The sequence below is a fragment of the Muntiacus reevesi genome, chromosome 4 (assembly GCF_963930625.1).
Source record: "Muntiacus reevesi chromosome 4, mMunRee1.1, whole genome shotgun sequence".
Classification (NCBI taxonomy): domain Eukaryota; kingdom Metazoa; phylum Chordata; class Mammalia; order Artiodactyla; family Cervidae; genus Muntiacus; species Muntiacus reevesi.
In genome coordinates this window covers 111,060,216-111,132,304 of record NC_089252.1, presented here as the reverse complement: position 1 = coordinate 111,132,304, position 72,089 = coordinate 111,060,216, and the positions used below count along the sequence as shown (strand labels likewise).

The 72,089-nt window shown below is 43.8% G+C and overlaps 2 protein-coding genes across 3 annotated transcripts; both read right to left on the bottom strand.

Moving 5' to 3' along the window:
* Positions 1-4,518: 4,518 nt before the first annotated feature.
* Positions 4,519-12,551, bottom strand: LOC136166898 (C-C chemokine receptor type 1). The gene is made up of 2 exons (XM_065933871.1): positions 12,264-12,551; positions 4,519-8,906 (listed from the first exon to the last, which is right to left on the bottom strand). The coding sequence occupies exon 2, from the start codon at positions 8,839-8,841 to the stop codon at positions 7,774-7,776; it is 1,068 nt and encodes a 355-aa protein (XP_065789943.1). The 5' UTR covers positions 8,842-8,906; positions 12,264-12,551; the 3' UTR covers positions 4,519-7,773.
* A 20,968-nt stretch (positions 12,552-33,519) lies between these two features.
* On the bottom strand, positions 33,520-40,762 carry LOC136167851 (C-C chemokine receptor type 1-like). 2 transcript variants are annotated; one of them, XM_065935403.1, is made up of 2 exons: positions 40,456-40,762; positions 33,520-35,846 (listed from the first exon to the last, which is right to left on the bottom strand). In XM_065935403.1, the coding sequence occupies exon 2, from the start codon at positions 35,779-35,781 to the stop codon at positions 34,708-34,710; it is 1,074 nt and encodes a 357-aa protein (XP_065791475.1). In that variant the 5' UTR covers positions 35,782-35,846; positions 40,456-40,762; the 3' UTR covers positions 33,520-34,707. The 2 variants fall into 2 exon arrangements, with proteins under 2 accessions (XP_065791475.1, XP_065791476.1); XM_065935404.1 differs by lacking the exon at positions 40,456-40,762 and adding an exon at positions 40,101-40,201.
* Positions 40,763-72,089: the final 31,327 nt, after the last annotated feature.

Sequence of the window (72,089 nt, the reverse complement as noted above, 5' to 3'; positions counted from 1 at the left end):
CTCTTATAGTGATTATTTTATAATAGTTTACAGATTCATGTTCCACGTAGCATTTCCTGTTTGCCAATTTTGAGGGTGAGAATACAAATTGGGAAATCAATGTAAAGATAACGAGTAAAATGGATCTTGACATATTGGGTCACTGAACTCGAACCAACAAGATGAGATTTAAGAGGAAAGAAAGTAAATTCATGCTCTGATACTTAAAACACTTGTCAGGCACAAGAACCAGGTGGTAAGATCAGAGATAGACGGCACTTCAGGGAAAGCAGATATCTTGTGATCAGGCCATGAGTGACAAGGTCTTACCTTACAACTAGGTCAATAAGAAGCAACTGGACGACCTTTGCTAGAAAACTCACCGCAAAGACCTGATCATTTCTGGGCTTAGGTAACAAATGGACTCTGCTCCTCATCTCCCACCCCCGTCAACACCTGGGGGAAAACAAAGGGCTACTCTGGATAAATCACCTCTGGGTTAAATTAAGAACCAGAGTGGGAAAGCATCTAACGACTAACAGGAGAATCCAGCAGCCGCTTCACACTAGGTAGCTCCTCTAGATGTGAGTGGTTAGAGATGAGGCCTCAGTGTTGATCCTGGTCTTTTTCCAGATGCTCTTCGGTTCTCAACATCTGTTGTCCGGCTCTTGGCCTCAGGCTGGTCAAATATTGGCTGACTCTGACCAAGGGCACCCTCTCTTTATGAATGCATGGAAGAAAACTAGTTCTCAGTCAGTGGAAAAACGCAAAAGGGGTGGATGACCTTCTGCTGGCTTACTGCAGAGCAGATTCCCACATTGGAAATGACCTTCCAAGGAATCTTTCAACCTCCAAAAGGGTCAAACATGGAACTGAAAGTCATGAGTGTGAATTCTCACCCTAGTTTTGAAACATCTATATCAATAGTTGTCAATAAATTTTTAAATGTTGAAAAAATAATATATGCCATGAGGACATCTAGGGATCAAGTGTCTGGGTGGGGAAAGAAGAGTACAGAATCAACTCCTAATTGACAGTATGACCAGTTCTAAGAAGATGGGAGCTGTGACCTTGGTTGGGTATGGGTGTGAAATGCTATCTCATTGTGGTTTTAATTTGCAATTTGCATTTACTTAATGACTAAAGATGTTGAGCATCTTTTCATACTTTATTAGTCATTCATAAATATCCTTGGTGGAATATCTGTTCACATCTTTTGCCTATTGTTTGCTTGGGTCCATTGTTTTCTTACTATTGAGTTGTATGAGTTCTTTGTAAATTCTGGATACACGTTGTATCAGATATGTGTTTTGCAAATATTTCCTCCCAGTCTATCTGTCTATTTCCTGTCTTACAGGCTTTTTTTTTTTTCTTTTGGCTGTGCCATGCAGTACACAGAATCCTAGTTCTCAAACCAGGGATCAAATCCATGCTTCCCGCAGTGGAAGCTTGGAGTCCCAACCACTGGAATGCAAGGGAAATCCCTGTCTTTACATGTTGTTAATGTTGTCTTTTGAAGTGCGAAAGTTCTGAATTTTAAAGAGGTCCATTTTATCCACTTTTTTCCCCCCATTTATGAACTATGCTTCTGGTATTGTATGTAGGAAATCTTTTGCCTAGTTCGAAGTCTAAAGATTTTTTGTGTTTTCTTCTAAAAGTTTACTTGTTTTCTCTCTTACATTTGAGTGTGAGTTTTTGTGTACAGTGTGAGGTGAGGGTCTAAATTCATTTTTCTGCTAACACAACTGTCTTATTATGAAATAGTTTTCTGTAACATTAATGTTGACAGAAACTTATTCCATTTCATGAACATATTTTAAATAGCAAGATCCTGATAAATGCTTAACAACTGTCTCTCAAAAGAAACAAAAACAAACAAACAAAAACCCCTACAGCCCTAATAAGTAGCATTTATGAATTCCCCCGGTGTATATAATCCAAACATTTCCAATTTCAGGTTATCAATGTTACATAATATCATGGAGCTGGGACAAGATCTCACAACTGGCTCTTATGAATTGCGACAAGTTGGCTGCAGCACATTACTGAACCTATTTAATCAATACCAGGGCCACTGGGGGAGTTTTGTTTGCTTCCTGTTTTTTTCAATATATAAAGGTGTCCCACAGGAAGAAGCAGTCTATTTTATTCCCTGCTATAAACGAATGCTGGCCCTCCAGGGAGTTTTACTTCTCTCTCATAATGAGCAGAACTATGGGCAACAGCCTTCCTGTGGTCATATTTAATAATGCCCATCATATTTACCTTCATGACAACTCCCCACCTTGCTTCCTGAGAAAGGTAAAAAAACTCAGTTTTGACCAAACAGAAGTACAAAACTGCTTGAACTTCTGCAATTTTGCAAAGACACACATTCAACATTTAAATTATGGGGTTGACTTCTCTTTTTCTCCCTCTTAGGAACCAAGTATCCAATTAAGCAAATGCAGTAGAGTCAAATATTGGTCTTCACAGGCACTGAGGTGATGTCAATTGTGAATGGCCACAATGTGTCAACTTCCTGAAGGCATCTGGGCTTCTGAGTAATGTGAAGAAATTACTGGGGTGTGACACTATTTCAAAGAAAATGCACTCAACCTTCCTTTTGAGGAAAACCTTGTAAGAAGTGAAAATAAAACGAGGGGGCACTCTGGGGTAGATGCTCTTCATATAGTAGTTATTAAATCCCTGTTTGGAGCTCTGTGCAATTAGGCAGCTCCATGCACATTGTTAACAAGGCAGGAAGGGGCAGAGACCTGGGAGGCTGGGGATGGTGAGAGATGAGAGGGCAGGGGACACTGGGCACCGAATGGTGTGGTACCAAGAAGGCTCTGAGCAATGACCACGGCCCCACAAAGCTTCATCCCAAGTCGTTATAACGACCACTACTATAAGCTACTCTGTTTTGGTTAATATGAAAAGCAAGGCTCAGGGAGATGGTAAAGCACTTCCCTGGCATCCTCTGGTATTTAGATACCTGTGTTTTAAAACTGTGCTCACTGTGTGCAAGGGGCCCCCTCCTGAATAGGAAACTCAAACTCAGTATTCTCTCATGGCTCCTGCTCCACCCCCCATCCCCAGCCCAACACTACCTTCTGCCTCAGGAATGCTGATGCTGGATGTTCTTGGAAGAAGCATCACTCCTTTTATTTCCTCTGTCTCTTGCCCTACTCTTCTCTCTTCTCTTCCCTCTCTCTTTTCCTTCATCAATTCTTTTCACGAAGAATAGTTATTCTTATGATGTGCTCATTTGAAATACTCGAGGATGCTGAAAGAAGGTACAGAAGGAAACAAACCACCAAGGTGGTGCTTTGCACGGCAGCCGCAGAGTCACGCTGAAAGGGCATTTCCCAGAATCCCCTGCAGGGTCCAGGTGAGCGCCTGCAGAAGATGACAACTGTGTGATCTTCGAGAGTGAAGCACCAGGTACAATGCTGTGCTCTGAAGGTGACAGCAGTGGCCAGTGAGGTGGCTTACAGGCTGCCCTGATGTGTGTAGGGGGGTGTCTGCACCCAGAGTCCACTCTCCTGCATCCTGGGGCACCTGGGCATCACCAGGCTGAGAGAGCAGGCTGCCCTGCAGGTGAGTGCGTTCTCATGGGGTCGAGTGGTGCTGCAGTTATCCCCAGGCTGCCCTACGGAGCCCTCCTATGCAGTGATGACAACACTGGGTGCGGAGGCAGCAGCCTGCACAGACTCACCTACTAGCTACAGTGGTAGACACTCCAAGTCCCAAACAAACCCCTACCTCCAAAGGCTCCCAAGCTTTCTCAGTTCACGGTGCCCTTATTATCTTCATACTTCTTGCTCTCAGTGCCCTGGGCCAACATACCCAACAATTCCACTTCTTACGTGATTAGATCCAAACAACTGAGGTATGCTTGAAAAGACAATCCATATAAATTGAAAAAAATAATATTTGATTTTGGGGGGGGGGCCCACCCTGCACAGCTTGTAGGATCTTAGTTCCCTGATGGGGATTTGAACCCAGACCCTCAGCAGTGACAGCACAAAGTTCTAACCACTGGACTGCCAGGGAATTCGCTGATTTTATTTTTAAACAGCCAGTACCAGTGGGATATGTACAGCTGCTGAGCGTGGCCCCGCTTCTCAAACCTTGGAATCCCACTGGGCACTGCCATCCTCATTTCCTGTTGGTCACTGCTTATCTCTAACCAATAGAAACCCAGCTCTGCAGAAGACACGGCAACTCTAAAAGGCGCGGGCTACAATCTCATATTGAAATTATCAGCTACCTCAAACTAGTAGCTCCTGTGGTGTCCAAGAAATGTCAGGTATCAATTTACAGCCCTTGAAAACTGAAATAGTTCCATAACACTCTCGTGAGTGCGCTGAGACCCCTGGGGGCGGGGGCGGGGTAGAAAAAGACAGAAGATCCAACTTAAAGGGCATCTCACTAGATAGATCCGGGACAATCTGTGCATCAAAATAAACACAGTATGAGATGGTATTCCACTGGATAAAAAAGGGAATCCAGGAGGTTGCAGTAATGTAAAAAAATACACACGTAAGTGGGATAGAAAAGATTTACTTTATAGTAGAATGTCAGCTAATAACAGTCACTTATGAATTAACATGTACAAAATACAGTGGGGAAATCTGGTAAACACCTTATAAAACAGCTGATGAAGTTTAACATCTTTAGTCGTGAGGCGAGTTGGCACCAGGTGCCTTCTGATGTTGAGAAGAACACAGTATCACTGCTGTGAGTTTCCTGATTTTTTGAATAATGTGAATCTAATCATCAGGAAACCATCAGTAAATTCCAAACAAGGAACCACCTATCAGATTAAAAAAAAAATGTGAAAGTGTAGTCTTTTGTGTTACAAAGGGATGAAGTCACAAAAGGCCCATATTCTTGAATAAAGGAAACTAGAAAGACCAGGTGACTACACGGAACAAGTGGTTCCAGATCCTGGGACGCTAAAGGACATTGCTTGCGAAGTGGACGGAATCAGAAACAGGCCTGTGAATTGCATGGTGATATTGCACCTATGTTAGTTTCTAGATTTTACTGTGCGGGAGTGCATCCTTGTCTAAATAAAATCATCTTGAAGTATTATACTAACAGGTGATGAGGATCCTACTTGCAACTTGCTCTCAAAGAGTTCTGGAGAAAAACAGTATCTGTGTCTAGGATGAAATGGAGAAAAGAGTTAAGAACAATATAATGAGGCGGTGCTCTGATCACACAGGAGCGGGGAGGGGAGGGAATGGGAGACAGACAGTTGAGAAAGGCTGAACGTGTCCTGAGTGACGAAGGAGGGGTCTGGCAGGAGCAGTCAGATCTCTCATCTGATGGAGCTGGAGAAAGATCCCCCGCTTTCCTTCCTCTATTTCATTTAATCCTCAGAATGCCTCATAGTATATATACTACTCTAATCCTTATTTTGTAATGAAACAGTCATTCATTCAACGAGCAGTTACTGAGTTTGCTGTGTGTTAAGCTTTACTGAGTTTACACAAATGTTAAGTGTGATTGGTTATGTGTGTGTGTGTGTGTGTGTGTGTGTGTGTGTGTGCACGCACATATGCACACATGCATTTAGAAAACAATACTGGAAGGTGATGCACTAAATTACTAATATGCTAAGAGGCTGCATTTGAGTAGTGGAATAACAGGCGCTTCCATTTTCTTCTTTGGGCTTTTTGCCTGTTTCCAGTTTTCTACAAAGAACATAGATTGCCGTTGTAATAAGTTTAAAAATAAGTATTATTTTAAAACTTGAATTGGAGGATGTTGTGAAATAGTTCTCATTATGATACTGTAGTGGATTAAATATTATACTTTGATTCAGTGTTATTTTACCAAAGTAGTAGACAAATGTTTCTTAATTCCATTGAACCTCCTCTTCAGACTGTGGAAAAGGCTGACAGGGTTACATGTGGAGAGCAGACCCCAACCTTACCCCTGAGGCCTGTATTCGCCCACATTTCCTGTGTGGAAGCATAAGCCCAGTGCAGACTGACCCCTTCCTCCTCACACACAAGTTCGCTACACCTTCCTGACACCACCTTCTTTGCATAAAGACGGCAGGAAAACACAGTAGGTCCCTGAGTGAGAGAGCGATTTGGTAAAAGCCCCGAACTCCAGCGTCCACCAGAAAGAGGCCGCTCAGTGGTGTCACTGTGTGTTAGGTAGGACCCCCGTTCACTTAGGGTGCTTTCTGACTGAGGGGGTCCCCCCCACCTTTGCTGTCCTGGCACCATGGGCTCGGAGGCAGGTCCCCCGCCCGCCGGGGCCGGGCTGATGTCCACGCACCTGTCCACTGCAGTGCTGACAGCTCGGGGGGGGCAGATGGCCCTTCTGCACCCGTGTCTCCTGGGGCTCAGAGCGCTGGGTTTAAACGAAGCAGGTCCTTGGTCACTGTCGCCGGACTGAATTGATTTGCACAAACAATCGTGAGGACACTGGCAAATGAATTAGGGTTCGTTCCAGTGGCAGAATTCAGCGCAGGTCCCAAAGCCAAAGCTTAGAAATGATTTATTGCCTGGGAAAGTGATCCCAACATGCTGCTGCTTAAAGACAACAACAGTAGAAGAGTAACCACAATCAAAGTTCATCTCGCTTATAAACATAAATATGCACAGCAAAGATAAAACTAAAAGATGTATCAAATAATGTACAGTGCTGTTTCTGGCTAGGGGATTATGAAAGATTTTGACATTTGTTTTTTTTTCTCTGTTTGTGTTTTTAAGCTTTTCTAGTAAACAATTTATATTATTGGAAAAATTATTTTTTAGAGAAATGTACAACTGAGGGAAAAGGGAATAAAGACATGTCTCATTTCAGGCGAGAGCTGAGGTGTTAAGGACCTTTAGGGTAAATGAATTTCTTTGAGTTAAGGGCTTCTTGACTTCCTACACTGACAGAGTCCCTACCCATCCTGGTAGACATTGCCCTCCCTGCCAGCTTCAAACCCTGTCCACTTGCACACCAGGTCACTGTCCTGCTGATCGGTCCAAGGTGGCAGCCAGAACTCTGATCCATACAACTATAAGGTCTGGACGGAGGTCCAGAGGAAGAAAATCAACCCTGTCTCCTGTTGCCTGGTAATAATTTCTGCAGTAAAGCTGTCAGAAATTACTGCTACATCCCTCAACTAACAGGGAAGGGAGATTTTGAAAAATATTCAGAAAGACAGAAGTACAGCATCTTATATATTTTGTCTGTGTCTAGCCCGCTGCCTGAATTCTCCCAGTTCAGTAGTTATAAAAATTCTACCCAAGGGCTTTCTCAGCCCCACTGCCAACAGCAGTTCCCCAATTCCATTTCCCACTAGGTGTCAAGTTCTTCCATCAGGAGCTCGAGGTTCCTCATGGTTTCCAAGAACCTAATCCTGCCAGGGGGTTGGGTGGAGTGGGTGGAGGAGGCCGCAGGCTAATGCTTGGCTCTCAGTTCAGAGCAGAGGCAGCTATGGAAATCAGTTTCCAAGTTCACCAGTGTTGAAGGCGGTGGATGCTCAGTGGCTGGTTTACAAATGTTAATGTTCACAAATCTGAACTCCTGTTTGGGACTAAGCCCTTCTCTGCTATCCTTTGTCCCAGTCTTCCGTGGTGTCCCATTTCATTCATTCATCTCCTTTCCACAAAAGAGAAGTTCATGGAGAAAATTCAAATGCCAGCAGTGATTTTGTCCTGAGCACCTTGGAATTCTCTCAACCCCATGTGGTCAGGTGAGAGAGTTGCTGGGAGACCAAGCTGCCTGCTCCCCAGCCAGCATGCCCGGCAGGTCAGTCTTGCTGGGTCCTGCGTCGGCCTCCAGGGGCCTGAGTCAGAACCCAGCAGAGAGCTCATGCTCGCCTGTGGACGGGGACATGGAGCTGACCCTCTCCAGCCTGTCTGTGGAGAGGAAGGGGAGCCACTTGGCCAGGTGCACAGCCACCAGCCGATGGAACAACTGCCGCAGGTACTTGCGGAACCTCTCGCCGACAAAGACATAGATTACAGGGTTGACGCAGCAGTGAGTGTAGGCGATCACCTCCGTCACTTGAATGGCCAGGTCCAGCTGTCTGCTCTGCTCACACTTACGGGTGAACAGGGAATCTTGGAAAGCGGAAATAAAGACACTCAGATTGTAGGGCGTCCAAAAGAGAAAGAAGATGATCATGATGACAAAAATCAGACGCACAGCCTTGGCCTTCTTCTCATTGGGTCTTATGAGCAGAATATTAATAATCCCTGTGTAGCAGACTATCATGACCAGCAGAGGCAATACCAGGCCCAGGATGTTCAGTTTCAGAGCCTGGAACTGCTTCCACCTTGTGAAGCTTTCAGGAGGAAAATGAAGACTGCAGGTGTAGTGGCTGAACTCCCACTGGGTCCTGGAAAAGTACAAGCCGGGGACAGAAGCCAAGATGGCCAAGACCCAGATGACAATGCTGGTGATGATACCGAAGGTGACAGTCCGAGCCCGCAGAGCAAACACGGCATGGACGATGGCCAGGTACCTGTCGATGGTCAGCAGGATGATGAAGAAGATCTCGCTGTATAAGCCCATGAAATAGAACCCAGACAGCAACTTGCACATGGCCTCACCGAAAACCCAGTCATCCTTCACCTTGTAGTCGATCCAGAAGGGCAGCGTGAAGAGGAAGATGAGGTCAGAAATGGCCAGGTTCAGGAGGTAGATGCTGGTCATGCTTCTGAGCCTCTTGTACTGCATGAGGACCAGGACCACTAGGATGTTGCCGATCAGGCCAATGATAAACACCGCCGAGTACAAGGGGGGCAGCAGCTGGGCCCCAAAGGCCCGCTCCTGCACCTTCTGGCACGGGGTTGTGTCCCCGTAGTCGTATTCGGTGGTCATCTCATAGTCCTTTGCGGTGGTTGAAGTTTCCATCCTGGCTTCTGCCACGGGTCAAGGGAAAGGTTTCTGTGTGTATCTGCTGTTAAAGGCAGTGGGCTCTGGACAACAAAAACAAGGCAGTGAGTACACATCCTTCACCCCTGGACAACTGTTTACCGAGTGCCGACTGTATACCCCGCCCTGTGGGGCAAGGGAGACCCAGGTCCTCTGGACTTGATGCAACCCGGAGTCTACCACACTAACAAACATGGCGTGCACACATCGCTAACTCAAGTGCTCTGGCAGTGAGTGCTCTGAAGGGGATGTCCAGAGGAGTGAGAGTGAAGACGGGGGGGACAAGGGGAGGCCTCACGCATGTTCCCGACCAAGGCTTCCTGAGAGCTTCCCATGGACTTGGCATTGAACTCAGTGTTAAGCAGCCCTTGAATGGGTACCACGGCTATTCCCCGTTTTGGAGCTGAAGGCGCACACGTCGGGGGCAGTCAGGACACAAAGCTGCTGACAGCAAGAGCCGGAGCTCAGCCCCAGGTGTTCAGGCCTGTTCCTGAAACCCCCTGCCTCTCCTCCCAAGTCTCGGAGCAGTGACTCTGCACTGTGGGGTCCCCAGAGGAGGCCGGGAAGGAAAACAGTTCTGGCTGAGAGTCAGAAACTTGCCGACAGATCTTTCTGGCAGATTCTCAGCCAGGGGTGATGCAGTACCGTGGGGGCAGGTCAACGTGAATGTTTATTCGTGCGTCACAGACACTGGGGATGTCACTGTCATTAGGTAGCCAGGGCCGAGGATGTACTGCGATGAGAAAATCACCAACAGTGCTGCCGTAGTGAGAGCCTAGGAGGCCAACTGATCCCCCGGGCTGACCCGAGTACTCTGAAGGCCTCCTGAGACAGCCATGGAGGACTCAGGAACAGGCTGGGAGAAGTGAGGTGATTTGGTAAGGAGAGGGGCCCTGGGGAAAGAAAGGCTCAAAATAGCCTCAAGGCAGGAAGTGTCACGCAGTGACCAGACACAGGGCGGAATTCTCCTTAAAAAAAAAACTTTAGATATTTTTCAATCAGGGTTGCCTCAAAATAAAAACAAACAAAAAGCCTGACTTTGTAGAAAATCCCCAGCCCCTGCTTTTTAGCACTCCCTTCCATCTTTTTCAATCACTTATTGGAAACTCCTCCCCAAAGGGAGCACAGGTTTTTGTGTAACCTACCAGCTCTGTGACTTCATATAAGTTAAACTACCTCCCTGAGCTTCAGTTCCTCATCTGTAACGTGGGAAAGTACCCTTACCTTGCAGGGTTAATGTAAGGCAATGTCTGAGCCTTGCCCTGGAAATTATCAGGTTCTCAGTAAATATTAGGGGACCTCCTTCCCTGCAGGTCCCCTGCTCTGAGGCCTGGTGCCACCAGGATGAACGCCACTCCCTGTAAGTCTCCCTGTAGTTAACCTGGAAAATGAATGCTGCTTGAGAGTGATGGAGGCACAGTCCCTTCCATCTGCACTGGACTGTGAAACTTCCAAAATGCTGCCATCAGTGTAACTGATTTAATCTAAACTTTGATCAGTAAAGTGAGTGGTACTTACAGCATAATTTCCACCTAACATCTTGAGAGTCCAGTGCTCCTCCTTCCACAGAACTTAAAGAATGTTTCCTGCTCACAAAATTCACATTTCTGTAGTGGCTTTCAGAGATTAAGGCACAGGACGGCGGGGGTGTTGGGCCCCCAGGCTGTGGGGAGGTCATTTCCCATCAGATTCACCTCTACGGCTCTCTCCTCCATCTCTGAGCTTGCATACAGCCAGTCAAGCCTCTTTCTGGAGAAACCTAAGGTGGCAAGTCACCAAACAAGCTGCATTGGCAATTTCTAATTTCTGCTGCCGCTGCCAGTGCAGACAGCTCCGTGGGGCAGTCAGCACTTCTGGGTGTGTTCTCAGGCTTACTGTGTGAGCAGCGGGCAGCACAGACAGCAAGGGGTGCAAGGCTGAGTCCGTGAGCCCAGTTTCTGGGGAATTCTGGCAAAGGTGGAGGCAAACCGCGTCAGCGCTGTCAGGGGCCATCTGAGCAGAGTTACCTTCACACCCACTCCCACTTTCAAGCCAGGTCACTATTTCCCCACTTGTCGGGCACCAGAAACAGCTCCTGGGCACACTGTCCCTAAAGGGAGATGGACCAGAGTGAGGCCCTGGAGGCGACACCCAAGGAGCATGCCATGCCATGTGCCAGTCTGTCTGCAGCCTGCTACTAACGTCTGCCCCAGGCCGTTGCCCCAGTGGTCCAGCGCCAGCATCCTTTATCTTGGGAGTTGGTGAAGCCTCTGGACAGACAAAGGACTGTCTGTGGTGGTGGAAGACACCCAGGCCTGGTGGGGTGCAGGAGCTGGCTTCTACTGGTTCATAAGAGCCAGCTGTGTGCGGCTGTTCTGCATCCAGCATGCTGGTGACTCAAAGTCAACCAGAATGGGAATATTGACACATGGGAATCGGCCAACACTAGGAATCAGGGCACTTTTCTCGGGAGAATTAGCTGATAAACACTTACCAGTGCATCCACGCCCTTCAGTCTGAATAGCCTAGAGCTGTCCTGGAGTCAGAGTGGGGACTTAAGGGTCAGTGAGGGGCAGAGAGCCTGGTGGTGGGCTGTGCAAACTTCTGGGGATTTCTAATCCTGAAAGCCTGGGACCTTCCAGATCTACTGGAGGAGAGGCTGAAGTAGATACGTCCAAGTAGCCCCCACGTCACTTATCTTCAGAACAAAATTGTGACCTTTCTCTTCTTTAGAACAGAATGGATGCCCCTTGCCCTCCCCTGCCTCCCACAAGGAGGTCACCTGGCCAGCTGCCTACCTTCTGGTGGGTGAGATCCTACCTCCAGACAGCACACAGTCCTGATTTTGGGGCTCCTGGAGTCTAGCCTTCTTAAGAAACTGTCTCAGTATCAAATCATCTTTGCATCTGCAAAGCTTTTACTAATTAGTATTATCCTTCTGCTGCAATTTCCTCTTATACCATGTTTGGTCTTTGAGTACATGGGGAAATTTGGCAACTGTCAAGTGTCTTGAATAGCTTTCTTCAGAAAGTATGTTAATAGTGGGCTGACTTTTTAATCAGTCATCAACAAGCAATCACACAAGAAAGTATCCTGTCATTTTAGAAAGAACAAGAATCAGCTGTTTTTAGAAAGAACAAGAATCAGCTCAAAACAAAAAGAACACCCTATTTTACATCTGAGCACTCATATAAATCCATCCATCCATCCTCAGTATTGCTATACAAAGCACTGTCTTTCAGATGCACTGCTGGGTTACTAGGGCATTTGACTGGCCCTCAAAGAACTCCCCATCTCTGAGGAGACGGACTGGTAAACAAATCATGTCCTGCAACAGGAGAACTACAGTCCAATCCGTCCATGTGCAAACAACGGTGCCTTCAAAAGTAACTGACAAGACCGAAGAGACAAGTTCCACTTACTCTGGCTTCAGGGACTGTGTCCACGAAGTGTTTGTTTCTGAAGCTTTTAGATGCTTTATGATTTCAAGAGCAAGGTCCTGAGTGAGTCGGAAGTTCTCAGTTTCCTGTGTGATGATGGAGATAGAACTCCGGGTCTCAGGTTTTCAGAACAACAAGAAGGGGACAGAGATCCTCTTTCTTGCACTGCTGGGTGTCCAGTGCCTGAATGCCAAGTTCACTCTAAGGTTTTTTCCTGCTCACTCAGCTGTACTTCTCCTCGGGCAGCTCTGCTTTAAGGGGATTGGGCGGTGGGGCTGGGTGGAGTTGAGCAGGGTGAGGTGGTGGCAATGAATGTTTCTGGAGCTTCTGAAACAATCTAGTTCTTGCCCTCAGTAAGTAGTCTTCCTCTTCTTTTTTTTAAAGATTGCAAATGAAAGGATTTAAACAGGAAATCTGGGTTCTGGGTCCTCAAAACAGTCTGGCCCTACCAGCCCTAGAAGGGCAGGAGGTCACTTCTCTTTGGCACCCCCTATGCTAGCAACTGCTCACCGCCCCTTGCTGCTCCCCAGTCTGCCCCACAAGCCCCAGGGAGCAGCTCTATGACGAAGAGCCTCCCGCCTGGAGAGAGTCCAGGTTTGTTGGATGGCTGTCGGCCCCTCCTCTTTGATCTCACAGATTTCCTTTTTGCGTCTCATCCATGACAATTGATTCTGACCCAGTCCTGTCTCTGCTTCTCCTTCCTGTCGCAATATCAACATCCTAGAAAGCTTATGCTCTGTGTGACCTTGGCTGCAGGCAGCCTGTCTGTCAATGAGGCGCGCCTTTCAGATTCAAATGCTGCACCAGTAGGTTAACTTCCAAGAGGGCGTCCTGACCTTGGAGCGCTCTCTGTTGTCTAATCCTGGGACGCACTCTCTCTCTCCAGAGCCAAGGAGGTTGCTTCTGGTCCCAGGTCACATTCAGACACCAAAGCCCAGTGGTTGAGTGTCTCACAGATGGACAGAAGGGCCTTTGCGGCACACAAGTGACTCCTAGGCAGTAGCCCTCTGCCACCTCCCCATCACCCCATCTCTTCCCCCACCCTCCCACTCCATTCCTCTTTAATTTCCTTCCCCAGGCTCTCTTTCCACCACCCTTTCTCACACCATAGACTCCCTTGGCCCTCCACCCAGAATTCTACACCCCCTAACCTGACAAGCCACAGGGAAAGGTCCAGCAGTCCCTCTGCTCTGCTCAGCTGCCCCCTTGCGCTGGGTCAGGTTCCAAAGTCAAAGAGGCTGTCGGACACGTCCATGCAGATCTCTCTCATCCTGCCTGGATCACCCCAGCGACGCTCCCTCCATGAAGCCTTCCTACTCTCTACGGCAGGAAGTCATTCGTGACAGGCAAGTGCTGGATCTGAGAGTTTTAAGATTTTGGAGGGGGGGTGGTGGTGGTTGAGTTTCCCTTAGTCACACTTTATTGTATAGGTTGGACATCTGGACAATGAACAGCAAGGCACTACTCAAAATAGTTCAAAAATGAAAAAGAATAGAAGTCATCATTTTCTGGGCTTCCCTGGGGGCTCAGTGGATAGCAGTCTGCCTGCCAACGCAGGGGACATGGGTTCAGTTCATGGCCCAGGAGGACCCCACATGCCATGCAGTAACTAAGCCTGTGTGCTGCAACTACTGATCCTGTGCTCCATACCCTGGGAACCCCAGCTCCTGAGCCCACACGCCCTAGAGCCTGTGCTCTGGAATGAGCAAGGTCATCGCAGTGAGAAGCCCGGGCGCTGCAACAAGAGAGCAGCCCCCACTTGCCACAAGGGAAAGCCCGACCAGCAATGAAGACCCAGCACCGCCAATAAATAAATAAACAGAAACTATAACTTTCTAAAAAGAAACCTTGGATGTTTATCTCAGGTTGGGTACTACTCTCTAATGCTCTCTTGTAATAATCCTTGATTTTACTTTTCACATGCATCTCTTTTTTCACAGCCTAATAATCTCAAAACTTTGGGGCTTAAACTCACAAGGAGATTGTTCTGTCATTCTGTGAGTTAGGCGGGTGTTCCCACATAGCCTCACTCCCACAACTGATGGTGGGCGCTGCTTGCTGACTGGACTGCCTCAGTTTTCCACGTGGCTCTTCCAGTCTTCCAGTCTGCCAGGCTGGCTTTATGCATAATAGTCTCAGGTATGAGAAGAACCTGTAAAGCATCTTAAGCAAATGTCTCTGAGGCCACAGAGGATCACCCGTGCTGCACTCTATCACTCATAGCAAGTCACAGAGACAAGCCACAGACAAGGCAGTCAGGAAACAGAATCTGCCTTTTCAGGGGAAGAAATAAAGTCACATTGTAAAAGCCAGTGAGTACCGAGAGGAAGGGCTCTAAAGTCATATTTATCTTCTACCAAAACCACAGGCTTCCTCTAGCTCCCTCACCCGGGGGTTCCTTGAATTCCTCTCCTCTGATGGTCCTGTCTTCCCCCATCCTTAGCCACTCATTCCTGTGACCCTCCCTAATCCTGGGATTTTACCATCATCAACATCTGTGTCCTTTTTGTCTCAGGTCCCAGCATCTCAGCCCCTCACCTCCTGTTCACCTTTACTTCTCACCACCTCTAGCATCTCAGCTCCAGTGGTTCTTTGACTCCAGTGCAACCAGTGATATTTCAATTTCTTCTGACTCTCAGCCTCCTCATGCCCTTACTTCCGTCACCTTATAATCCAGGGGCCATCATTACGGTCCTGCCTGTACACATATCCTCAATGCCGTCACTCTTTTCTGATCGGTTGTGTCCACCTGGCACAAACCTGGTCCTGATTAGATCCGAATCCCCACCGGCACCACGAAGTTGAACACGGCTGGAGCGAAGCACACAGCGGTTCTGACTGGGACCCCCTAAATGACTGACGGCCACGTGCCAAGGGTCCCTCATGCCCACCAACGGCATTCCCCCCTTAGACATCATCTCACACTTTCTGCCTTTTCCTTGAACCTCCAGCACCACCTCCATCATCCTCAGTCTTAGCTGATGACCTTGTTACCCAAATCAGCGAGAGAACAGAAGGCTCAGAAGAGACTATTTACACATCCCACTCCCTTCTTCCCATCCACCCTTCCCTGACCCTTCTACCTGCTTCCCTCCTGCCACGAGGATAGATTCTCCATGCTCCAAGTTCATCTCGTCCACGTTGCCCGGGATCCTCTCTCATCAGCATGAGGACATCTTTCTAGTCATCTTCTCCTGTATCACCAGTTTTTTTCTGTCTGCCAGATTATTCCCATCAGTATACACACATGCTCTTATTTGATCTGGAACAAATAAGTAAAGAAACAAACAAGTTAGCAAGCAAAGTCTCCCTTGATTCCACTTTCAATTCTAATTACGATTCATTTCTTTTAAAAAATATTTTACTTATTCAGCTGTGCTGATTCACAGTTGTGGCACATGGGATATCCATTGCGGAATCTGTAAGTTGTGGCATATGTAATCTAGTTCACTGGCCAGGGATCGAACCAGGGCCTTCTGCATTGGGAGCAAACAGTCTCAGCCACTGGACCACCAGGGAAGTTCATCTAATTACTGATTCATTCCTGCACAGTTCTTTGCAATACTCAAAAGAGCCGTCTTTATTTGCATCCAGTTCCACTTCACCCCAGTTTCTAGAACCTGCTCTCCCCTAGCCCTCGTTGATTTTGTCAGGGTCATCAGCGACCTTCATGTGGCTAAATCCAATGGTCAGACCTCAGGCTGTACTGGACCTGACAGCTCAGCACATTTGACACCATTGTTGCTCCCTCTTCTTGATACTCTTCCTCTGTGTGTGCAGGATCCCAGTCTCCTGGCTTTTCCCTCATTTCACAGCAGCCCCTTGTCAGTTCCCACTGCTGGTTTTTGCTCAGTCTTTCAGCTTCTTTCCTTGGCATGCACCAGGCCATGGTCCTTGAACCCCTCTCCTCCCAATCTACAGTCACACCTTTGATGGCTCTATGCTCTCTCACGGCTGAAAACGTCATATCCACTCTGAAGAGGCCCAAATGTACATCTCCAGCCTGCCCAGCCCCCTCAAATCTAGGCTCATACCCAACACTCTGCTCAATATCTCCACCTGGTTTTCTCAAAAGCTTTTCAAATAGAATTCCTGATCTTCTCTCCAAATTTTATTGTACTGTCATCCACACCTAGAGGTAAATGGCAGCTCCATTCTTCCCATGGAACCTACCAAAACCTTGGAGTGACACTTGAATCTACTCTTTGGAACCTGACCTGTGATCTTTTTGTAGAATCTGTTGACTCCATTTTCAACACACAAAGACTTCAATCTCTTCTTGCTTCACCCACTGGCCCCAGTTTGGTCCAAACCAACCAAGATCACAGTCTCTTTCCAAAACAGCAGCTGGAATGATTCTTCAAGAGTTACTTCACGTCAGGCACACCTCTTCCAAGTCCTTACATTGGCCTGCAAGGCAGTTCACCACCTGCCCTCCTCCCGTCTCTGACTTCATCTGTTAGTTTCTCCTTCGCTCACTCTGTTCCAGCCAAACTGGCTCCCAGGAGGCCCCTGAACACACCAGGTACCTTTCCACCTCAGGGCCTTTACTTGTGCTGTTTCCTCTGCCAAGATACCCCTCCCCGACATGCCTGGAAGGCCTGCTCCCTCACCTCCTTCATTTCTACATGCGTGCATTACTTTCTCAGGAGGTATTCTCTAACCATCTTATTAAATTGAATCTCCTCTTCTCCCACCTTAGAAATCAATGACCCCCTTCCCATATTTACTTATTACTTCCTGGGTTATATATATTTAATATGTAGTTATTGTCCAGTTTCTCTCAATGTAATGACAGCTTCCTAAGAGCTGGAATGTTCCCTTTTGTTCACTGCCGTAGCCCCACACAACAGGTGCTCAAGAAGCATTTTTTGGCCATGGTCTGCAGCATGTGGGATCTTAGTTCCCTCACCAGGAATGGAACCTATGCCTCCTGCAAGGGGAGGGCGGAGTCTTAAACACTGGACTACCAGGAGTCCCACAGTAAGCATCTCTGAATGGCTAAATTGCAAGAAATTTAGAGTCAGGATACCCAGAGAGCACATTAGCAACAGCTCTGCAGTTTATCCAGGACCCAGGGCACTTCCATCTTTCTAACACATGGGTCAGCACTGCTCATGGCCACGAGATGGTTGAGTTCATCCAGGCCGGATGACATCTAACAGAAAAAAGGTGCTGTCTTTTCCTGCTGTCGGTTCTTAGAAACAAGGAAGCTCGCAGCAGTTTTGTACGAAAACATCCACTGGGGAGCTGGATTCTCTGCAGTGAAACCAGGAGACAGCCCCTCCACCTGGGCTCCCCGGGTAGGGCTAGGCAACAGTGACCCAGGGAAGGGATCAGCCCCTCTCTGCAGTTCTTCTGCCTCAGGCAGCTGCTCAGCAGGAAGCAGACACTGGGGGGCAGGATGTGAGAGGCTATGAACAAAGGGGGACTACTGGATCTCCTCCCAGCCTCTTTCCTCCCCTCCACAACCTACTTGAATACAGAGGCCTCTGGGGGTGGTTCCTGTCCAGAGCATGACCACTGAGCCCACGAAGGCAGATGCCAAGGGTTGCTAACCAGACGGTGACAGTTCCCTGAGATAGTACCTACAAGCACTGGGTGCTGGCTCACAGCTAGGCGGGGACTCAGGAAGGAATGAAGACGGTGAGTATGATCCTTTCTTTGCCCCTCCGATCTAAGCTGCAGACCGTCACACGTACACGTATGCACCCACTGACTCCTCTACCTGCTCTGAGAGCTCTAATTCATGGTTGCTGCATGCTGGCATTCATTCCCTTCCATCTCATTTCTCACACGTCTACCAAATGCCCTCTTCCCTTGCCTGTTGTGCGTGCTAAGTTGCTTCAGTTGTGTCTGACTCTTTGCGGCCCTATGGAGTGTAGCCCACCAGGCTCCTCTGTCCATGGGGATTCTCCAGGTAAGAATACTGGAGTGGGTTACCTTTGCACCAACGGATGGAACCCACATTTCTTATGTCTCCTGCATTGGCAGGTGGGTTCTTTACCACTAGCGCCATCTGGGAAGCCCCCTTGCCTGTCTTTTTTTTTTTTACTTTTTTTCCCCTTGCCTGTTAAGGGATCTCAAATATGAGTTAGGCAATGCCTAGATCTAGTGCTAACTCAAGGTCAGATCTGTGGGCTGGCTACAGAAGACACTGCCTGGGAGCTTGGTGGTAATGAAGATTATCAGACGCCACCCTCTGACCTGCAGAATCTCAGGATGTGGGGGTGTTGGATCCAGAAGTTATGGTTGAACAAGTCTTCCACATGCTTCTTATTGGTGCTGGAGTCTGAGAATCATGGCTGGACCCTTGCCCTTTAAAGTGTGATGGTAAAACCTGAGTGCTTATCAGAAATGCAGACTCTCATGCGTCACCCCAGGCCTACAGAGGAGAATCTGCATTTTTTACTAGCCTCCCCAAGGATTTCTTCGCACATTCCAGTGTGAGACACTCTTGTCTAGAATGTCACAGTCCAGTGGTGGAGACATCTCCTTGGGTTCACAAGATGCACCAGAGGAAGGTAGGAGGGGTCCAAAGTGCTCTGCAGAGACAGCTACACTTAATCTGAGACTACAGACAATGAGTTGGAGTCTATCAGAGAAGTAGGCAGAGGACCAAGGGTTGTGTTGCCAAAATGGCCTCTCTTCACTGGTGCCGAAGGGAAACACAGAGATAGAGTTTTGGGTGAAGTAGAAAAGACATTTTATTGCTTCGCCAGGCAAAGCGGGTCACAACATGCTAATGCCCTCAAGACTGTGGGAAGCTCCTGCAGGGGGTAGTGAGAATTTGTACAATGTTCAAGGAGCAGGGAGTAAGCAGCTTGTGGATGATTAGTTGGTTGGCAACAAGGTGAAGTTTCAAGTATCTTCAACCTTCTGGTTTCAGCCAGTCTAGGGTTCACGATCTTGCCAGGGAACTGGGAGATTGGTGATCTGCTATGTTGTAGAATGACTCTCTCTAAATTGTTACCAGTTCCCCAGTCCAACAGTCATTCTTCGTTTCTACATCTTCACACTGAAGATCATTAACTCTTTGTTGATCATTAATTCTTTCATTTCAGTTCAGTCGCTCAGCCGTGTCCAACTCTTTGCAACCCATGGACCACAGCACGTCAGGCCTCCCGGTCCATCACCAACTCCCAGAGTCTACTCAAACTCATCTCCATTGAGTTGGTGATCCAACTATCTTATGCTCTATCATCCCCTTCTCCTCCTGCCTTTAATCTTTCCCAGCATGAGGGTCTTTTCAAATGTGTCAGCTCCTCGGATCGAGTGGCCAAAGTACTGGAGTTTCAGCTTCAACATCAGTCCTTCCAATGAACACTCAGGACTGATCTGCTTGAGGATGGACTGGTTGGATCTCCTTGCAGTCCAAGGGACTCTCAAGAGTCTTCTTCAATACCACAGTTCAAAAGCATTAATTCTTTGGGGCTCAGCTTTCTTCACAGTCCAACTTCTCACATGACTACTGGAAAAACCATAGCCTTGACTAGACGGACCTTTGTTGGCAAAGTAATGTTTCTGCTTTTTAATATGCTGTCTAGGTTGGTCATAACTTTCCTTCCAAGGAGTAAATGTCTTTTAATTTCATGGCTGCAGTCACCATCTGCAGGGATTTTGGAGCCCCAAAAATAAAGTCAGCTACTGTTCTCATTGCTTCCCCATCTATTGGCCATGAAGTGATGGGACCAGATGCCATGATCTTAGTTTTCTGAATGTTGAGTTTGAAGCCAACTTTTTCACTCTCCTCTTTCACTTTCATCAAGAGGCTTTTTAGTTCTTCACTTTCTGCCATAAGGGTGGTGTCATCTGCATATCTGAGGTTATTGATATTTCTCCTGGCAATCTTGATTCCAGCTTGTGCTTCATCTAGCCCAGCATTTCTCATGATGTACTCTGCCTAGAAGTTAAATAAGCAGGGTGACAATATACAGCCTTGATGTACTCCTTTGCCCATCTGGAACCAGTCTGTTGTTCCATGTCCAGGTTCTAACTGTTGCTTCCTGGCCTGCATACAGATTTCTCAAGAGGCAGGTCAGGTGGTCTGGTATTCCCAGCTCTTTCAAAATTTTCCACTAGTTTATTGTGATCCACACAGTCAAAGGCTTTGGCATAGTCAATAAAGCAGAAATAGATGTTTTTCTGGAACTCTTACTTTTTCGATGATCCAGCGGATGTTGGCAATTTGATCTCTGGTTCCTCTGCCTTTTCTAATACCAGCTTGAACACCTGGAATTTCATGGTTCACGTATTGCTGAAGCATGGCTTGGAGAATTTTGAGCATTACTTTATTAGCGTGTGAGATGAATGCAATTGTGTGGTAGTTTGAACATCCTTTGGCATTGCCTTTCTTTGGGATTGGAATGAAAACTGACTTTTCCGGTCCCGTGGCCACTGCTGAGTTTTCCAAATTTGCTGGCATATTGAGTGTAGCACCTTCTTTAGTCAGCATTTTACTTCAAAACAAGGACATAGAGGCTTGTTCAACCTCCCTTTTTCTTTGATACTCCTCAGTCTTGAGGACTGAGAACAAAAGAGGAAATAAAGTTTTAGATTCCTCAGTCTTGATGAAGGAGAACAAGAAAGGGAACAAAGTTTTAGATTGAGAGGTTAATCATAAACTTGGTAAGGAAACTCAATTTTAGTTCCCTTTGTTTCAATTTTCCCCAACTTTTTGAGAGAATGGGTTGGTAAACTGCTCTGGTTACTTCCTGCTGACCTGGGGGCATAGTCCTGCCTAATTTGGGGAATGGACAGAGTTGAAAAGAATCCTGAGTTTCAAGCTTGGCATTAATATTTTGTATTAAGAAAATATTACCTCTATCTTTGATTACCTCTATCTTTGATTGCTTTGTTGTAGCACATGGAGAAACATTCAGAATTATTAGACGTATTACAGTGAAGAAAACGTCTAAAATACACCTTCGAAATATTTTTGAAAAGAGTTCTATTTTAGATGGCAATCAGGAAATTAAGTGTTGGAGTGTTTACTTTTTACAGATACATTTAGTAACCAGGTAGCCTTTTGCTCCATAGCTATAGCTTGAGCTGTCTCATTTGCTATTACTATTTTTAAAGTAGGAGTTTTCATACTTAAAAAGAGGACATTGAGACCATATGGGTGCAGTTGGCACTGCTAGTACATATTGTTTAAAAAACGGTTGATGGTGTTGTGAAGTATGATCAAGTTTAGAGAATTCAGGTTTTCAGTAACTTAGAAATGTGTCTGAACACACATTCATAATAGCTACCTAGTTCCACTTGGGGTGTCTGAATGATAGTTATTTCATCTCAGTGTTTTAAATGTAATTTTTTGATGGCTAAAGCATGTTTAATAGGCCACAAAAGGCTGGTCTGATTAGCCTGAAGTTCAAATTCATCAAGTACAAGTCAGAACAATTTCCCCATACCTCAACATGTGAAATTTTCATCCATAATTTCCCCCCTTTTAATTGCAAATCTTTCCATAAACATCACTGATAATCAAAATATTTTCCCAACATTGCCAAAGTGGCCAAGTTGCCTCCTCTGAGTCCATTTATGCACCTTGACGCTAGGCCTCTTTTATCCCCCTAGTTCTCCATGTTGGGGGAAAACTAATCAGGTATCATTAACAAACTCAGAGGTATATTAATGGGGCAAAGCTTTGTAGGCTATGTATTTTACCACTCGCACTTAATTGTCACACAGCATTGTACATGTGCTCTCAGCAATATACTTAAAACAAGCAGTGATACATGTCATGAATAGTTATACTCTGTGACAACTTCACTACAGAATTTTCTTTTCATCCTGAACATTGGGGTCTAAGTATGCTTGGAAGTAAAATAATTTTCCATGATGACAGGAAGACAAACATTCAGTAAACAGAGAAGCTGAACTGGTTGTCCAATTCTTAGAGTCCTGGAGCAGGCTTATACGTCAGCTGTCTTCTACTGTCGTCTCCTTTTCATCTGGTGTGGGTATCCTTTAGGGTTAACAGTCTTTTCTATAGACAATCCTATGTGGACACCCTTCTTAAATGGGAGATATGGAATTAAGAGTCAATTCCCTTCAGTTTTGTTGCACATGCGCTAGTTAAGAGTACCTATAAGGTCCTTTTATTTAGCTTGGAGAAAGTTTGCTAAATGATCTCTTTTCCTGTGTACTAATCTCATAGTTGCAGGTCACAAGACATTTGATCTTTATCCAAAGAAAATCACTGTGATCAGACTTAGAAACAAGCTTAGAATATTCTTTTACTAATTAAATTAAACTGTATAATAATGTAACATGGCAACAAGGAGCCATCCTGGACAGAGATAATAAATACAAAGCCTCGGTACACATAAAACTTCATGATCCACAAGAGTTTAATATTGAAACATAATTTTCTTCTCTAGATTATCTTCATTTCTATGAAATCTAGCAAAATTAAGACTAATTCACTTAAAATAGGTTTGTTTTCAATAAACATGAGCAATTATTCACATGAGTGTAACTACTCATATGAACTCTTTCAAATTGATTGCACTGGAACTTAATAGGAATCTCAGATCGAACTTTCAAAATGCCTCTAAATGCCAGAACAGCCATGCTGATGGCCTGCCTTCAAATTCTTCCTGTGATATTTATGGATTGGGTAAATTTGTCTCTTTTCCTGGTTTATGAATATTTAAATCCCTGCAAATGCAAGAGATAGTCTTTCCCATTCACCTGATAAAGTTGCTTAGAACCAAAGGGTCTCTGATTTCCAGAGGAACCAGATAGAGAGAAAAGAAAAATATGATAACTTTACCCACAGATATAAACTAGCAAACTGTTGTAAATCATAAGTAGCTTGAGTAAGAAGGATTTTCTATATATTAAAAGCAAAGATGAGAAAGCCAGTAGTGGGCTCGCTGGTGGTCCAACGGTTGCGAATCTGAGGACAATGCAAGGAACCTGGGTTCTGTCCCTAGTTCAGTCACACTTTAGATGTGTAATCTAAAATACAATACAAATGAGCCTATCTGTGAAACAGAAACAGAATCACAGACACAGAGAACAGACTGGTGGTTGCCAAGGTAGAGGGGTTTGAAAGAGGGATGGAGTGGAAGGTTGGGTTGGCAGATATAAGCTTTTACATATAGAGCGCATAAACAAGGTACTACTCTATGGCACAGGGCTTCCCTGATTGCTCAGTTGGTAAAGAACTGCCTGCAATGCAGGAGACCCCAGTTCGATTCCTGGGTTGGGAAGATCTCCTGGAGAAGGGAAAAGCTACCCACTCCAGTATTCTGGCCTGGAGAATTCCATGGACTGTATAGTCCACAAAGAGTCAGACACGACTGAGTGGCTTTCACTTGCACTCTATACCACTGAGAACTATACTCAATATTCTGTGACAAACCATAATGGAGAAGGATATTTTAAAAAAGAATGTGTATATAACTCAATCACTTTGCTGTATAGCAGAAATAACATTGTAAATCAACTATACTTCAATAAAAAGTATGAAAACTGAAAAAAAAATTTTAAAAAAACTTGTACCCAGATTTTTAGAGCAGTGTTATTTACAACTGCCAAACATGGAAGAAACTGAGATGCCCTTCAGTGGGTGAATGAATAAACAGACTGTGATACATCCAGACAATGACATATTCAGCACTGAAAATAAATGCTATCCAGGCCATGAAAAGAAGCTTAAATACATATTACTATGCGAAAGAAGCCAATCTGACAAGAGTACATATTGTATGATTCCAAAGCATGACTTTCTGAAAAAGGCAAAACTAAAAGGAGACACTAAAAGATCAGCAGTTGCCAGGGATTAGGGAGAAAAAATGAAAAGGCAGAGCACCTTTCTAAGGGTGATTTTTAGGGTTATGAAAATGATACCATTGTGATGGACACATATTATTACTCATTTGTCTAAATTCATTAGACTGTACAACACCAAAAGTATACCCTACTATAAACTAGGGACTTTGGGTGATGACGAATCACTGCAGTAGGTTCATCAGCTGTGACACTGTTTGGGGGATGATGACAATAGGGGAGGGTGAGGGTGTGTGGGGGTAGCGGGTGAATGGGAAGGGTACTCTCTGTCCTTTCCCCTGGGTTTTGCGGTGAACTTGCAACTGCTCTAAAAAATAAAGTCCATTAAAAAAATCTTAGGAGGTCACAGGTAACTTAAATAAAGTTGAAGTAACTTTGCCAGAGGTCCCACAGCTGCACAGTGATGGAGCTGAAGGCAGAGCAGACACGGACCCCCTGTCTCGCTCCAAGGCCTTACCAAATCAATACATTCTGCCATTTCTATGGATCTGATCAGAAGCTACCTTTTTGTGTGACTTGCCTTTATTCCTTCTGCACATGAATCACCTGTGCAGACCACAATCCATTTGGAGTGGGACCTGACAGACTGCATTTCTAGGGAGCTCCCTGCTAACAGCGATGGAGCAGGTCTGGAGGGGACACTCTTGAGTCACCAGGGCTTGTGTTCCACCCACACCAACCTGCTAGCTGAGTCCCACACACACCCTGAGTTTTATCATCACTGTGTCTTACGGATGCTACCTGCTCCCAGAACGTCTTACTGCTGCGTCTTTTCTTGTTAAAACTCATAATCTCTCTTAGATATACACATTGAAATCTATTCTTATGATAAATCAGCACCTGACCCTCACCCAGCCCCACGGAGAGGCAGAAGTGATTTCTCCCTCTGACGTGCTTCCCTTGCCTTCGGCACCACTTCCTGTAGCGCCTGCTTCTCCTTACTAACTGGCGCCTCCCTGCTCACTGACGGTGCATCTGTTCACTTCTGCTATTTTGAAAGCACTTTGAGGAGAGGAACTCTATCTCTTTCATCTTCACAGGTTTCTTAACAGCAAGCAGGGCTTTGTACACAGAAAGGAACATGACCTTGCCTTGGCCCTTTCTTATTTCCCTGACACTGGCCCTCTCTTCTGTAAAATGGGATGTTTGGACTGCAGTGAGGTTAAATTAAATGTCATATGTTCAACGCCCACAGTAAGCCCCTGCCTGATAAATACTTATTGAATTGGATTTTCCTCTTTTATTATCTGAATAAGGAAAGGAGGTGGGCATGAAAGTGAGTTAATCACAGAGCTGGGCCTAGTACCAGGTAACTCACTCTTTATTCAAGTCATTCTTACACTCTATCAAGCTCTGGTGTACTTTATTTCAGTTATGTGAGTACCTCCCAGTCATTTCTATGACTAAAATTTATCAGTATTTACAGAAGAAACCTAGAATACTGTTTCCTGGTTCACATTTCTTGCACAAATCACTAGCTAAAATTCAGATAGGGCTGACAAATTAAAGGCATTGATGTATTCTTACATCGTGGTAAATGGTAAAGTAACATAATATATTGAATACCCATCTATAATGTAATGGTAGGTCTACATAACTCAAAATAAGCAAATTTAAAAATAGGATATGGTTCCAGATTAAACATGACCATAGAAGATAAATGATTATGATCAACCAGAGTGATTCCCACTCACTGGGAGACCTTGGCAAACTCTTGATTTCTCATTTACTTCATGTGTAAAACGCAGATACTATTAATACCAATCCCCTTACCTGCATCTCATAGTTCATGAAATGAGCAAAAATTGCCAACTTATATAAATGTTGTAAAATCTAGCAAACTGTCCACGTGCAAAGAATCATTAGCAATAGCTTTGGGCATAATCCAGAGCTGGGGGTAAAGGCAATTTATGTGAATATACAGAGGGTAGAAGTCTTGGGGAGGACCAACGATTTAAGTATTTCGCCTACTATTATTACTCTTTAGATTTATGGTCTTTGCTCCAACTGCTCCAGGGATGAGATGTGAGACACATGTGAGGAGGTCAGACAGCAGACAGCTTCTGGAGCCACCTTCCCTGTTTTAGAATGACAGAAGATGGTTTATCTGATGTAGGCACGTTGACTGGCAGTGCAGGCCTGCAAATTCCTTCAGTATTATGTCTTCTAGACTGCATAGGGTGCTGAGTGATTAAACTTTTTCTTTTTCCATGGAAGTAGTGGAAGATAACATGCAAACTGAGTTGTGCGGACTCAGGAAAATTCCCTGTAAACCGCATTGCTCATCTAAAAGTAGCACAAAGAACTGCACGTCTGTCTGTCTGTATAAAACAAACAGAATCTGGACTTCATTAATGGACCTGAGGAATAAATGATCCTCTAATAAATGTTTTTATAATCACAGTGGAGAGGAAGACTAGGACACCAAAGGAATGGGACTCCACCATCCTAACCTGTTGGTGGAAGCCTGAAGGAGGAGTGGGAGAGGGAGGAGTTCACAGCTCTGTCTGATGCCAGAGAGGTCACACCTTCTCTAAAGATGGGGAATGTAGAGGCTCTGGGAGGCACCTTATTCTAGACTGCCAAGGAGAATGCCAAATCACCCAGGAGAATGGCTTTCTCTCTTAGCTTTTGGCGGATAACCCAGGAACAACCCAATGTGACTTTCAGCTGAGACTCCAGACCTAACGATCTCTGTGCCCTGAAGGTCACAGTGTCCACAGGACGTGGGCTAATGAGCTGCAGCAGCTATGGGACAGGGCACTTGGGCTGTTTGACTTTTGCACCAGATACTGCTAATGCATGAAACACTTAATCATCTCTCCGGTTGCCTCATCGAATGTTTGCTGTCATTGGCTTATGATGACAAGTGCCTTTATTTTGTAAGGGAGGACAGAAAATAAATTTAATTGACTCAGGGGTGGTGAGGAGGAGAGAAAAGGAGGCTGGAGGGTGATGCGGTCTCTCTTCCCTGTCTGGCTCCCTGAATTGCATCTGAGCCTTGATGCTGGAGGACTAAGCTGGTTTCATTACAGACTGTGAGATTCTTGCAGATCTGAAGACTTGTAGGCTGTAGGCTCAGGATTGTCTGTGAGTTACCTGGCCCAGCCCTGGGAACCAGAGGGCTGGCATCCTCACGATAAAGCCCATTCGTGAAGGCTTCACTGATGTTAGCAAGAGGCTTCTCAGGCAGACTGAGTGGGGGCAGGCCGAGGTGGTGGCAGAAGCGCTGTGGTAACAGCAGCTAACAGACTGACTTGTGGACACGTGTGGGACCCACTTGGGGGCCCTTTGAAATAACTCAAGAATATATTCTTGACTGGGTACGGGGGAAACTTTCAACCTCAATTCAATGTGCTTTGGGCATACTCAAAAGAGGATCCATTGATTGCCGTGACTAGGACTTCCAAAACTATGTTGAATATTAGGGGCAAAAGTGGAAACTTTGTTTTTGTTCCTGATTTTAGAAAAAAATGTTTTCAGTTTTTCACCACTGAGAATGATGTTTGCCGTGAGTTTGTTGTATATGACCTTTATTATGTTGAGGCAGGTTCCTTGTACGTCCATTTTCTGAAGAGTTTTTTCTTTAATCATAAATGGGTGTCAAATGTTGTCAAAAACTTTTTATGTATCTGCAGAGGAGACTGGCTGGCTATTCAGTCCATGAGGTTGCAAACAGTCAGACACAATAGAGCGACAAACACCTTCACTTTTTTCATTATCATATGATGTTTATTTTTCAATTTGTTAATATGGTGTATCACACTGACTGACTGCATAGATTGAAGAATCCTTGCATCCCTGGGATAAACCCTACTTGATCATGGTGTATGATTACTTTAATGTGTTGTTGGATTCTGTTTGTTAGTATTTTGTCGAGGATTTGCATCTATGTTCATCAGTGATATTGGCCTGTAATTTTCTTTTCTTGTTATATTTCTGTCTGGTGTTGCTATCAGGATGATAGTGGCTTTATAGAATGAGTTTGGGACTGTTCCTTCCTCTGAAATTTTTTGGAAGAGTTTGAGAAGGATAAGCGTTAGTACGTCTCTAAACATTTGATAGAATTCACCTGTGAAGCCGTCTGACCCTTAGTTTTTGTTTCTGTGGGAGATTTTTGATCACAGTTTCGATTTCAGCCTGTGACTGGTCTGTTTCATAATTTCTTATTTCTTCCTGGCTCAGTCTTGGAAGGTTGTACTTTCCTAAGAATTTGCTAATTTCTTCCAGGTTTTCCATTTTATTGGCATATAGTTATTCATAATCTCTTATGATCCTTTGTATTTCTGCATTGCCTGTTGCAATCTCTCCTTTTTGTTTTTAATTTTATTGAGTTTTCTTCCTTTTATTCTTGATGACTCTGCCTAATGGTTTGTCAGTTTTGTTTATCATCTCAAAGAACCAGCTTTGGCAGTCCTAGCCATGGCAATCATAGAGGAAAAAGAAATAAAAGGAATCCAGATTTGAAAAGAAGTAAAACTCTCACTGTTTGCAGATGACATACTATACATAAAACACCCATAAAGATACCATCAGAAAATTATAGAGCTAATCAATGAATTTAGTAAACCAACAGCATACAAAATCAATACACGGAAATACTTTGCATTCCTATACACTAACAACAAAAATCAGAAAGAGAAATTAAGGAAACAATCCCATTCACCATTGCAACAAAAAGAATAAAATACCTAGTAATAAATCTACCTAAGGAGACAAAAGACCTGTATGCAGCAAACTATGAGACACTGATGAAAGACCTCAAAGACAACACAAACAGAAGCAGCTATATATCATGTTCTTCAATTGGAAGAATCAATATTGTGAAAATGACTATACTACTCCAAAAATTCTACAGATTCAATGCAATCCCTATCCAATTACCAGTGGCATTTTCCACAGAGCTAGAACAAAAAACTTTATAATTTGGATGGAAACACAAAAGTCCCTGAATAGCCAAAGCTATTAGTCAAAGCTAATCTTCAGAAAGAAAAAAGGAGCTGGAGGAATCAACCTTCCTGACTTCAGACTATACTACAAAGCTACAGTAGTCAAGAGAGTATGGTACTGGCACGAAAAACAAAAAATACAGATCAATGGAACAAGATGAAAACCCCAGAGATAAAACCATGCACCTATGGGCACCTTATCTTTGACAAAGGAGGCAAGAATATACAGTGGAGAAAAGACAATCTCTTCAATAAGTATTTTGCTGGGAACACTGGATAGCTTCATGTAAGTAATGAAATTGGAACACCTCTTCACATCATACAGAAAAAGAAACAAAAGGAATCAAGATTTGAAAAGAAGAAGTAAAACTCTCACTGATTATAGATGAAATGGATCAAAGCCCTAAATTTAAGGCCAGAAACTATAAAACTCTTAGAGGAAAATACAGGCAGAATACTCATTGACATAAATTGCAGTGAGATCCTCTTTGATCTACCTCCTAGAGTAATGGAAATAAAAACAAAAATAAACAAATGAGACCTAATTAAACTCTTTTGCACAGCAAAGGAAACTATAAACAAGATGAAAAGACAACCTTCAAAATGAAAGAATATAATTGCAATTGAAGCAGATAACAAATAATTAATCTCAAAAAATAAAAATAGCACATGCAGGTCAAAGTCAGAAACACACACAAACCAATCAAAAAATGGGTAAAAGATCTAAACACACATTTCTCCAAAGCCAAACAGATGGCCAATAAACACATGAAAAGATGCTCAACATCACCCATATTAAAGAAATGCATATCAAAACTAGGGCTTCCCAGGTGGTACAGTGGTAAAGAATTAGCCTGTCAATACAGGAGACACGAGAAACATAGGTTCCATCCCTGGGTCTGGAAGACCCCCTGAAGTAGAAAATGACAACCCATTCTAGTATTTTTGCCTGGGAAATCCCATAGACAGAGAGGAACCTGGCAGGCTACAATCCAAGGTGTCCCAAAGGAGTTAGACATGATTTAGTGACTAAACAACCACAACAACACATAATAATGCATATACATGGTATCTATACAAATGGTACTGATGAACCTATTTTCAGGGGAGGTATACAGACCAGAACTGTGGACACAGCGGAGGAAAGAGAGGGTGGGACAAATTGAGAGAGTAGCATTGAAACAGATAGACTACCGTGTGTGAAAGAGATGGCTAGTGGGACGTTGCTGTGTGATGCAGATACCTCAACCTGGTGGTCTGTGCCAACCTAAAAGGGCGAGGCGGGGGTAGGTGGGAGGAAGGTTCAAGACGGAGGGGATATATGTATACTTATAGGTGATTCACGTTGTTGTACGGCAGAAATCAACACAATGTTGTAGAGCAACTATTCTCCAATTAAAAACAAATTTGAAAATTAAAGCTTACAGGGTAACTTCAAAAAATTAGATACACACAAATACATATAAATTGATACACAAGTCCTACTGTATAGCACAGGGAATTTATTCAATATCCTGTCATAATCTATAATGGAAAAGAATATGAAAAAATATACATATGAATAACTGAATCACTTTCTTGTGCACCTGAAACTAACACAATGCTGTAAATCCACTGTTTCAATAAAAAATAGAATTAATTTAAGAAATAGTCCAAATCAGAAAAAAAATCTTTGAAAAATAAATAAATAAATTCTGGGGTGGAGCCCAGCTCTGTCCTTTGACCACTCTGTGGTGTCTGCCAAGTCCCTTTGTGAATCTCAGTTTGCTCATCTATCACATGGGGTAACACCAGCATCATCACCAACCCTAAGGGGTTGATATGGAGACTGCTGTCAAAGGGACAAGATGGACCACGGGCAGCTGGCAACTGTACTGTGTTTTGCCCATGTGCTGACTGATCATCAGACCAACACCCCTGGTGTTCTCCAACCCAGCCCTAGTCTTGAGGGATGATCAATTCAGTTCAGTCACTCAGTTGTGTCCAACTCTGCGAACCCATGAATTGCAGCACACCAGGCTTCCCTGTCCATCACCAGCTCCCACAGCTTACTCAAACTCATGTCCATCAAGTCGGTGATGCCATCCAACCATCTCATCCTCTGTCATCCCCTTCTTCTGCCTTCAATCTTTCCCATCATCAGGGTCTTTTCCAATGAGTTAGTTCTTTGAATTAGGTGGCCAAAGTATTGGAGCTTCAGCTTCTGCATCAGTCTTTCCAATGAATATTCACGACTGATTTCCTTCAGGATTGACTAGATTGATCTCCTTACAGTCCAAGGGACTCTCAAGAGTCTTTTCCAACACAACAGTTCAAAGCATCAATTCTTTGGTATTCAACTTTCTTTATAGTCCAACTCTCACATCCATACATGACTACTGGAAAACCATAGCTTTGACTAGACAGACCTTTGTCGGCAAAGTAATGTCTCTGCTTTTGAATATGCTGTCTGGGCTGGTCATAGCTTTTCTTCCAAGGAGCAAGCATCTTTGAGGGATGATAACAGGTGTTATTTGAGAAAATAAAAGTTTTTCTACTTTAAAACTACACTGGCAGAATGCAAGGTTAATCACATTTAAACCTGTTCCTCACTGAGGATTTCTCAGACACTGTAATGTCCTGTGAATCTCCATGAGTGCTTTCCAAACAGTGTCCGAGAGGCCCTGAGGACTTGCACATCACGCCCTCTGCTGGAATACTGCATTAGATAACACGATGATCCCTGAGTGGAGGATGAAGGTGTCAGACTTGGTGTCCCCTCTGATGTTAATGCTTGGATCACAGGAGATTGCAAGGACAAATGAGTTCATTTAACCAATGAAGTGTTAATGTGGGATTACAGCCTGGAAGACAGAATGTTCTTGAAAGCAGAAAAACCCCAGGGGAAATCCCTGATGTGCATGATGAATCTGACCAAGATCTCCCAGAGTCACCAGTACACTTCCAGAGTCCACACAGGCCCCTGAAAGTCACATTTCTAACAAGAATCCTCTGTGAGCATAATTCTCAGAGATCAACTGGCCCATAGGAAAGGCCAACTCTGTAATAACAGACACTCAGTTCAGTCACTCAATCGTGTCCGACTCTTTGCGACCCCATGAACTGCAGCATGCCAGGCCTCCCTGTCCATTACCACCTCCTGGAGTTTACCCAAACTCATGATCATTGAGTCGGTGATGCCATCCAACCATCTCATCCTCTGCTGTCTCCTTCTCCTCCTGCCCTCAATCTTTCCCAGCATCAGGGTCTTTTCAAATGAGTCAGCTCTTCGCATCAGGTGTCCAAAGTATTGGAGTTTCAGCTAAGACATCAGTCCTTCCAATGAACACCCAAGACTGATCTCCTTTAGGATGGACTGGTTGGATCTCCTTGCAGTCCAAGGGACTCTCAAGAGTCTTCTCCAACACCACAGTTCAAAAGCATCAATTAAAAAAAAAAAAACAGCATCAATTCTTTGGTGCTCAGCTTTCTTTATAGTCCAACTCTCACATCTATACATGACCACTGGAAAAACCATAGCCTTGATTAGATGGACCTTTGTTGACAAAGTAATGTCTCTGCTTTTTAATATGCTGTCTAGGTTGGTCATAACTTTCCTTCCAAGGAGTAAGCATCTTTAAATTTCATCTGCAATCACCATCTGCAGTGATTTTGGAGCCCCCAAAAATAAAGGCTGCCACTGTTTCCACTGCTTTCCCATTTATCTGCCATGAAGTGAAGGGACCATTTTGAGTGTACTCTACCACAATAAAAATGGGGAGGGGGCAAAAAAAAAAATACACATTAAAAACCTTAGAATAGGACTTTTGCCTTGGTCATTCAATTTTTCCCATTCATTTGTCCACTGACACGTAGGTTGTTTTCATACCTAGACTATTGTGAGTAATGCTGCAATAAACATGGGAGAATAGACATTTCATTGAGATAATGACTTGATTTCGTTTGGGTATACTACATACAAAGAAGTGGAATTGCTAGGTCATATAGTAGCTCTATTTTTAATTTCTTAAGGAAACTCCATACTGGTTTCCACAGTGACTACATGCATTTACATTCCCACCAATAGTGAACAAGAGTTCCCTTTTCCCTACATCCTCACAACTCTTGAAATCTCTCATTTCAAAATAGACATTTTCACAGGTATGAGGTGATATCCTACTCTGGTTCTGACTTACATTTCCAGGATGATCAGTGATGTTGAGCACTTATTCATATATTTCTGGGAAATCTGTATGTCTTCTTGGAAAAAAAAAGTCTAGGTAGGTCATTTACCCAGAGTGAATTATGGTATCTTACGGTGGAAGAACTCAGTGCTGGGCCCAATACCAATGCTTTTAAATGATTTACTGCCTGGGAAAGTGATCCCCACATATTGCTACTTAAAAAACAACAGTAGAAGAGTAACTACAGTTGAAGTTCATCTTATTTGTAAACATAATCATGTACAGAAGAGATAAAACTAAAAGAAAATATTAACCCATCAAAGAATGTACTGCCTCTGCGCAGGGGATTATGAATAATTTTGAAGTTTGTTTTTTCTCTTTTTGTGTTTTTAAGCTTTCTGGGAACAATTTTTATAACTGGGAGAATCATTTTTAGAGAAATGTACATTTAAGGGAAAAAGGAAGAAAGGCATGATAGATAAGAGGTCCTATCTCAATTCAGGTGAGAGTTGAGATATTAAGGACCTTTAGGGTAAATGAATTTCTTTGAGTCAAGTGGTCCTTGATTTCCTACACTGACAGAGTCCCCAGCCTTCCTGGGAGATGTTGCCCTCCCTGCCAGCCTCAAACTCTGCACACCAGGTCACTGTCCTACTGATCGGTCCAAGGTGGCAGCCAGAACTCTGATCCATACAACTATAAGGTCTGGGTGGAGGTCCAGAGGAAGAAAATCAACCCTGTCTCCTTTTGCCTGGTAATAATTTCTGCAGTAAAGCTGTCAGAAATTACTGCTGCATCTCTCAACTGAGAGGGAAGGGAAATTCTGAAAAATATTCAGAAGACAGGAATAGGAAAAGGAAGTAATGACTACCTCTGTCCCATGGCAATTTCAGAAGTACAGCAGTTTATACATTTTGTCTGTGTCTAGCCTGCTGCCTGCATTCGTTGATTTTAGTGACTGTAAAAATTCCATCCAAGGGCTTTCTTAGCTTCACTGCCAACAGCAGTTCCCCAATCCTATTTCCTATTAGGTGTCAAGTTCTTCCATCAGGAGTTCTAGATTCCTCAGGGTTTCCAAGAGCCTAAACGCTGCCCTGGGAGTGGGGCTGGGGAGGTGAGAGGTGGCTGCCAGCTCCTGCTTGACTTCTCTGCTCAGAGTGGAGGCAGCTATGAAAATCCCTATTTCCAAGATCAGTGGTCATGGGGGTGAGGGTAGCAGATGCTCAATGACTGGTTTACAAATCTTACTGTTCAACAATCTGAACTTCTCTTTGGTACCAAGCCCTTCTCTGTCATCCTCTGACCCAGTCTTCTGGGATGTCCCACTTCATTTATTCATTTCCACTCATCTATTCATCTCATTTTCCACCAAAGAGAATTTCATGGAGAAAAATCAAACCTTAACAGTGATTTTTGTCTGGAACACCTTGGAGCTCCCTTAACCCCATGTGGCTACAATTCCAGGTCAGGAGTCAGGATCTGGCTGGGAGACCCAAGTTGCCTCCTCCCCAGTCAGCATCTTGGCTGGTGACGGTTGTTGGGTCCTGGATGGACCACAGAACATCTTTCTTCCTCGCCTATGAAATGGACATGGAGTGGACCCTCTCCTGCCTCCTTGTGGAGGAAGCAACGACATATAGTCAGCTGATAGAGCAAGTCCCATAGACGTCTGTTGTACTTTCCGGGGGAAGAGACATAGACTATGGGGTTGATGCAGCAGTGAGCATATGCAATCACCTCTGTCACTTCAATGGCCAAGTCCAGCTGGCTGCAGTGCTCACACAGGGAATCTCGGAAAGCAGAAACAAACACAGTCAGATTGTAGGGTGTCCAAAAGAGAAAGAAGGCAATCATGATGACAAATATCAGACGCACGGTGGCCTTGGCCTTCTCATTTCGTCTTCTGAACAGAATCTTTATAATCGGTCTGTAGCAGATGATCATGACAAATAGAGGCAATATCAGCCCCAAGATGTTCAGCTTCAGAGCCAGAAACTGCCTCCACCTTCTGAGGCTTTCAGGAGGAAAATGAAGACTGCAGGTGTAGTGGGTGAACCACGACTGGGTCTTAGAAAAGTAGAAGCCAGGGACAGAAGCCAAGATGGCCAAGACCCAGGTCACACTGGTGGTGATGACACCAAAGGTGGGGGTAGGAACCCTCCAGGAGGTCCAGATGCGGCTAAGCAACACGGACCTGTAAATGGTCAGCAGCATGATGAAGAAGATCTCACTGTACAAGCCCACGAAGAACAGCCCAGACAGCAACCTGCACATGGCCTCACCGAAAACCCAGTCATCCTTCACCTTGTAGTCGATCCAGAAGGGCAGCATGAAGAGGAAGGTGAGGTCAGAAATGGCCAGGTTGAGGAGGTAGACGTCAGATACCTTTTTGAGCCTCTTGTACTTCACGAGGACCAGCAACATTAGGATGTTGCCGATCAGGCCTATGATAAACACCGCCGAGTACAAGGGGGGCAGCAGCTGGGCCCCAAAGGTCCTCTCTTCCACCGTGTCATGCAGGGTCTGGTCCCCATGGTCGTATTCTGTGGTCACGTCATGGTCCTTTGCGGTGGAAGAAGTTTCCATCCTGGCTGCTGCCACGGGTCAAGGGAAAGGTTTCTGTGTGTATCTGCTGTTAAAGGCAGTGGGCTCTGGACAACAAAAACAAGGCAGTGAGTATACATCCTTCACCCCTGGACAACTGTTTACCGAGTGCCGACTGTGTACACGCCCTGTGGGGCAAGGGAGACCCAGGTCCTCTGGACTTGATGCAACCTGGAGTCTACCACACTAACAAACACGGCGTGCACACATCGCTAACTCAAGTGCTCTGGCAGTGAGTGCTCTGAAGGGGATGTCCAGAGGAGTGAGAGTGAAGACGGGGGGGACAAGGGGAGGCCTCACGCCTCTTGGCCTCCCGACCAAGGCTTCCTGAGAGCTTCCCGTGGACTCGGCGTTGGACTCAGTGTTAAGCAGCCCTTGAATGGGTACCACGGCCATTCCCCGTTTTAGAGCTGAAGGCACACATGTCGGGGGCAGTCAGGACACAAAGCCGCTGAGAGCAAGAGCCGGAGCTCAGCCCCAGGTGTTCAGGCCTGTTCCTGAAACCCCCTGCCTCTCCTCCCAAGTCTCGGAGCAGTGACTCTGCACTGTGGGGTCCCCAGAGGAGGTCGGGAAGGAAAACAGTTCTGGCTGAGAGTCAGAAACTTGCCGACAGATCTTTCTGGCAGATTCTCAGCCAGGGGTGATGCAGTACCGTGGGGGCAGGTCAACGTGAATGTTTGTTCGTGCGTCACAGACACTGGGGATGTCACTGTCATTAGGTAGCCAGGGCCGAGGATGTACTGCGATGAGAAAATCACCAACAGGGCTGCCATAGAGAGAGCCTAGGAGGCCAACCCATCCCCCGGGCTGACCCGGGTACTCTGAAGGCCTCCTGAGACAGCCGTGAGGAGGAGTCAGGAACAGTCCGGGAGTTCAGTGACCTGGTAAGGAGAAGATGGGGCTCTGGGGAAAGAAAGGCTCAGAATAGCTTCAACACATGGAATGTCACAAAGTGACCGAACACAGCTCAGTATTCTCCTAAGTTTTTAGGTATTTTTAACTAGGGTTGCATCAAACAAAAACAAACAAAAACCACTAGATACCTGGCTTTGTAGAACATCCCCAGCTCCTTCTTCTTAGCACTCTTTTCCATTCTTTACAATCACTTACTGAAGAACCTCCCCAAGGGAGGAAGTCTTTCGTCTAACCTGCTGGTTCAGTGATATCACATAAGCTAACCTACCTCTTTGAACCTCAGCTCCTCTCTGTACCTAGGGAAACTAATCCTTCGTTTGCAGGACTATTGTTAGGCAATGTCTGACCTTTCACCTGGAAATTGTCAGGTCCTCAGTAAATATCAGGGGACCTCCTTCCCTGCAGGTGCCCTTCTCCGAGGCCCAGCACCACCAGGGATGTCCCAGGTTTCAATCCTATTCTGGCCAATGTATCACACTCCCTAGAGGTCTGTCTGTAGTTAATCTGGAAAATGAATTCTGCTTGAGAGTGATGGACATTGACAGTCCTTTCCATCTGCACTGCACTGTGACATTTCCAAAATGCTGCCATCAGTCTAACTGATTTGACCTAAACATCGATCAGTAAAGTGAGTGGTACCTGCAGCATAATTTCCATCTACATTCTTCAGACCCCAGCGCCCCTCCTTCCACAGTGCTTAAGGAACGTTTCCTGCTCCCAGAATTCATGTTTCTGCAGTGGCACTGTGGGATTAAAGCACGGGGGTAATGCTGGTCCCTGTGACTGTGGGGGTGGTCCTTTCCCATCAAACCCATCCCTATGGCTTGCTCTCCCATCTCTGAACTTGCATACACCCGGTCAAGTCTCTTTCCAGAGAAAGCCAGGCTGTCACTCACTAAACAAGCTGTGCTGGCAATTTCTGATTTCTGCTGCCACTGCCAGTGCAGACAGCTCCGTGTGGCAGTCAGCACTTCTGGGTGGGTGGGTTCTCAGGCTTACTGTTAGCACTGGCAGCATGGACAGCGAGGGTGGAAGACTGAGCCTGTGAGCCCAGTTTCTGGAATTCTGGCAAAGGTGCTTCTTGCTTCATCTACTTCAATAGTACATGAAATGAGAAATTCCAGATGTTCAAGCTGGATTGAGAAAAGGCAGAGGAACCAAGATCAAATTGCTAACATCTATTGGATAATAGAAAAAGCAAAAGAGTTCCAGAAAAACAGCTATTTCTGCTTTATTGAAACAAAGCCTTTGACTGTGTGGATCACAATGAATTGTGGAAAATTCTTAGAGAGACGGGAATACCAGACCACCTGACCTGCCTCATGAGAAATCTGTATGCAGGTCCAGAAGCAACAGTTAGAACTGGACATGGATCAACGAACTAACTCCAAATTGGGAAAGGAGTACGTCAAGGCTGTATATTGTCACCCTGCTTATTTACTTATATGCAGGGTACATCATGTGAAATGCTGGGCTGGATGAAGCACAAGCTGGAATCAAGATTGCCGGGAGAAATATCAATAACCTCAGATATGCAGATGACACCACCCGAATGGCAGAAAGTGAAGAGGAACAAAGGAGCCTCTTAATGAAAGTGAAAGAGGAGAATGAAAAGGCTGACTTAAAACTCAACACTGAAACAGCTAAGATCATGGCATCTGGTCCCATCACTTCATGACAAATCAATGGGGAAACAATGGAAACAGTGACAGACTTTATTTTTCTCGGCTCCAAAATCACTGCAGATGGTGATTGCAGCCATGAAATTAAAAGACACTTGCTCCCTGGAAGAAAAGCTATGACCAACCTAGACAGCATATTAAAAAGCAGAGACATTACTTTGCCAACAAAGGTCTGTCTAGTCAAGGCTATGGTTTTTCCAGTAGTCATGTATGGATGTGAGAGTTGGACTATAAAGAAAGCTGAGCACCGAAGGATTGATTCTTTCAAACTGTGGTGTAGGAGAGGACTCTTGAAAGTTCCTTGGACTATAAGGAGATCAAACCAGTCCATCCTAAAGGAAGTCACTCCTGAATATTCATTGGAAGGACTGATGCTGAAGCTGAAGCTCCAATACTTCGGCCATCTGACGCAAAGAGCTAACTCATTGGAAAAGACCCTGATGCTGGGAGGGATTGAAGATAGGAGGAGAAAGGGACGACAGAGAGTGAGATGGTTGGATGGCATCACTAACTCAGTGGACCTGAGTTTTAGCAAGCTCCAGGAGTTGATGATGGACAGGGACTCATGGCATACTTCAGTCCACGGGGTCGCAAACAGTTGGACACAACTCAGTGTCTGAACTGAACTGGAGGTAAACCACGTCAGCACTGTCAGGGGCCATCTGAACAGAGTTACCTTCACACCCACTCCCACTTTCAAGCCAGATCACTATTTCCCCACTTCTTGGGCACCAGAAACAGCTCCTGGGCACGCTTTCCCTAAAGGGAGATGGACTGGAGTGAGGCCCTGGAGGCGACACCCAAGGAACATGCCATGCCACGTGCTAGTCCGTCTGCAGCCTGCTACTAACGTCGGCCTCAGGCCGTTGCCCCAGTGGTCCAGTGCCAGCATCCTTTATCCTGGGAGTTGGTGAAGGCTCTGGACAGACAAAGGGCTGTCTGTGGTGGTGGAAGACACCCAGGCCTGGTGGGGTGCAGGAGCTGCCTTCTTCTGGCTCATCAGAGCCAGCTGTGTGAAGCTGTTCTGCATCCAGCATGCTGGTGACTCGAAGTCAACCAGAATGGGAATATTGACACATGGGAATCGGCCAACACTAGGAATCAAGGCACTTTTCTCGGGAGAATTAGCTGATAAACACTTACCAGTGCATCCACGCCCTTCAGACTGAATAGCCTAGAGTTGTCCTGGAGCCAGAGTGGGGACTTAAGGGTCAGTGAGGGGCAGAGAGCCTGGTGGTGGGCTGTGCAAACTTCTGGGGATTTCTAATCTTGAAAGCCTGGGACCTTCCAGATCTACTGGAGGAAAGGCTGAAGTAGATACGTCCAAGTAGTCCCCCATGTTACTGCATCTTCAGAACAAAATTCTGACCTCCCTCTTCTTTAGAACAGAATGGATGCTCCCCCAGGAAGTCACGTGAATGGCTGCCTGCCTTCTGGTGGGTGAGATCCTACCTCCTCCTAAGACAGCACACAGTCCTAATTCTGAGTATCCTTATATCTAGTCCTATTCACAAACTGCCTCTGTATCAAATCATCTTTGCACCTGCAACTGTTTCTCTGATTAATATTACCATTTTTGCTAAAATTGCTTCTTACAGCACATTTGGCCTTTGTTTCCATGGGGAAATTTGACTGTTGTTAGTGTCTTGAATAAGTGTCTGCAGAAAGTACCTTAATACTGGGATGACTTTCTTAATCACTCACCAGAAACCATTGTAAAAGAAAGCATCCTGTTTTTAGCAGAAAGATAATCTCCACCCAAACAAAAAGAACACCCTGGTTTACGTCTGAGCATCCAGTTGTATAAATCCATGCATCCTCAGTATGGCTATGCAATTTGTTGCCTTTCAGAAAGATCACTGGGAAAAAAAAAAAGAAAGAAAGATCACTGGGTCCTTAGACATCTGACTGGCCCTTGAAGAATTCCCCACCTCTGATGAGACAGACAGGTAAACAAGTCATGTCCTGCAACAGGAGGACTACAGTCTTCCCTGTCCATGTGCCAACAACAGTACCCTCACTAGTAACTAACAACACAGAAAAGACAAGTGTCACTTACTCTGGTTTCAGAGGACTGTGTCTGTGAGGCGTGTGTCTGGAGAACACTCCTCTCTTCTCCTGTCTGGACCACCCTGACTTCCAGACCAAGTAATTAATATCAGGAAGCAGAAAAGTAGCGTCTGGGACTTTAGAACTCCTCTGCCAGCACTTCTGGTAAATTGCCAGGCTTGCACACCAAGGCCACTAGACCTGGTTTGTTTGGAGAACCTTGCATTCCCGTCTAGGCATTTTCTACAAGAACATCCCAGTTGTGAGATGCCGCTTTGACCAAGGCCACCACCAGCGTGGTGGGACTCGGACGTCCGTTTGAGTCTAGGGCTCTTTGTTTTTTTGTGTGTGTGCAGCTTCCGTTTGTCTGGTAAGGATTTTGGTTTTGCTTTCAGTTCTGCGTGCAACGCTGTTTTATGCCACGCATTGTGGCCATTGCTTCCTCTTCCACTTTGTCTGACACTCCCCCAGGGAAGACTCTGGCATACTGTTTGACCTATAGCAATGAATCTATCACTTAGAAGAATGAGGTCCTACTATAATTCTGTTTGACCAATGCACATTATTAAAAGTAATGAGAGGTGGCCTAAATTATTATTCTATTCTTCAGCTAGAATTGCTTTGTCACAGGAATGGAAAGGCTGGGAACACTCTCCACTCCATCTGTGCTAGGCACTCTGAGCTCACTCCCGTGGGGAAACTGAGTCACTCTGCACCCCCACAGAGCATCTCTGGGTTTGTTTTCTTTCAATAGCTGAGCCAATCTGTTTGGAAGCCTTTCTCTAGAAGTTTTAAACTGTACCTCCTCTGATTTTCTGTGTGGACAGAGATTATCTGTTCTTTGTATTTTTCTATGTATTGTTTTGGGATGAACCACTCTGGCATTTTGTATGATGGGAAATTCTACCCCCTCATTGCAAGCTACTTTGGGAGTGGAAATGGAATCTTTGAGCTACACCTTGTCTGATCTTTTATTTATAGGACCATATTTGTTGTGTGCATGAATGTGCATCAGTATTTGCACTGACTGGTTGAGACAAATAATAAGGCTCACGTGTGACAATACAAGCTAGGCTTCAATAGTATGTGAATAGAGAACTTTCAGATGTTCAAGCTGGATTTAGAAAAGGCAGAGGAACCAGTGATCAAATTGCCAACATCCACTGGATCACAGAAAAAGCAAGAGAATTCCAGAAAAACATTTACTTCTGCTTCATTGATTACACCAAAGCCTTTGACTGTGTGGATCACAACAAACTGTGGAAAATTCTTAAAGAGATAGGAATACCACACCACCTTACCTGCCTCCTGATAAATCTGTATACAGGTCAAGAAGCAACAGTTAAAATTGGACATGGAACAACAAACTGATTCCAAATTGGGAAAGGAGTACGTCAATGCTGTATATTGTCACCCTGCTTATTTAACTTATATGTAGGGTACATCATGTGAAATGCCAGACTGGATGAATCACAAGCTGGAATCAAGACTGCCGGGAAAAATATCAATAATCTCAGATATGCAGATGACACCACCCTTATGGCAGAAAGCAAAGAAGAACTAAAGAGCCTCTTGATGAAAGTGAAAGAGGAGAGTGAAAAAGTTGGCTTAAAACTCAACACTGGTTAAAGGAATCCAGATAGGAAAAGAAGAAGTGAAACTCTCGCTGTTTGCAGATGACATGATCCTCTACATAGAAAACCCTAAAGACTCTTCCAGAAAATTACTAGAGCTAATCAATGAATATAGTAAAGTTGCAGGATATAAAATTAACACACAGAAATCCCTTGCATTCCTATATACTAACAATGAAAAAACAGGAAGAGAAATTAAGGAAACAATACCATTCACCATTGCAATAAAAAGAATAAAATACTTAGGAGTATATCTACCTAAAGAAACAAAAGACCTATACACAGAAAACTATAAAACATTGATGAAAGAAATCAAAGAGGACACAAACAGATGGAGAAACATACCGTGTTCATGGATTGGAAGAATCAATATTGTCAAAATGGCTATTCTACCCAAAGCAATCTATAGATTCAATGCAATCCCTATCAAGCTACCAACGGTATTTTTCACAGAACTAGAACAAATAATTTCACAATTTGTATGGAAATACAAAAAACCTCGAATAGCCAAAGTAATCTTGGAGAAAGAAGAATGGAACTGGAGGAATCAACCTGCCTGACTTCAGACTCTACTACAAAGCCACAGTCATCAACAGTATGGTACTGGCACAAAGACAGAAATATAGATCAATGGAACAGAATAGAAAGCCCAGAAATAAATCCACGAACCTATGGACACCTTATCTTTGACAAAGGAGGCAAGGATATACAATGGAAAAAAGACAATCTCTTTAACAAGTGGTGCTGGGAAAACTGGTCAACCACTTGTAAAAGAATGAAACTAGAACACTTTCTAACACCATACACAAAAATAAACTCAAAATGGATTAAAGATCTAAATGTAAGAACAGAAACTATAAAACTCCTAGAGGAGAACATAGGCAAAACACTCTCTGACATAAATCACAGCAAGATCTTCTATGACCCACCTCCCAGAATATTGGAAATAAAAGCAAAAATAAACAAATGGGACCTAATGAAACTTAAAAGCTTTTGCACAACAAAGGAAACTATAAGCAAGGTGAAAAGACAGCCCTCAGATTGGGAGAAAATAATAGCAAATGAGGAAACAGACAAAAGATTAATCTCAAAAATATACAAGCAACTCCTGAAGCCCAATTCCAGAAAAATAAATGACCCAATCAAAAAATGGGCCAAAGAATTAAACAGACATTTCTCCAAAGACATACAGATGGCTAACAAACACATGAAAAGATGCTCGACATCACTCATTATCAGAGAAATGCAAATCAAAACCACAATGAGGTACCATTACACGCCAGTCAGGATGGCTGCTATCCAAAAGTCTACAAGCAATAAATGTTGGAGATGGTGTGGTGAAAAGGGAACCCTCTTACATTGTTGGTGGGAATGCAAACTAGTACAGCCACTATGGAAAACAGTGTGGAGATTTCTTAAAAAACTGGAAATAGAACTGCCATATGACCCAGCAATCCCACTTCTGGGCATACACACTGAGGAATCCAGATCTGAAAGAGACACGTGCACCCCAATGCTCATCGCAGCACTGTTTATAATAGCCAGGACATGGAAGCAACCTAGATGCCCATCAGCAGATGAATGGATAAGGAAGCTGTGGTACATATACACCATGGAATATTACTTAGCCGTTAAAAAGAATTCATTTGAATCAGTTCTAATGAGATGGATGAAACTGGAGCCCATTATACAGAGTGAAGTAAGCCAGAAAGATAAAGAACATTACAGTATACTAACACATATATACGGAATTTAGAAAGATGGTAACGATGGCCCTATATGCAGGGCAGAAGAAGAGACGCAGAAGTACAGAACAGACTTTTGAACTCTGTGGGAGAAGGTGAGGGTGGGATGTTTAGAAAGAACAGCATGTATATTATCTGTGGTGAAACAGACCACCGGCCCAGGTGGGATGCATGAGTCAAGTGCTCGGGCCTGGTGCACTGGGAAGACCCAGAGGAATTGGGTGGAGAGGGAGGTGGGATGGGGGACCGGGATGGGGAATACATGTAACTCTATGGCTGATTCATATCAATGTATGACAAAACCCACTGAAAAATAAAAAATTAAAAATAAATAAATAAATTAAAAAAAAAACAAAAAACTCAACACTGATAAAGCTAAGATCATGGTATCTGGTCCCATCACTTCATGACAAATCGATGGGGAAATAATGGAAACAGTGAAAGACTTTATTTTTTTCGACTCCAAAATCACTGCAGATGGTGACTGCAGCCATGAAATTAAAAGACACTTGCTCCTTGGAAGAAAAGCTATGACCAACCTAGACAGCATACTAAAAAGCAGAGACACTACTTTGCCACCAGCGATCTATCTAGTCAAAGCTATGGTTTCTCCAGTAGTCATGTATGGATGTGAGTGCTGGACCATAAAGATGGTTGAACAACAAAGAATTGATTCTTTTGAACTGTGATATTGGAAAAGACTCTTGAGAGTCCCTTGGACTGCAAGATCAAACCAGTCAATCTTAAAGGAAATTAACCCTAAATATTCATTGGAAGGACTATGCTAAGGCTGAAGCTCCAGTAGTTTGGCCATCTGATGCAAAGAAGTGACTTATTGGATAAGACCTTGACGCTGGGCAGGACCGAAGGCTGGAGGAGAAGGGGACAACAGAGGATGAGATCACCAGATGGCATCACTGACTCGATGAACATGGGTTTGAACAGGCTTGGGAATCAGTGATGGAGAGGGAAGCCTGGCATGCTGCAGCCCATGGGATCACAAACAGTCGGACACGACTGAACGATTGAACTGACTGAGACAATAGCAGGATACCATTCCCTATTATGTTGGGCTTTGCCTGTGGCGGAATGTTGGTTGGAACTTCCCATCTTGTTAAGGGTGAGCAGAGCTCCATTCCAAGCTGTAAACGCCCCCTGCCTTCCAGCATATTTTTACAAAACTGGGACGTCTTCAACTGTCTCCATGAAAAGGATTTGCCATCTCTTTCTGCCTGTGCCCTAGCCCTCCAGAACACTTACCTACTCGACCTATAGATCCTGAGACTGAAGGAAAAGTTGGGCAAAGAAGGCTTTCTTAAACTCAAGCAGAAAAACTGTGAGGTTTCTGGCTCAATCTTTATGTACAAGTTAACCCGTGTATAATCTATATTTAATTAGCTTAAAAGTAAACTCTTACAAATTAAATCCAAGTGTCTAAAAAACTGACCAAGATCAATTTTAGAACCATATGATCTGGTAAATATTCAGTATTGACTTGCTATCTGCTATTTAAGGTGGCTTAAGCTTGCTGCTGAAAGGAACTACCCTACCCCGGAGGTCAGGGGCCCCGCCTGAGAGGATCTACCCCACCTCCAAGGAGCGGCTGCTGCCCGGGCGCAGGAGGGCCGCGAGGAGCTACTCCACATCCAAGGTCAGGAGGGACGGCAGTGAGAAGATACCCCTCGTCCAAGGTAAGAGAAACCCAAGTAAGATGGCAGGTGTTGCGCGGGGGCATCAGAGGGCAGACACACTAAATCCATAATCACAGGAAACTAGCCAACTTGATCACAGGACCACAGTCTTGTCTAACTCAATGAAACTAAGCCATGCCGTGTGGGCCCACCCAAGAGAGTCAGGTCATGGTGAAGAGGTCTGACAGAATGTGGTCCACTGGAGATGGGAATGGCAAACCACTTCAGTATTCTTGCCTTGCGAACCCCATGAACAGTATGAGAAGGCAAAATGATAGGATACTGAAAGAGGAACTCCCCAGGTTGGTAGGTGCCCAATATGCTACTGGAGATCAGGGGAGAAATAACTCCAGAAAGAATGAAGGGATGGAGCCAAAGCAAAAACAATACCCAGTGGTGGATGGAACTGATGTTAGAAGCAAGGTCTGATGCTGTAAAGAGCAATATTGCATAGGAACCTGGAATGTTAGGTCCATGAATGAAGGCAAATTGGAAGTGGTCAAGCAGGAGATGGCAAGAGTGAATGTCGACATTCTAGGAATCAGCGAACTAAAATGTACTGGAATGGGTGAATTTAACTCAGATGACCATTATATCTATTACTGTGGGCAGGAATCCCTTAGAAGAAATGGAGTAGCCATCACAGTCAACAAAAGAGTCTGAAATGCAGTACTTGGATGCAATCTCAAAAACGACAGAATGATCTCTGTTCATTTCCAAGGCAAACCATTCAATATCATGGTAATCCAAGCCTATGCCCCAACCAGTAACGCTGAAGAAGCAGAAGTTGAATGATTCTATGAAGACCTACAAGACCTTTTAAAACTAACACCCAAAAAAGATGTCCTTTTCATTATAGGGGACTGGAATGCAAAAGTACGAAGTCAAGAAACACCTGAAGTTAACAGGCAAATTTGGCCTTGGAGTACGGAATGAAGCAGGGCAAAGGATAATAGAGTTTTGCCAAGAGAACGCACTGGTCATAGCAAACAGCTTCTTCCAACACCACAAGAGAAGACTCTACACATGAATATCACCAGATGGTCAACACCGAAATCAGACTGATTATATTCTTTTCAGCCAAAGATGGAGAAGCTCTATACAGTCAGCAAAAACAAGACCGGCAGCTGACTGTGGCTCAGATCATGAACTCCTTATTGCCAAATTCAGACTTAAACTGAAGAGAGTAGGGAAAACCACTAGACCATTCAGGTATGACCTAAATCAATTCCCTTATGACTATACAGTGGAAGTGAGAAATAGATTTAAGGGACTAGATCTGATAGACAGAGAGCCTGATGGACTATGGACGGAGGTTCGTGACATTGTACAGGAGACAGGGATCAAGACCATCCCCATGGAAAAGAAATGCAAAAAGGCAAAATGGTTTCCTGAGGAGGCGTTACAAATAGCTGTGAAATGAAGAGAAGCTAAAAGCAAAGGAGAAAAGGAAAGATATTCCCATTTGAATGCAGAGTTCCAAAGAAAAGCCAGGAGAGATAAGAAAGCCTTCCTCAGCAATCACTGCAAAGAAATGGAAGAAAACAACAGAATGGGAAAGAATAGAGATCTCTTCAAGAAAATTAGAGACACCAAGGGAACATTTCATGCAAGAAAGATGGGCACAATAAAGGACAGAAATGGTATGGACCTAACAGAAGCAGAAGATATTAAGAAGAGATGGCAAGAACAAACAGAAGAACTGTACAAAAAAGATCTTCACAACCCAGATAATCACAATGGTGTGATCACTCACCTAGAGCCAGACATCCTGGAATGTGAAGTCAAGTGGGCCTTAGGAAGCATCACTACGAATAAAGCTAGTGGAGGTGATGGAATTCCAGTTGAGCTATTTCAAATCCTGAAAGATGATGCTGTGAAAGTGCTACACTCAATATGCCAGCAAATTTGGAAAACTGAGCAGTAGCCACAGGACTGGAAAAGGTCTGTTTTCATTCCAGTCCCTAAGAAAGGCAATCCCAAAGAATGCTCAAACTACTGCACAATTGCACTCATCTCACATGCTAGTAAAGTAATGCTCAAAATTCTCCAATCCAGGCTTCAGCAATACGTGAACCATGAACTTCCAGATATTCAAGCTGGTTTTCGAAAAGGCAGAGGAACCAGAGATCAAACTGCCAATATCCGCTGGATCATCGAAAAAGCAAGAGAGTTCCAGAAAAACATCTATTTCTGCTTTATTGACTATGACAAAGCCTTCGACTGTGTGGATCACAATAAACTGTAGAAAATTCTGAAGGAGATGGGAATACCAGACCATCTGACCTGCCTCTTGAGAAACGTGTATGCAGGTGAGGAAGCAACAGTTAGAACTGGACATGGAACAATAGACTGGTTCCAAATAGGAAAAGGAGTATGTCAAGGCTGTATATTGTCACCCTGCTTATTTAACTTCTATGCAGAGTACATCATGAGAAACGCTGGGCTGGAAGAAGCACAAGCTGGAATCAAGATTGCCAGGAGAAATATCAATAACCTCAGATATGCAGATGACACCACCCTTACGGCAGAAAGTGAAGAGGAACTAAAAAGCCTCTTGATGAAAGTGAAAGAGGAGAGTGAAAAAGTTGGCTTAAAGCTTACCATTCAGAAAACTAAGATCATGGCATCTGGTCCCATCACTTCATGGGAAATAGATGGGGAGACAGTGGAAGCAGTGTCAGACTTTATTTTTTGGGGCTCCAAAATCACTGCAGATGGCGATTGCAGCCATGAAATTAAAAGACGCTTACTCCTTGGAAGGAAAGTTATGCTCAACCTAGATAGCATATTAAAAAGCAGAGACCTTACTTTGTCAATAAAGGTCCATCTGGTCAAGGCTATGGTTTTTCCAGTGGTCAAGTATGGATGTCAGAGTTGGACTGTGAAGAAAGCTGAGTGCCTAAAAATTGATGTTTTTGAACTGTGGTGTTGGAGAAGACTCTTGAGAGTCCCTTGGACTGCAAGGAGATCCAACCAGTCCATCCTAAAGGAGATCAGTCCTGGGTGTTCATTGGAAGGACTGATGCTGAAGCTGAAACTCCAATACTTTGGCCACCTCATGTGAAGAGCTGACTCATTGGAAAAGGCCCTGATGCTGGGAGGGATTGGAGGCAGGAGGAGAAGGGGACGACAGAGGATGAGATGGCTGGATGGCACCACTGACTCGATGGGCATGAGTTTGAGTAAACTGCGGGAGTTTGTGATGGACAGGGAGGCCTGGCGTGCTGCGATTCATGGGGTCGCAAAGAGCCGGACACGACTCAGCGACTGAACTGAAATGAACTAAACTGAAACTTGTTGCTTTGACTAAAACACAGTCTTTAGAGTCATCAATGTTAAGTAATGCTAGTGAGATAAGAGATTTTGGGTAAACTCTTTAGAAATAGTTGTTTTAGAAATGTGTACTTAAGAATTATCCCTCAGGTATTTGGTAGCTTAGAAATTTTGAGTTAAGTTAAATGACAAGTTTATTGAATATCTATGTTATTTCTAAACAAAATAAGATACTGAAACATTACTGAATACCGCTTTCCTTTGGCAGAGAGAGACTCATAGGTATTTAGGAAACTAAAGATACTGGTGGCAGCCTGAGATATAATAAAGTACATATTTTTAGAGTTTTGCATGATTAAGATTTTCTAAAATAGGATTAAATGTAGTTGGGTAAACAGATTTAAGTATTGTCGGGCAGTTTCCAAAAGTTCTTTTGGGTTTCCCAGGTGACTCAGTGGTAAAGAATCCACCTGTAAAGACTGAGATGTGTAAGGAGTCATGGGTTTGATTCCTGGGTGGGAAAGATCACCTGGAGGAGGAAAGAGCAACCAACTCCAGCATTGCTGCTTGAGAAATCCCATGGACAGAGGAGCCTTGAGGATTACAGTTCACAGACAGAAACGAGCTGGACACAACTTATCCTTGAGCACTGAGCACAGGTGAAAACTTTTGACCTCCAGGTAACCTCAAGATATGTCAGAGGACCCCTGATTCATCTCAGAAAGAAATATTTAACTAGGATTACTTGCTATATTAATTACACTTAAATTTAATCCCAATATTTTAACCAAGTTTCTTTACCAGATTGCATTGCAATCAGATGTATACCTATGCATCCTCCTCTTTTTTAAACTCTGTCATTTATAAACAGTTATTGCATTCATCTTCAAGAAGCTTTATGAGAAGGACCACCTTTGACAAACACAGGCTTCCGATAATCTTCATGTCATACTCTAACAGGAGGGAAAGGGGCAGGGCACAACTTTTGAAAGAATGACATAGCCAAGGACACAACATAAACCAATTAGAATCAAATGGGACCAAGATGGCAGGCAAGGCTAGAACTTGATCCTCAATCAGTAAGTGAAAGGACACACCCAGAGGTGCCATGACAGTTCCAGGCACTTTTAAAAGACCAAGAAGTGGGCCAGATCCTGGAAATCTCCACCCCTTCCCAAAAGTAGTTGGAATAATCCTCCCACTCATTAGCATATGAAGTTACCCAGCCTATAGAAACTAACCCTGCCATATTTCGGGACTGCACTTGCCCTCTGCGATGGCCCACACTCTGTCTGTGGCATGTGCTTCTCTCTGAATCTGAATAAATCTACTTCTTACCTATAACTTTGTGTCTCACTGAATTCTTTCTGTGATGAGACATCAAGAACGTGAACTTTACTAGGTCCTGAAACCAGGTACCGTGGGTTTTGGCTGAGTTTGAGTCCCAGCCAGGTGGGTTCAAGTCCCAAGCAGGAAGCCTTCCAGACCAGAAGTTCTCAAAGTGAGGACCCTAGACGAAAAGCATCACCTTGGGAACTTGCTAGTGGTGCAAGGTTTGGGCTCCCCCCAGACTTACTGAATCCGAAATTCTGTGTTTTAGTATGCCCTCGACTGAATGTTTAAGAACCACGGATCTGGTTTTCCACCAGGCATTTGGCCCAATGTTTTATATTGGGTCTCTCTAGGAGACCTGGGCTGGCCCTGATGTGAGTTGAGAAGACTTCTTTTGCTTTCAACTTGAGGCTGAAACAAGAAGCTGCTCAGTGGCCCATTCTGTTTCCTCTTCCTGTCACCTACACCCAGGGCCCCACGGCCTTTCAAAGTTGAAAGGCAAACTTCTTAGTGCAAGCACACATACATACCTGCACACACATACACTCGGTCTTTTTGTTTTTAAAACACAGGTGAGCATATGATACACATTTTCGTCCATCTTGCTTTTGTCACTGAACATCATACCCAAGAGATTCTTCCCGACCAGCACACAGGACCGTGCACTTAGGCAAAGATCCTGTTGTAGTGGAAACGGAGAGAGTAGCAGTGAGGCACACATCACATGATTCTGACTCTGACTTTGTCTAGGACTCTGATTCCATGATTCAGCACCCCGTCCAGTGTCAACCTCATCCTGGCCCACCAGCCCCTCCAGTTTGATCTCACAGATTTCCTTTTTACATCTCACCATGACACCTAGTCCTGACCCAGTCCTGTTTCTGCTTCTCCTTTCCTGTCACAACAATAACATCCCAGAAAGCTTATGCTTTGTGTACCCAACACAGGGTGAGGCCAGGCTCCTTGGCTCCAGAGAGCCCACTTGTCCATGAGGAACACCTTTCAGATTCAAATGCTGCACCAGCAGATTAATTTCCAAGACAGGGGACTCAGTGTCATGACCTTGGAGAGTTCTCTGTTGTCTAATCCTGGGATGTACTCTCTATCTACATGGGGAAAGGAGGTGGCTTCTGGTCCCAGGTGGCATTCAGACTCCAAAGGCCGACTGGTGAGTGTCCCAGAGACGAAAAGGAGGGCCTGTGGGGCAGAAGAGTGGATCTTTGGACTTAACCCAGCCCGTCCCCTCCACATCACCTCATTTCATCCCCATGCCCTCCTACCCTGTTTCTCTTTGTCTAATTTCCTTCCCCGGTCTCCTTTTTCACCACCCTTCCTCACTCCATACTTCTCTCTCCTTAATCTCTGCCTCTCCCTGCAGACTTGGCCTCTCCCAGGCTCTCTCGTGGGCCCCCAGAATTCTGCAGCCTCCAACCTGACAACCCGCAAGGAAAGGTCTGATACTCCCTCTGCTCTGTTCAGCTGCCCCCGTGTGCTGGGTCAGGCCCCAAAGCAAAAGAGCGTGTTGGGCACGTCCCTGCTGATGCCTCTCATCTTGCCTGGATTACCCAAGAGGACACCTCCTCCATGAAACCTTCTGACTCTCTATAGCAGGAAGTCATTAATGACACGTAGATGCTGGAGCTCGGAGAGTTTTAAGTTTTTTGGGGTGGTGGTAGATTTTCTCTTATTCACACCTAGTTGTATATAGGTTGGACATTTGGACAATAAACAACGAGGCATCACTCAAAATAACTCAAAAATTAGAACAACTACAACCTATACTTCTCTGGGCTTCTCTTGTTGTTCAGCAGGAAAGAGGGTTTGATTCCTGATCCAGGAGGATCCTACATGCTACAGAGCAGCTAAGCCCATGCACCACAACTATTGACCCGACTCCAACTACTGAAGCCCACGTCCCAGAGCCAGTGCTCCATAACAAGCAAAGCCCTCAAATGAGAAATCTGCACACTGCAACTAGAGAGAAGCCCCTGCTAGAGAAAGACCAATCAGCAATGAAGATCCAGCAAGGCCAATGAATACATAAATAAAAAGAACCTATAATTTTCTAAAAACCTTGGATGGAAGCTCTTGTTTGATACCATTCTATAAAGTTGCATAAAGTTATACAACTGCTCATTCACTATATATATACCTCTCTGTCTTTGCAGCCTAAGAAACAACCTCAAAACTCTGGGGCTTAAAATCACAAGGAGATTGTTCTGTGATTATGTGAGTTAGGCGGGTGTTCCCACATAGCCTCACTCCCACGACTGACGGTGGGTGCTGCTTGCTGACTGGACCGCCTCAGTTTTCCATGTGGCTCTCGTCTTTCAGTCAGCCAGGCTGGCTTTATGTACAATAGTCTCAGGCAAGAGAAGAACTTGTAAAGCATCTTAAGGAAACATCTCTGAGGCGACTACAGAGGATCACCCGTGCTGCACCCTATCACTCATAGCAAGTCACAGAGACAAGCCACAGACAAGGCAGTCAGGAAACAGAATCTGCCTTTTCAGGGGAAGAAATAAAGTCACATTGTAAAAGCCAGTGAGTACCGAGATGGAAGGGCTCTGAAGCCATATTTATCTTCTACCAAAAGCACAGGCTTCCTCTAGCTCCCTCACCCGGGGGTTCCTTGAATTCCTCTCCTCTGATAGTCCTGTCTTCCCCCATCCTTAGCCACTCATTCCTGTGACCCTCCCTAATCCTGGGATTTTACCATCAACAACATCTGTGTCCTTTTTGTCTCAGGTCCCAGCATCTCAGCCCCTCACCTCCTGTTCACCTTTACTTCTCACCACCTCTAGCATCTCAGCTCCAGTGGTTCTTTGACTCCAGTGCAACCAGTGACATTTCAATTTCTTCTGACTCTCAGCCTCCTCATGCCCTTACTTCCATAACCTTAAAGTCCAGGGGCCATCATTAGAGTCCCACCTGTACACACATCCTCAACGCCGTCACTCTTTTCTGATCTGGTTGTGTCTGCCTGGCACAAACCCGGTCCTGATTAGATCAGAATCCCCACCGGCACCACGAAGTTGAACACGGCTGGAGCGAAGCACACAGCGGTACTGACTGGGACCCCCTAAATGACTGACGGCCACGTGACAAGGGTCCCTCATGCCCACCAACGGCATTCCCCCCTTAGACATCATCTCACACTTTCTGCCTTTTCCTTGAACCTCCAGCACCACCTCCGTCATCCTCAGTCTTAGCTGATGACCTTGTTACCCAAATCAGCGAGAGAACAGAAGGCTCAGAAGAGACTGTTTACACATCCCACTCCCTTCTTCCCATCCACCCTTCCCTGGTCCTTCCACCTGCTTCCCTCCTGCCATGAGGATGCATTCTCCATGCTCCAAGTTCATCTCGTCCACATTGCCCGGGATCCTCTCTCATCAGCATGAGGACATCATTCTAGTCATCTTCTCTTTTATCACCAGTTTTTTTCTGTCTGCCAGATTATTCCCATCAGTATACACACATGCTCTTATTTGATCTGAAACAAATAAGAAACAAACAAATAAGTAAGCAAACAAAGTCTCCCTTGATTCCATTTTCGTCTTCAACTACTGAGTCATTTCTTTTTTTTTTTTTAATTTATTCCACTGTGCTGAATCACAGTTGTGGAACATGGGATCTTCACTGTGAGATTTGTAAGTTTCAGCATGTGGGATCTAGTTCACTGCCCGGGAATCGAACCTGGGCCCCCTGCACTGGGAGGGAAGAGTCTTAGCCACTGGACCACCAGGGAAGTCTCATATGATTACTGCCTCATTTCTGCACAGCTCTTTACAATACTCAAAAGAGTTGTCTTTATGTGTATCCAGTTCCACTCCACCCAACGTTTCTGGAACGTGCTCTTCCCCTAGCCACCACTGATTTTGGGAGTTTCTCCAGTGGCCTCCAGGTGGCCAAATGCAATGGTCAGTTCTCAAGCCTCGTTGGACCTGACTGATCAGCACATTTGACACCGTGGTTGTTCCCTCTTCCTGATACTCTTCCTCTGTGGATGCAGGACACAGTTTTCCCCAGGTTTTTTCATGATTCACAGGCAGCTCCTTCTCCATACCCACTGCTTTCTGCTCAATATTCCAACTTCCTAACCTTGGCATGCCCCAGGCATGGTCCTTGAATCCTTCCCTCTTTCCGATCTACACTCACACCTTTGGTGGCACCATTCTCTCTCGTGGGTCCAAACATCATGTTCACACTGAGGAGGCCCTAAAGTACATCTCCAGACCACCCCACCCCCTCAAATCCAGGCTCATATTCAACTCTCTACTCAGTGCCTCCACTTGGGTTTCTCAAAGCATTTCAAATCAAACTCCTGATCTTTTCCCCAAATTTTGTCACCGTCATCCATATCTAGAGGTAAATGGCAGCTCCATTCTTTCCACGGAAACTACCAAAACCTTGGAGTAACACTTGAGTCTATTCTTTTGAACCTGACCTGTGATCTTTATGCAGAATTTGTTGACTCCATCTTCAAATATATAAAGACTCTAATACCTTCTTACTTCATCCACTGGCCCCACTTTGATCCAAACCAACCAAGACCACTGTCTCTTTCCAATACAGCAGCTGGAGTGATTCTCAAGGGTTACTTCAGGTCAGGCACTCCTCTTCCAAGTCCTTACATTGGTCTCCAAGGTGGTTCACCATCTGCCCTCCTCCCGTCTCTGACTTCATTTCCCATTAGTCTCTCCTTCGCTCACTCTGTTCCAGCCAAACTAGCTCCCAGGATGCCCCTGAACACACCAGGTACCTTCCCACCTCAGGGCCTTTACACGTGCTGTTTCTGCTGCCAAGATGCCCCTCCCCAACAGGTCTGGAAGGCCTGCTCCCTCACCTCCTTCATTTCTACACGGGTGCATTACTTTCTTAGGAGGTGTTCTCTAACCATTTTATTAAAATTGATTCTCCTCTTCCCCCACCTCAGAAATCAATGATCCCCTTCTCAGATTTACTCATTACTACCTGGGTTACATCAAGGCTGTATATTGTCACCCTGCTTATTAAACTTATATGCAGAGTACATCATGTGAAACGCTGCGCTGGAAGAAGCACAAGCTGGAATCAAGATTGCTGGGAGAAATATCAATAACCTCAGATAGGCAGATGACACCACCCTTATGGCAGAAAGTGAAGAGGAACTAAAAAGCCTCTTGATGAAAGTGAAAGAGGAGAGTGAAAAAGTTGGCTTAAAGCTTAACATTCAGAAAACTAAGATCATGGCATCTAGTTCCATCACTTCATGGGAAATACATGAGGAAACAGTGGAAGCAGTGTCAGACTTTATTTTTTGGACTCCAAATCACTGCATATGGTGACTGCAGCCATGAAATTAAAAGACGCTTACTCCTTGGAAGGAAAGTTATGCCCAACCTAGATAACATATTAAAAAGCAGAGACATTACTTTGCCAACAAAGGTCCGTCTAGTCAAGGTTATGGTTTTTCCAGTGGTCATGTTTGGATGTGAGAGTTGGACTGTGAAGAAAGCTGAGCATAGAAAAATTGATGCTCTTGAACTGTGGTGTTGGAGAAGACTCTTGAGAGTCCTTTGGCCTGCAAGGAGATCCAACCAGTCCATCCTAAAGGAGATCAGTCCTGGGTGTTCATTGGAAGGACTGATGCTGAAGCTGAAACTCCAATACTTTGGCCACCTCATGCGAAGAGTTGACTCATTGGAAAAGGCCCTGATGCTGGGAGGGACTGGAGGCAGGAGGAGAAGGGGACGACAGAGGATGAGATGGCTGGGTGGCATTACCGACTCGATGGGCATGAGTTTGAGCAAACTGTGGGAGTTTGTGATGGACAGGGAGACCTGGCGTGCTGCGATTCATGGGGTCGCAAAGAGTCGGACACGACCGAGCGACTGAACTGAACTAACCTGGTTTACATATATTTAATAAGTAGCTATTGTCCACTGTTTCTCTCAATGTAATGCCAGCTTCCTGAGGAATGTTCCCTGTTTTGTTCACTGCTGTAGCCCCATGCAGCAGGTGCTCAGTAAGCATTGCTTTGGCCATGGTGTGCAGCATGTGGGATCTTAGTTCCCTCACCAGGGATGGAACCTGTGCCCCCTGCTTGGGGAGGGTCGTCTTTACCACTGGGCCATCAGGGAAGTCCCCCAATAAACATTTTTGAATGGATAAATCATAAGAAACACAGAGTCAGGATGGCCACAGAGCTGGTTAATAACAGCTCTGTGGCTTATCCAAGACCCAGGGCACTTCTATCTAGCACACACAGACCAGCTCTGCTCATGGCCACGAGATGGTGGAGCTCATCCAGGCATGATGACAACACAGAAAAAAGTGCTGTTTCTTCCGGTCGTTGGTTCTTAGAAATAAGGAAGCTCAGAGTAGTTTTGAGAGAAAATAGCAACTTGAAAGATGATTTCTCTGCAGTGAAACCAGGAGACAGTCCCTCCCCCTGGCATCCTGGGGCAAGACTGGGCTATTGGTGACAAGGAGGGGGGGTACTCCTTTCTGAAATTTTGCCTCAAGGAGCTGCTCAGCAGGAAGCAGACACTGTGGGCAGGTTTTGAATGGTTGTGAACAAAGGAGGAGCACTGTATCTCCTCATTGCCTCTTTCCTCCCCTCCACAACCTGCTCATAAACACAAAGATCTCTGGGGGTAGTTCCTGCTGGTATAGAGCCCAGGGTGTGGCCGCTGAGCCCAGGAAAGCTAGGGCCAAGGGCTGCTAAGCAGACCATGACAGCTCCCTGAACCAAGTGCCCGCAAGCACTGGGTACTGGCTCATTGTGGGCTGAGCCTGGTGGGAAGGCAGGGAGGAAAGAAGAGGCTGACTACGACCCTCTGTAGCTCAGTTCTAAGCTGCAGACTGTCACATGTGCATGTATGCACCCACTGACTCATCTACCTGCTCTGAAAGCTCTAATTACATGGTTGATGCACGCTGGTACTGATTTCCATCCAGCTCATTTCTCACATGCCTATCAAATGCCCTCTTTCTCTGCCAGTGAAGGGGTCTCAAAGTAGAATTAGTCAAGGCTTGGAACTCGTGTTAACTCAAGGTCAGGTCTGGGCCAGCAGCAGCAGCATCACCTTAGGAGCTTGGTGGAAATGAAGATTTTCAGGCGCCATCCTGTGACCTGCAGAATCTCAGCATGTGGGGGTGTTCGATTGGGAAGCTATGGTTGAACAAACCTTCCACATGCTTCTTATTGGTGCTGGAGTCTGAGATTCAGTGCTGGATCCTTGCTCTTAAAGTGTGATGGTAAGACCTGAGTGCTTATCAGAAATGCAGACTTTCACCCCACTGCAAACCTACAGAATCTGCATTTTTTTTTTTTTACCAGTCTCCCCAGGGATTTCTTCGCACATTACAGTGTGAGACATCCTTGTCTACAAAGTCACAGTCTGGTTAGGATAGAAATCTGGTTGGGTTCAAGAGATGCACAGAAGAAGGTAGGCGAGGTCCAAAGTGTTTTGCAGAGACATCTCATTTGCAGAGACTTAATCCCAAAGAATGCTCAAACTACCGCACAACTGTACTCATCTCACATGCTAGTAAAGTAATGCTCAAAATTCTCCAAGCCAGGCTTCAGCAATACGTGAACCATGAACTTCCGGATGTTCAAGCTGGTTTTAGAAAAGGCAGAGGAACAACAGATCAAATTGCCAATATCCGCTGGATCATCGAAAAAGCAAGAGAGTTCCAGAAAAACATCTATTTCTGCTTTATTGACTAAGACAAAGCCTTCGACTGTGTGGATCACAATAAACTGTGGGAAATTCTGAAAGAGATGGGAATACCAGACCACCTGACCTGCCTCTTGGGAAACCTGTATGCAGGTTAGGAAGCAACAGTAGAACAGGACGTGGAACAACAGACTGGTTCCAAATAGGAAAAGGAGTATGTCAAGGCTGTATATTGTCACCCTGCTTATTTACTTATATGTAGAGTACATCATGAGAACCGCTGGTCTGGAAGAAGCACAAGCTGGAATCAAGATTGCTGGGAGAAATATCAATAACCTCAGATATGCAGATGACACCACCCTTACGGCAGAAAGTGAAGAGGAATTAAAAAGCCTCTTGATGAAAGTGAAAAAGGAGAGTGAAAAAGTTGGCTTAAAGCTTAACATTCAGAAAACTAAGATCATGGCATCTAGTCCCATCACCTCATGGGAAATAGATGGGGAGACAGTGGAAGCAGTGTCAGACTTTATTTTTTGGGGCTCCAAAATCACTGCAGATGGTGACTGCAGCCATGAAATTAAAAGATGCTTACTCCTTGGAAGGAAAGTTATGCCCAACCTAGATAGCATATTAAAAAGCAGAGACATTACTTTGCCAGCAAAGGTCCATCTGGTCAAGGCTATGGTTTTTCCAGTGGTCGGATATGGATGTGAGAGTTGGACTGTGAAGAAAGCTGAGCATCGAAAATTGATGCTTTTGAACTGTGGTGTTGGAGAAGACTCTTGAGAGTCCCTTGGACTGCAGGGAGATCCAACCAGTCCATCTTAAAGGAGATCAGTCCTGGGTGTTCATTGGAAGGACTAATGCTGAAGCTGAAACTCCAATACTTTGGCCACCTCATGTGAAGAGCTGACTCATTGGAAAAGGACCCTGATACTGGGAGGGATTGGGGGCAGGAGAAGACGGGGACGACAGAGGATGAGATGGCTGGATGGCATCACTGACTGGATGGGCATGAGTTTGAGTAAACTGCGGGAGTTTGTGATGGATAGGGAGGCCTGGCGTGCTGCAATTCATGGGGTCACAAAGAGTCGGACACGACTGAGCGACTGAACTGACTGAATCTGAAACTACAGACCATGAGCAAGATTCTATCAGAGAAATAGGCAGAGGACTGGGGTGGTGACTCCAAAACTCATCTTCTCTTCACCAGTGCTGAATGGGAATACAGAGACAGAGTTTTGGGAGAAGTAGAAAAGAGTAGCTTTTATTGCTTTCCCAGGCAAAGCAGGCCACATTGGACTAATTAATGCCCAACCAAACTGACTACACTGAAACTTTTTACTAGGAATCTCAGAATGAACTTTTTAAAGGTCTCTCAAGGCCAGGAATGTGGCCATGTCAATGGCTTTCCTTGCCTTCAGATTCTGCCTGGGATATCTATAGATTGGGTAAATTTATCTCTTTTTCAGGTCCCCCCCAAACCCAAATCGAGACAATTTCATTCCAGAAAAACATCCACTTCTGCTTCATTGAATACCCTAAAGCCTTTGACTGTGTAGATCAAAATAAATTGTGGAAAATTCTTACAAGAGATGGGAATACCACACCACCTTACCTGCCTCCTGAGAAATCTGTATGAGGGTCAAGAAGCAACAGTTAGAACTGGACATGGAACAATAGACTGGTTCAAAATAGGGAAAGGAGTACACCAAGGCTTTATATTGTCATCCTGCTTATTTAACCTCTATGCAGAGTATATCATGTGAAATGCTGGGGTGGATGAATCACAAGCTGGAATCATGACTGCTGGGAGAAATGTCAACAACCTCAGATATGCAGATGATACCACCCTTATGGCAGAAAGTGAAGAGGAACTAAAGAGCTTCTTGATGAGGGTGAAAGAGGAGAGTGAAAAAGCCGGCTTGAAACTCAACATTCAAAAAACAAAGATTCATGGCATCCAGTCCCATCACTTCATGGCAAAGAGAAAGGGAAAAAGTGGAAGCAGTGACAGAATTTCTTTTCTTGGCCTCTAAAATCACTGTGGATGGTGACTACAGCCATGAAAATGAAAGATGCCTGCTCCTGGTAAGGAAAGCTGTGACAAATCTAGACAGCCTACTAAAAAGCAGAGACATCACTTTGCTGACAAAAGTCCACATAGTCAAAGCTATAGTTTTTCCAGTAGTCATGTATGGATGTGAGAGACTATAAAGAAGATTGAGTGCTGAAGAACTGATGCTTTTGAACTGTGGTGTTGTAGAAGACTCTTCAGAGTCCCTTGGACTGCAAGGAGATCAAACCAGTGAATCCTAAAGGAAATCCTAAATGAATATTCATTGGAAGGACTGATGCTGAAGCTCCAATCCTTTGGCCACCTGATGTAAAGAGCTGACTCACTGGAAAAGACCTTAGTGCTAGGAAAGACTGAAGGGAAAAAGAGAAGGGTGTGTCAGAGGATGAGGGTTAGACAGCATCATGACTCAGTGGACATGAATATGAGCAAACTCCAGGAGATAGTGAAGGACAGAAGAGCCTGGCATGCTGTAGTCCATGGGGTCTCAAAGAGTTGGACATGACTTAGTGACTGAATGGTAACAACAAGATATCTATTAATCTATTAATAATTAATAATTATTATTAAAATTACAATAACCTATTATTAATAATATAATATATATAACATTAAACTTATATATTATATATATAAATTAAATATATATTAAAAATACATATACATATATAATATATAAACATATAATATATAATATATAATAATATATACTATTTATATATTTATATTCATATTTATATGATTATATTAATATTATTTTATATTAATATAAAATTTATATATTGATATAAAAATCAATATATTAAATTAAATATTAAATATATTAATATTAACAATATAAAAATATTAAATATTAAATATATTAAATATATATTGTATAATATGAAATTAAATAAATTTTCAATTAAATTTAAATAAATTGAATATAAAACTATTAAGTTAATAATAATTATTATATAAAATCAATATATTAATATATTATATTAAATATTGATATATTAATATAATATAACAATTATATTATTCTATTAAATATATTAATATTAATAATATAATTATATTAAATATTAGATATATTATATATTATATTTATATATCTTATATAATATAAAATTAAATATATATATTAAATATCTAGAAATATATATTTCTATATATAATATAATTATATATAATATATAAAATATATAAACTATATAGAAAATATATAAATATATATTTATATATAAAATATATAAAATAATATATATAATAATAATAATAATCTACTAATAATTAATTAAAGGCCAACCTGATAAGGTTGTTTAGAACTCAAGGGTCTCCAATTTCTGGAGGAACCAGACAGAAAGAATAGAAAAATATTGTAATTTAGCCCATAGATGTAAATAACCAAATTCTAAATCATGAGTAGCGTGAGGAAGAGGGCTTTTCTATATCTTAAAAACAAAGATCAGAAGCCAGCAATGGATTTCTCTGGTGGTAAAGCAATTAAGAAACAGCCTGGGAATGCAGGAGACAAGAGTTCCATCCCTGGTCCAGGAAGATTCCACATGTTGCAGAGCAAGCAAGCCCATGCATCAGAACTACTGAGCCAGTGTGCTACAACAACTGAAGCCCATGTGCCCCAGAGCCAGTGCTCTGTGACAAGAGACGCAAACTGCACGGAAAAGGCCATGCACCACAACTAGAGAGTAGCCCCCACACCCCACAACTAGATAAAGTCCAGAGGCAGCAACCAAGACCTAGTGCATTGAAAAACAAATAAAGAAGCCAGTAATCTGTGAGACAAGTCACAAAATTATAACCACATTTAGCAGATCATTTAATTCCATATAATTATCTTTGATCTGCCTGAGTCCAGATTACCACTAGTTTTGATGAATGGATAAAGATGTCTTACACATATTCAATGGAATATTACTGAGCCATAAAAAGAACAAAATGATGCCATTTGTGGCAACATGGACAGACATAGGAATTATCACACTAAGCGAAGTTAAGTCAGAAAGAGAAAGACAAATATTATAGGATAACACTTATATGTGGAATCTAAAATACAACACAAATGAACCTATCTATGAAACAGAAGGGGCTTCCCTGGTGGCTAAGATGGTAAAGCATCTGCCTGCAACGCGGGAGACCCGGGTTCGATCCCTGGGTCGGGAAGATCCCCTGGAGAAGGAAATGGCAATCCACTCCAGCACTCTTGCCTGGAAAATCCCATGGACAGAGGAGCCTGACAGACTACAGTCCATGGGGTCGCAAAGAGTCGGACATGACTGAGTGACTTCACACACTCAATGAAACAGAAACAGAATTATGGACAGAAAATAGACTGGCAGGTGTCAAGGCGGAGGGGTTTGGAGGAGTGACGGAGTAGAAGGTTGGAGTTAGTATATATAAACTTTTATATACAGAGTGGATAAACAAGGTCCTGCTTTAGAGCATAGAGGACTCTACTCAATGTTCCATGATAAACCATATTGAATATTTGGAAAAGAATATTTCTTAAAAAATAATATGTAGAACTGAATCACTTTACTGTATAGCAGAAATTAATATGGCATTGTAAATCAATGATACTTCAAGAAAAAATATTAAAACTAAATAGAACATATTAAGGAAAAACTTACACCTGGATATTTGGAGCAGTTATATTCACAATTAACCAAACCTGGAAGTAACTAAGATACCCTCCAGGGTGTGAATGGATAAATAGACTGTGACACATCTAGACAATGGAATATTGCTGTTGTTGTTGTTCAGTCATTAAGTTGTGCCCGACTCTTTGTGACCCCATGGACTGCGTGCAGCACGCCAGGCTCCCCTGCACTTTGCTATCTCCTGGAGTTTGCTCAAATTCATGTCCATTGAGTCAGTGATGCTATCCAACAATCTCATCCTCTGCTGCCCCCTTCTCTTTTTGCCTTCAATCTTTCCCAGCATTAGGGTGTTTTCCAATGAGGCAGCTCTTCACATCAGGTGGCCAAAGTTTGGAGCTTCAGCCTCAGCATCAGTCCTTTCAGTGAATATTCAGGGTGGATTTCCTTTAGGAGTCACTGGTTTGATCTCCTTGCTGTCCAAGGGACTCTCAAGAGTTTTCTCCAGAATTACAATTTAAAAACATGTTATTCAGCATTAAAAAGAAATGAGCTATCAAGCCACGCAAAGAAGCTTTAAAAAATACCTATTACTAAGTGAAAGAAACCAATCTGACAAGGGTATATACTGTATGATTCCAACTATAACACTTCCTGTAAAAAGGGAATTCTAGAGACAGTGAAAGATCAGCAGTTTCCAGGGATTCGAGAGAAGAGATGAAAAGGCACAGCACATTTTTAGGGTTGTGAAGGTGATACCATAGTGATGGATACCTATTATTACACATTTATCTAAATGTATTAGACTGGACTACACCAAGAGTGACCCCTACTGCAAACTATGGACTTTGGGTGATGATGAGTCAATGTAGGTTCATCAGCTATAACAGAGCCCCACTCTGGTTGGGGATGTCAATAACAGAGGATGCTGAAGGTGTGTGGGGGCAGCAGGTGAACGGGAACTCTGTCCTTTCCCTGGGGTTTTGCTGTGAACCGGAAACAGCTCTAAAAAAATTAAGTACATTAAAAAAATTTTTTTATGAGGTCACAAGTAACTTAGATATAGTTGAAGTAACTTTTCCAGAGGTCCCACAGCTGGAAAGTGATGGAGCTGAAGGCAGAGCAGGCATGGACACCCTGTCTCGCTCCAAGACTGAATCTTTTTTTTTTTTAATCAATTTATTCATTTTAATTGGAGGCTACTTACTTTACAATATTGTGATGGCATGAACCAGCCATGGGTGTACATGTGTCCCCCATCCGAACCCCCCTTCCACCTCCCTCCCCATCCCACCCCTCTGGGTTGTCTCAGTGTACCAGCTTTGAGTGCCCTGTTTCATGTATCAAACTTGAACTGGTGATCTATTTCACATATACATGTTTCAATATACATGTTTCAATGCTGTTCTCTCAAATCATCCCACCCTCACCTTCTCCCACAGAGTCCAAAAGTCTGTTCTTTATATCTGTGTCTCTTTTGCTGTCTCACATATAAGGTCATCGTTACCATCTTTCTAAATTCCATATATATTCATTAATATGCTATATTGGTGTTTCTCTTTCTAAATTACTTCACTCTGTAAAATGGGCTCCAGTTCCATCCACCTCATTAGAACTGATTCAAATGTGTTCTTTTTAATGGCTGAATAATATTCCATGGTGTATATGTACCACAGCTTTCTCATCCATTCGTCTGCTGATGGGCATCTAGGTTGCTTCCATGTCCTGACTATTGTAAAAAGTGCTGCAATGAACTGGAGAAGGCAATGGCAACCCACTCCAGTACTCTTGCCTGGAAAATCCCATGGATGGAAGAGCCCGGTAGGCTGCAGTCCACGGGGTCACTAGGAGTTGGACACAACTGAGCGACTTCACTTTCATTTTTTCATTTTCATGCATTAGAGAAGGAAATGGCAACCCACTCCAGTATTCTTGCCTGGAGAATCCCAGGGATGGGGGAGCCTGGTGGGCTGCTGTCTATGGGGTCGCACAGAGTCAGACATGACTGAAGCGACTTAGCAGCAGCAGCGGCTGCTGCAATGAACATGCCGGTACACATATCTCTTTCAATTCTGGTTTCCTCAGTGTGTATGCCCAGCAGTGGATTGCTGGGTCGTATGCCAAGGCCTCATCTAATCAATACATCCTGCAGTTTCTATGAATCTGATAAGAAGCTACCTTTCTGTGTTACTTGTCCCTTTATTCCTTCTGCACATGAGTCACCTGTGTAGACTGCAATCCATCTGGAGTGGGACCTGATAGCCTGCACTTCTAGGGAGCTCCCTGCTAACAGCGATGGAGCAGGTCCGCAGGGGACACTCTGAGTCACCAGGGCTTGTGTTCCACCCGCACCAACCTGCTGGTTGAGTCCTGCACACACTCCAAGTTTTACCATCACTGTGTCTGACTGATGCTACCTGTACCCAGAATTCATATCTCTGCTTATCAAAAATCATAATCTCCCTTAGATATATAAAGTCTACTATCAAGATAAATCAGCACCTGACCCTCATCCACCCATGAGAGGCAGAAGTGATTTCTCCCTCTGACCTGCTTCCCTTGACTTCGGCACCATTTCTTGCAGCGCTTGCTTCTCCTTACTAACTGGCGCCTCCCTGCTCACTGACTGTGTATCTGTTCACTTCTGCTATTTTGAAAACACCCTGAGGAGAGGGACTCTCTTTCATCTTTACCAGTTCCTTAACAGCAAGCAGGGCTTTGTACACAGAAAGGAACATGACCCTGCCTTGCCCTTTCTTCAGTTCAGTTCAGTTCAGCTGCTCAGTCATGTCTGATTCCTTGCGATCCCAAGGACTGCAGCATGCCAGGCCTCACTGTCCATCACCAACTCCTGGAGTTTACTCAAACTCATGTCCATTGAGTCGGTGATGCCACCCAACCATCTCATCCTCTGTCATCCTCTTCTCCTCCCGCCTTCAACCTTTCCCAGCATCAGAGTCTTTTTCCAGTGAGTCAGTTCTTCGCATCAGGTGGTCCAAGTATTGGAGTTTCAGCTTCAACATCAGTCCTCCCAATGAATATTCAGGACTGATTTCCTTTAGGATGGACTGGTTGGATTTCCTTGCAGTCCAAGGGATTCTCGAGTCTTCTCCAACACCACAGTTCAAAAGCATCAATTCTTCAGCGCTCAGCGCTCTTTATAGTCCAACTCTCACATCCATACATGACTCATGGAAAAACCATAGCTTTGACTAGACAGACCTTTGTTGGCAAAGTAATATCTCTGCTTTTTAGTATGCTGTCTAGGTTGGTCATAGTTTTTCTTCCAAGAAGCAAATGACACTTAATTTCATGGCTGCAGTCACCATCTACAGTGATTTTTGGAGTCCCCCAAAATAAAGTCTTTCACTGTTTACCCATCTATTTGCCATGAAGTGATGGGACCAGATGCCATGATCTTAGTTTTCTGAACACTGAGTTTTAAGCCAGCTTTTTCACTCTCCTCTTTCACTTTCATCAAGAGGCTCTTTAGTTCCTCTTTGCTTTCTGCCATAAGGGTGGTATCATCTGCATATCTGAGGTTATTGATATTTCTCCTGGCAATCTTGATTCCAGTTTGTGCTTCATCCAGCCCAGCGTTTCTCATGATGTACTCTGCATATAAGTTAAATAAGCAGGGTGACAATATACAGCCTTGATGTACTCCTTTCCCTATTTGGAACCTGTCTGTTGCTCCATGTCCAGTTCTAACTGCTGCTTCCTGACCTGCATACAGGTTTGTCAAGAGGCAGGTCAGGTGGTCTGGTATTCCCATCTCTTTCAGAATTTTCCACAGTTTGTTGTGATCCACACAGTCAAAGGCTTTGGCATAGTCAATAAAGTAGAAACAGATGCTTTCCTGGAACTCTCTTGTTTTTCCAGTGATCCAGCAGATGTTGGCAATTTGATTTCTGGTTACTCTGCTTTTTCTAAAACCAGCTTGAACATCTGCAAGTTCACGGTTCACATACTGTTGAAGCCTGACTTGGAGAATTTTGAGGATTATGTTACTAGCGTGTGAGATGAGTGTAATTGTGCAGTAGTTTGAACATTCCTTGGCATTCCCTTTCTTTGGGATTGGAATGAAAACTGACCTTTTCCAGTCCCGTGGCCACTGCTGAGTTTTCCAAATTTGTTGGCATATTGAGTGTGGCACTTTCACAGCATCATCTTTTAGGATTTGAAATAGCTCAACTGGAATTTCATCACCTCCACTAGCTTTGTTCATAGTGATGCTTCCTAAGGCCCACTTGATTTCACATTCCAGGATGTCTAGCTCTAGGTGAATGATCACACCATTGTGGTTATCTGACTCATGAAGATCTTTTTGTATAGTTCTGTGTATTCTTGCCACCTGTTCTTAATATCTTCTGCTACTGTTAGGTCCATTCCATTTCTGTCCTTTATTGAGCCCATATTTGCATGAAATGTTCCATTGGTATCTCTAATTTTCTTGAAGATATCTAGTCTTTTCTTTTTTTTTTTTTGCCGCGGGACCACAGCCCCGGTGACCAGCCCCGACCCCAGCCCCCTGCAACTCGCTAGTCTTTTCCATTCTATTGTTTTCCTCTATTTCTTTGCACTGATCACCTAGAAAGGCTTTCTTATCTCTCCTTGCTATTCTTTGGAACTCTGCATTCAAATGGGTAAATCTTTCCTTTTCTCCTTTTGCCCCTTCTTATCTCTTTGATATTGGTTCTCTCTCCTATATAATGGGACGTCTGGACTGTGGTGAGGTATAAATCAAATGTCATGTGTCAATGTCTCGCCCATAGTAAGCCCCTGATAAATATTTATTGAACTGGATTTTCCTCTTTTATTATCTGCATAAGGAAAGGAGGTGGCCATGAAAGTGAGTTAATGACAGAGCTGGGCCTAGTACCAGGTAATTTCCCCACTCAATCAAGCTCTACTGTACCTCATTTTGGTTATGTGAATACCTCTCTCTGTCATTTATGTGACTAGTATTCATCAGTATTTACAGAAGAAACCTAGAACATTGTTTCCTGGTTGCACAATTCCTGAACAAATCACTGGCTAGAATTCAGATTGGTGTTGTTCAGTCACTCAGTCGTGTCCGACTCTTTGTGACCCCGTGGACTGCAGCATGCCAGGATTCCCTGTCCTTCACCATCTCCTGGAGCTGCTCAAATTCATGCCCACTGAGTTGGTGATGCCATCCAACCATCTCATCCTCTGTCGCCCCCTTCTTCTCCTGCCTTCAATCTTTCCCAGCATCAGGGTCTTTTCTAATGAGCTGGCTCTTCGAATCAGATGGCCAAAGTATTGGAGCTTCAGCTTCAGCATCAGTCCTTCCAATGAATATTCAGGGTTGATTTCCTTTACCACTGACTGGTTTGATCTAAGTGCAGTCCAAGGGACTCTCAAGAGTCTTCTCCAACACTACAGTTCAAAAACATCACTTCTTTGGTACTCAGCCTTCTTTATGGTCCAACTCTCACATCCACACATGACCATTGGAAAACCATAGCTTGGACTAGACAGACCTTTGTCAGCAAAGTAGTCAGACAGGGTTAAAAATAAAGGAATTGATGTATCCTTACAACTTGGTAAATAGTAACATAATATATTTAATATCCATCTATAATGTAATATATCTCTGTGTAACTCAAAACAACCAAATTCAAAAATAGGAAATGGTTCCAGATTAAACATGATCATATAAGAAAAGATAAATGATTATGATCAACCACAGTGATTTCTACTCACTGGACACCTTGGCACTCTTACTTGATTTCTCATTTACTTTATCTATAAAATGCAGATACTATTAATATCACCTCCTTACTTGCTTCTCAGAATCCATGAAATGTGGAAAAAACTGCCAATTTAGGGAACTGCTATAAAAATATAGGAAACATTTTATGTACAGAAAATCATTAGCAATATCATTGGGTATAATCCAGAGGTGGAGGGAAAGGCAATTTATGTAAAATATATAAAAAAGTGGAATAGGATTAATGGTAGATGGGACATTGCAGAAGAAATGATTAGTGAACTTGATGACATCAATAGAGTATTCAAAATGAAATTGAGAAAAGAATTTTAAAAAATTTAAAAAATCATCAATGAGATAATTTTAAGACATGGCCTAATGGACACATAATTAGAGTCCCTAAAAATAAGCAGTGGTGAAAAAACACTTTTTTTTGGCTCAAACTCATGTTTAATTTAAACTATAAATCCACAGATCTGAGAAGCTTAATGATATCCAAGTACAAGTAACCTGAAGAAAACTACACCACAGCATAACATAATGATGGTATTTCTGATTAGAAACAACTCAAATGAGAAAATACTAGGACAACACATTTAGAGTAATGAAAAAAAGACTCAGCTGAGAATCTATACCCTGAAGAATTATCCAAAAAATTGAGGGCAAAATAAAGACGGTTTCAAACAAAAGTTGAATTAATTCATCACCAACAGAACTGTACTACAAAAAAGATAAAGGAAGAACTTCAGATAAGAGGAAAATTATATGAGAAGTGAATGTAGATCTGCACAAAGAAATGAACAGCACTGGAAATGAGTAAATATAAAATATTTTTCTCTTAGTATTTAAGTCTTTTTTAAAACATAAACTTCTAAGTTTGGAATAATTTCAAACTTACAGAAAAGTTGCAAAGTTATTATGAAGATATTAGATGAAGCTGCCTTTAGATACCAACTTCACATATTAATAAAAAGATTGGTTAAAAGTGAAAGAAAAGAGAAACATATAACATCAGTATTCATTAAAAAAATACAAATTAAAATATAATGAGATACCTTTATTCCTTTTTATTTTCATTTATTTTTATTAGTTGGAGGCTAATTACTTTACAATATTGTAGTGGTTTTTGCCATACATTGACATGAATCAGCCATGGATTTACATGTGTTCCCCATCCCGATCCCCCCTCCCGCCTCCCTCCCCATCCCATCTCTTTGGGTCTTCCCAGTGCACCAGCCCTGAACACTTATCTCACGCATCCAACCTGGACTGGTGATCTGTTTCACCCTTGATAGTATACTTGTTTCAATGCTATTCTCTCAGAACATCCTACCCTCGCCTTCTCCCACAGAGTCCAAAAGTCTGTTATGTACATCTGTGTCTCTTTTTCTGTTTTTCATATAGGGTTATCATTACCATCTTTTTAAATTCCATATATATGCGTTAGTATACTGTATTGGTCTTTATCTTTCTGGCTTACTTCACTCTGTATAATGGGCTCCAGTGACCCAGCAATCCCACTCCTGGGCATACACACCAAGGAAATCAGATCTGAAAGAGACACATGCACCTCTATTCCTTTGAATGACTAAAATTGAAAAAGAGACAAAACATACAGGAGAAAATAACAAAATACCTGGAGGGAAAAATGGATGAGATCTGAAATGTGATTAATAGGAATCAATTAATCAGAGTGGAAGGAATTACACAAAATTGAGATTGAGGACTTTCCAGATTAAAGGAACAAAAATATTCAGATTGAAACAGTCTATTGAGTTCTTAGTATTATGAACAACACCCAAGCTCAGACACATTCTTGGGGACATTTCAGAAAACCAAGAATGCAGAAAGGTTCTTTCTGAAAATAAGAATGGATTTGAAATAATATAATGAAATGTCATTAGCTACAGAGGATGCTAAAAGATGATAGATGGTCTTCTGCGTTCTAAAGGAAAATGACTTTAAGCCAAGATTTCTCTGCTCAATCAAACCATCAAAGTACTTTATATAAGGTATGAAGGCAGGACGAAAACATTTCAGATGTGTGAGGATTCAGAAATTCTATCTACCAGTGTTCTCGCATTGAAAGTTACTTAGGTCTGTACTCAGGCAAAGCAAGAAAAGAAGATGGAGGGCCCCGGAGCCAGTGAGCCCCACCCAGTAGGAGAGAAGTTTCCAGAGGACAGTGGTGTGTCCACAAGCCGGACAGAGAAGTGGATCCGTGTCAGGATAGTAAGGATGGGGAGCTCTTAGAGGTCATTTCCAGCGGAAGGAGGACTTGACTGAATAGAAACTAGACTGCAGAGGTTGGGGGAAGGTGAAGATGTGAAGAAGGCAAATCCTTAAAAGCCATGAGAATCACCAGGAAAAAAAAAAAACAAAAACAGGATAATAAAAGAAAAAGAAATAAATAACAAACATACTAAATGTTGGTGAGGATGTAGAGCAACTGGAACTCCCACACTACTGATGAGAATATAAAATGGTACAGTCACTTTGGGAAACAGTTGAGCAGTTTTTAAGAAAATTCAATATGCATCTACTATAAAAAATCCAGGCATATATCACCCCTAGGTATTTACTCAAGAGAGAAGAAAGCTTATGTTCATATAAAGATCTGTTACAGATGTTCATAGCAGCTGTATTTGTAGCAGCCCCAAATTGAAAACTGCCTCCGTGTTCCTCAGCAGGTCCCAAGCAGGTGAGCTCAGAGAAGGGCGTTCTGCACTAGGAAACAGAAACGTCTTACACAGCAAGTGGAAGAGTGGATGTGCATACAGGCTCCTGCACTAAGTATGCTGTGCCCACCTGTACTTGTAACCATGCTGGTTGATCAATCATTTTCAAAGAAGATTTCACGTGTGGTTGAAGTATTTGAAACTGTGAAAAAGAAAAACGTCCAAAATGAAAAACAGCTCAAATAAAACCAATAAATGAATTTGATTGTTACGTAATTTATACTCTACTGTGGCCAAAAGTTCTAGGAACTTGCTCCAAGTGCTCTCACTCCATTACCACCATAGAGCCAACAAGGTAATCTTCTTTTGGACATGCTTTTAAATCCCATTCAAGTCGCCAGGGTTCTGATTAGGTTATAATTCTCATGGAAAGCTTCTGGCCTCCTCCTTACTCACCACCATCAGTTTCTTCTGCACGTTCATTCCTAACCCTAGTCTGCTCAGATTGGTTATGCACTATGATTTTTACCGCTGCAGTCAAGATAAATTCTCTTCTCCCATTTATCGGATGATAAGTGCTGCTGGGGCCAACTAGGTAGTGTAGCTGTGGTTCTGTGCTCACAAGTCCTTCAAGCACACCTAATTCAACAGTTGAAATTTAAAAACAAATTGTGGGTACTCTATATACACTGGACCACAGTGGACTGAGGTATTTCAGAAGGCAAGAGATAATGAAAGCAATATTCTTCACTAGGACACTGACACGTCAGACTCTATTAAAGCATGAGTTCTTTCTGGAGCATTCTTAAAGGGATGGGAATACCAGACCACCTGACCTGCCTCTTAAGAAATCTGTATGCAGGTCAGGAAGCAATAGTTAGAACTGGACATGGAAGAACAGACAGGTTCCAAATAGGGAAAGGAGTACGTCAAGGCTGTATATTGTCACCCTGCTTATTTAACTTATATGCAGAGTACATCATGAGAAATGCTGGGCTGGATGAAGCACAAGCTGGAATCAAAATTGCCGGGAGAAATATCAATAACCTCAGATATGCAGATGATACCACCCTTATGGCAGAAAGCAAAGAGGAACTAAAGAGCCTCTTGATGAAAGTGAAAGAGGAGAGTGAAAAAGTTGGCTTAAAATTCACTGTTCAGAAAACTAAGATCATGGCATCTGGTCCCATCATTCCATGGCAAA

Bases quoted from the DNA above. Each gene is read 5' to 3' on its own strand.
- LOC136167851 (XM_065935403.1), bottom strand. From the start codon at position 35,781: ATGGAAACTTCTTCCACCGCAAAGGACCATGACGTGACCACAGAATAC.
- LOC136166898 (XM_065933871.1), bottom strand. From the start codon at position 8,841: ATGGAAACTTCAACCACCGCAAAGGACTATGAGATGACCACCGAATAC.